This window comes from Phyllobates terribilis, unplaced genomic scaffold (genome assembly GCF_046119375.1).
Source record: "Phyllobates terribilis strain yellow unplaced genomic scaffold, ASM4611937v1 Scaffold_644__1_contigs__length_891845, whole genome shotgun sequence".
NCBI classification, from domain to species: Eukaryota; Metazoa; Chordata; class Amphibia; order Anura; family Dendrobatidae; genus Phyllobates; species Phyllobates terribilis.
In genome coordinates, this window is record NW_027363404.1 from 667246 (window position 1) to 739334 (window position 72089).

A 72089-nucleotide genomic window follows, 5' to 3' on the forward strand; every position below is an offset into this window, starting at 1 on the left:
CACCAATTTGCTGATAATTCATTGAAAGTAGATGATCGGTACAATTGCTGCCAATGCATTTTTTAAAGCTGTATTGTCATGAGTCAAATTTGATCATGTTAGGTTCTTGCATAGGTCCTATAGCATTGATAAGTTTCCACCCTCTTTCCTACATACACACATCTCTCCTGCATACACACAACTCTACTACTATCACACACGCAATTTTCCGAAATACACACACAACTCTCCTCCATACACAAACACAGTTCTAACACATATAGCTTTTCTACAGCTTTGAAGTATGCACTTACACCTCTGTTACATACACGCACTGTTTTGCTACATACTTGTACACAGCTTTCTTACATACACCAACAGCTCTCTTATATACTCATGCAGCTCCACACACACAAACACTTATATATATATATATATATATATGTACACTCATCCATCGTATACATTACCACATCTTGAAATTCCTTCCAGGAATGTGACTGATCACATGACCTGAAAGGTTCAATGGCTAATCAACAACTTTGTTTGATTGGGACCCTATCCATGCCACCTCACATATCAGGAGTGTCGTTCTTCTTTTCATAAAGAGGTCCAAGGGCTAGTCTTGCAGAAGTTTTTTCAGCTACACAGGATGCGCAACATCCGTGCAAGTCCTGGTGACTTTCTCCCCTGCACTGCACCGATCAGATAGATCAGTGTGGGGCAGGAGAAAGGAGAACAGTTCTTTCAGTGATCATGAAGGATGCTGTCAGTGTTTTCCTCCATCAGAATAAGCAGCCTCTAGACTGTAAGAAACACACATTTTAGCATCATTTTGATTGTCTAAAATTTACTGCAGCTAAAAATTACATTTGGTTTACAATGCATTTTGCCAGATATGTTGTCACTTGTCAAAGCTAAGAATTTTACATGCTGGGTTTTTTTATGGCACATTTAGCACTGATAAGTTGTCACACTCTTGCTTAATATGTTAACATTCTGTCTGTAAACTGTATATGCATAGCTACCTTTTTGAAGCAATATTGAGATTTACTTAAGAACGTGGGGCCCAATAAATACCATCAATGGTGCCCAGTCCAAGAGATGGTGGATCCTATAGGTAAACACCACCTCATCATGCACTAAAACTTACTAAAAAAAAAAAAGATGTGAAGTTCACACATATAGAAAATGGACATTTTGTGAATACATATTACACGTATTGTAAAATAGATAGAGCTCATATGTAGAGTTTGTTTGATAAACTTTCCTACTACTTTGTCTAAATTAGAAGCAAATTGTTTGAACATTACTTCTACCTAAAATGGCAGAAAACGCACCTATCTTGGTGATGGACAGGACAGCTAGAGGGGATATGGAGGAGGCTGTTATTTTTTTTTTAATAGGTGTACTTTCACCAATTTGCTGATAATTCATTGAAAGTAGATGATCGGTACAATTGCTGCCAATGCATTTTTTAAAGCTGTATTGTCATGAGTCAAATTTGATCATGTTAGGTTCTTGCATAGGTCCTATAGCATTGATAAGTTTCCACCCTCTTTCCTACATACACACATCTCTCCTGCATACACACAACTCTACTACTATCACAAACGCAATTTTCCGAAATACACACACAACTCTCCTCCATACACAAACACAGTTCTAACACATATAGCTTTTCTACAGCTTTGAAGTATGCACTTACACCTCTGTTACATACACGCACTGTTTTGCTACATACTTGTACACAGCTTTCTTACATACACCAACAGCTCTCTTATATACTCATGCAGCTCCACACACACAAACACTTATATATATATATATATATATATATATATATGTACACTCATCCATCGTATACATTACCACATCTTGAAATTCCTTCCAGGAATGTGACTGATCACATGACCTGAAAGGTTCAATGGCTAATCAACAACTTTGTTTGATTGGGACCCTATCCATGCCACCTCACATATCAGGAGTGTCGTTCTTCTTTTCATAAAGAGGTCCAAGGGCTAGTCTTGCAGAAGTTTTTTCAGCTACACAGGATGCGCAACATCCGTGCAAGTCCTGGTGACTTTCTCCCCTGCACTGCACCGATCAGATAGATCAGTGTGGGGCAGGAGAAAGGAGAACAGTTCTTTCAGTGATCATGAAGGATGCTGTCAGTGTTTTCCTCCATCAGAATAAGCAGCCTCTAGACTGTAAGAAACACACACATTTTAACATCATTTTGATTGTCTAAAATTTACTGCAGCTAAAAATTACATTTGGTTTACAATGCATTTTGCCAGATATGTTGTCACTTGTCAAAGCTAAGAATTTTACATGCTGGGTTTTTTTATGGCACATTTAGCACTGATAAGTTGTCACACTCTTGCTTAATATGTTAACATTCTGTCTGTAAACTGTATATGCATAGCTACCTTTTTGAAGCAATATTGAGATTTACTTAAGAACGTGGGGCCCAATAAATACCATCAATGGTGCCCAGTCCAAGAGATGGTGGATCCTATAGGTAAACACCACCTCATCATGCACTAAAACTTACTAAAAAAAAAAAAGATGTGAAGTTCACACATATAGAAAATGGACATTTTGTGAATACATATTACACGTATTGTAAAATAGATAGAGCTCATATGTAGAGTTTGTTTGATAAACTTTCCTACTACTTTGTTTAAATTAGAAGCAAATTGGTTGAACATTACTTCTACCTAAAATGGCAGAAAACGCACCTATCTTGGTGATGGACAGGACAGCTAGAGGGGATATGGAGGAGGCTGTTATTTTTTTTTTAATAGGTGTACTTTCACCAATTTGCTGATAATTCATTGAAAGTAGATGATCGGTACAATTGCTGCCAATGCATTTTTTAAAGCTGTATTGTCATGAGTCAAATTTGATCATGTTAGGTTCTTGCATAGGTCCTATAGCATTGATAAGTTTCCACCCTCTTTCCTACATACACACATCTCTCCTGCATACACACAACTCTACTACTATCACACACGCAATTTTCCAAAATACACACACAACTCTCCTCCATACACAAACACAGTTCTAACACATATAGCTTTTCTACAGCTTTGAAGTATGCACTTACACCTCTGTTACATACACGCACTGTTTTGCTACATACTTGTACACAGCTTTCTTACATACACCAACAGCTCTCTTATATACTCATGCAGCTCCACACACACAAACACTTATATATATATATATATATATGTACACTCATCCATCGTATACATTACCACATCTTGAAATTCCTTCCAGGAATGTGACTGATCACATGACCTGAAAGGTTCAATGGCTAATCAACAACTTTGTTTGATTGGGACCCTATCCATGCCACCTCACATATCAGGAGTGTCGTTCTTCTTTTCATAAAGAGGTCCAAGGGCTAGTCTTGCAGAAGTTTTTTCAGCTACACAGGATGCGCAACATCCGTGCAAGTCCTGGTGACTTTCTCCCCTGCACTGCACCGATCAGATAGATCAGTGTGGGGCAGGAGAAAGGAGAACAGTTCTTTCAGTGATCATGAAGGATGCTGTCAGTGTTTTCCTCCATCAGAATAAGCAGCCTCTAGACTGTAAGAAACACACACATTTTAACATCATTTTGATTGTCTAAAATTTACTGCAGCTAAAAATTACATTTGGTTTACAATGCATTTTGCCAGATATGTTGTCACTTGTCAAAGCTAAGAATTTTACATGCTGGGTTTTTTTATGGCACATTTAGCACTGATAAGTTGTCACACTCTTGCTTAATATGTTAACATTCTGTCTGTAAACTGTATATGCATAGCTACCTTTTTGAAGCAATATTGAGATTTACTTAAGAACGTGGGGCCCAATAAATACCATCAATGGTGCCCAGTCCAAGAGATGGTGGATCCTATAGGTAAACACCACCTCATCATGCACTAAAACTTACTAAAAAAAAAAAAGATGTGAAGTTCACACATATAGAAAATGGACATTTTGTGAATACATATTACACGTATTGTAAAATAGATAGAGCTCATATGTAGAGTTTGTTTGATAAACTTTCCTACTACTTTGTCTAAATTAGAAGCAAATTGTTTGAACATTACTTCTACCTAAAATGGCAGAAAACGCACCTATCTTGGTGATGGACAGGACAGCTAGAGGGGATATGGAGGAGGCTGTTATTTTTTTTTTAATAGGTGTACTTTCACCAATTTGCTGATAATTCATTGAAAGTAGATGATCGGTACAATTGCTGCCAATGCATTTTTTAAAGCTGTATTGTCATGAGTCAAATTTGATCATGTTAGGTTCTTGCATAGGTCCTATAGCATTGATAAGTTTCCACCCTCTTTCCTACATACACACATCTCTCCTGCATACACACAACTCTACTACTATCACACACGCAATTTTCCGAAATACACACACAACTCTCCTCCATACACAAACACAGTTCTAACACATATAGCTTTTCTACAGCTTTGAAGTATGCACTTACACCTCTGTTACATACACGCACTGTTTTGCTACATACTTGTACACAGCTTTCTTACATACACCAACAGCTCTCTTATATACTCATGCAGCTCCACACACACAAACACTTATATATATATATATATATATATATGTACACTCATCCATCGTATACATTACCACATCTTGAAATTCCTTCCAGGAATGTGACTGATCACATGACCTGAAAGGTTCAATGGCTAATCAACAACTTTGTTTGATTGGGACCCTATCCATGCCACCTCACATATCAGGAGTGTCGTTCTTCTTTTCATAAAGAGGTCCAAGGGCTAGTCTTGCAGAAGTTTTTTCAGCTACACAGGATGCGCAACATCCGTGCAAGTCCTGGTGACTTTCTCCCCTGCACTGCACCGATCAGATAGATCAGTGTGGGGCAGGAGAAAGGAGAACAGTTCTTTCAGTGATCATGAAGGATGCTGTCAGTGTTTTCCTCCATCAGAATAAGCAGCCTCTAGACTGTAAGAAACACACACATTTTAACATCATTTTGATTGTCTAAAATTTACTGCAGCTAAAAATTACATTTGGTTTACAATGCATTTTGCCAGATATGTTGTCACTTGTCAAAGCTAAGAATTTTACATGCTGGGTTTTTTTATGGCACATTTAGCACTGATAAGTTGTCACACTCTTGCTTAATATGTTAACATTCTGTCTGTAAACTGTATATGCATAGCTACCTTTTTGAAGCAATATTGAGATTTACTTAAGAACGTGGGGCCCAATAAATACCATCAATGGTGCCCAGTCCAAGAGATGGTGGATCCTATAGGTAAACACCACCTCATCATGCACTAAAACTTACTAAAAAAAAAAAAGATGTGAAGTTCACACATATAGAAAATGGACATTTTGTGAATACATATTACACGTATTGTAAAATAGATAGAGCTCATATGTAGAGTTTGTTTGATAAACTTTCCTACTACTTTGTTTAAATTAGAAGCAAATTGGTTGAACATTACTTCTACCTAAAATGGCAGAAAACGCACCTATCTTGGTGATGGACAGGACAGCTAGAGGGGATATGGAGGAGGCTGTTATTTTTTTTTTAATAGGTGTACTTTCACCAATTTGCTGATAATTCATTGAAAGTAGATGATCGGTACAATTGCTGCCAATGCATTTTTTAAAGCTGTATTGTCATGAGTCAAATTTGATCATGTTAGGTTCTTGCATAGGTCCTATAGCATTGATAAGTTTCCACCCTCTTTCCTACATACACACATCTCTCCTGCATACACACAACTCTACTACTATCACACACGCAATTTTCCAAAATACACACACAACTCTCCTCCATACACAAACACAGTTCTAACACATATAGCTTTTCTACAGCTTTGAAGTATGCACTTACACCTCTGTTACATACACGCACTGTTTTGCTACATACTTGTACACAGCTTTCTTACATACACCAACAGCTCTCTTATATACTCATGCAGCTCCACACACACAAACACTTATATATATATATATATATATGTACACTCATCCATCGTATACATTACCACATCTTGAAATTCCTTCCAGGAATGTGACTGATCACATGACCTGAAAGGTTCAATGGCTAATCAACAACTTTGTTTGATTGGGACCCTATCCATGCCACCTCACATATCAGGAGTGTCGTTCTTCTTTTCATAAAGAGGTCCAAGGGCTAGTCTTGCAGAAGTTTTTTCAGCTACACAGGATGCGCAACATCCGTGCAAGTCCTGGTGACTTTCTCCCCTGCACTGCACCGATCAGATAGATCAGTGTGGGGCAGGAGAAAGGAGAACAGTTCTTTCAGTGATCATGAAGGATGCTGTCAGTGTTTTCCTCCATCAGAATAAGCAGCCTCTAGACTGTAAGAAACACACACATTTTAACATCATTTTGATTGTCTAAAATTTACTGCAGCTAAAAATTACATTTGGTTTACAATGCATTTTGCCAGATATGTTGTCACTTGTCAAAGCTAAGAATTTTACATGCTGGGTTTTTTTATGGCACATTTAGCACTGATAAGTTGTCACACTCTTGCTTAATATGTTAACATTCTGTCTGTAAACTGTATATGCATAGCTACCTTTTTGAAGCAATATTGAGATTTACTTAAGAACGTGGGGCCCAATAAATACCATCAATGGTGCCCAGTCCAAGAGATGGTGGATCCTATAGGTAAACACCACCTCATCATGCACTAAAACTTACTAAAAAAAAAAAAGATGTGAAGTTCACACATATAGAAAATGGACATTTTGTGAATACATATTACACGTATTGTAAAATAGATAGAGCTCATATGTAGAGTTTGTTTGATAAACTTTCCTACTACTTTGTCTAAATTAGAAGCAAATTGTTTGAACATTACTTCTACCTAAAATGGCAGAAAACGCACCTATCTTAGTGATGGACAGGACAGCTAGAGGGGATATGGAGGAGGCTGTTATTTTTTTTTTAATAGGTGTACTTTCACCAATTTGCTGATAATTCATTGAAAGTAGATGATCGGTACAATTGCTGCCAATGCATTTTTTAAAGCTGTATTGTCATGAGTCAAATTTGATCATGTTAGGTTCTTGCATAGGTCCTATAGCATTGATAAGTTTCCACCCTCTTTCCTACATACACACATCTCTCCTGCATACACACAACTCTACTACTATCACACACGCAATTTTCCGAAATACACACACAACTCTCCTCCATACACAAACACAGTTCTAACACATATAGCTTTTCTACAGCTTTGAAGTATGCACTTACACCTCTGTTACATACACGCACTGTTTTGCTACATACTTGTACACAGCTTTCTTACATACACCAACAGCTCTCTTATATACTCATGCAGCTCCACACACACAAACACTTATATATATATATATATATATATATATATGTACACTCATCCATCGTATACATTACCACATCTTGAAATTCCTTCCAGGAATGTGACTGATCACATGACCTGAAAGGTTCAATGGCTAATCAACAACTTTGTTTGATTGGGACCCTATCCATGCCACCTCACATATCAGGAGTGTCGTTCTTCTTTTCATAAAGAGGTCCAAGGGCTAGTCTTGCAGAAGTTTTTTCAGCTACACAGGATGCGCAACATCCGTGCAAGTCCTGGTGACTTTCTCCCCTGCACTGCACCGATCAGATAGATCAGTGTGGGGCAGGAGAAAGGAGAACAGTTCTTTCAGTGATCATGAAGGATGCTGTCAGTGTTTTCCTCCATCAGAATAAGCAGCCTCTAGACTGTAAGAAACACACACATTTTAACATCATTTTGATTGTCTAAAATTTACTGCAGCTAAAAATTACATTTGGTTTACAATGCATTTTGCCAGATATGTTGTCACTTGTCAAAGCTAAGAATTTTACATGCTGGGTTTTTTTATGGCACATTTAGCACTGATAAGTTGTCACACTCTTGCTTAATATGTTAACATTCTGTCTGTAAACTGTATATGCATAGCTACCTTTTTGAAGCAATATTGAGATTTACTTAAGAACGTGGGGCCCAATAAATACCATCAATGGTGCCCAGTCCAAGAGATGGTGGATCCTATAGGTAAACACCACCTCATCATGCACTAAAACTTACTAAAAAAAAAAAAGATGTGAAGTTCACACATATAGAAAATGGACATTTTGTGAATACATATTACACGTATTGTAAAATAGATAGAGCTCATATGTAGAGTTTGTTTGATAAACTTTCCTACTACTTTGTTTAAATTAGAAGCAAATTGGTTGAACATTACTTCTACCTAAAATGGCAGAAAACGCACCTATCTTGGTGATGGACAGGACAGCTAGAGGGGATATGGAGGAGGCTGTTATTTTTTTTTTAATAGGTGTACTTTCACCAATTTGCTGATAATTCATTGAAAGTAGATGATCGGTACAATTGCTGCCAATGCATTTTTTAAAGCTGTATTGTCATGAGTCAAATTTGATCATGTTAGGTTCTTGCATAGGTCCTATAGCATTGATAAGTTTCCACCCTCTTTCCTACATACACACATCTCTCCTGCATACACACAACTCTACTACTATCACACACGCAATTTTCCAAAATACACACACAACTCTCCTCCATACACAAACACAGTTCTAACACATATAGCTTTTCTACAGCTTTGAAGTATGCACTTACACCTCTGTTACATACACGCACTGTTTTGCTACATACTTGTACACAGCTTTCTTACATACACCAACAGCTCTCTTATATACTCATGCAGCTCCACACACACAAACACTTATATATATATATATATATATGTACACTCATCCATCGTATACATTACCACATCTTGAAATTCCTTCCAGGAATGTGACTGATCACATGACCTGAAAGGTTCAATGGCTAATCAACAACTTTGTTTGATTGGGACCCTATCCATGCCACCTCACATATCAGGAGTGTCGTTCTTCTTTTCATAAAGAGGTCCAAGGGCTAGTCTTGCAGAAGTTTTTTCAGCTACACAGGATGCGCAACATCCGTGCAAGTCCTGGTGACTTTCTCCCCTGCACTGCACCGATCAGATAGATCAGTGTGGGGCAGGAGAAAGGAGAACAGTTCTTTCAGTGATCATGAAGGATGCTGTCAGTGTTTTCCTCCATCAGAATAAGCAGCCTCTAGACTGTAAGAAACACACACATTTTAACATCATTTTGATTGTCTAAAATTTACTGCAGCTAAAAATTACATTTGGTTTACAATGCATTTTGCCAGATATGTTGTCACTTGTCAAAGCTAAGAATTTTACATGCTGGGTTTTTTTATGGCACATTTAGCACTGATAAGTTGTCACACTCTTGCTTAATATGTTAACATTCTGTCTGTAAACTGTATATGCATAGCTACCTTTTTGAAGCAATATTGAGATTTACTTAAGAACGTGGGGCCCAATAAATACCATCAATGGTGCCCAGTCCAAGAGATGGTGGATCCTATAGGTAAACACCACCTCATCATGCACTAAAACTTACTAAAAAAAAAAAAGATGTGAAGTTCACACATATAGAAAATGGACATTTTGTGAATACATATTACACGTATTGTAAAATAGATAGAGCTCATATGTAGAGTTTGTTTGATAAACTTTCCTACTACTTTGTCTAAATTAGAAGCAAATTGTTTGAACATTACTTCTACCTAAAATGGCAGAAAACGCACCTATCTTGGTGATGGACAGGACAGCTAGAGGGGATATGGAGGAGGCTGTTATTTTTTTTTTAATAGGTGTACTTTCACCAATTTGCTGATAATTCATTGAAAGTAGATGATCGGTACAATTGCTGCCAATGCATTTTTTAAAGCTGTATTGTCATGAGTCAAATTTGATCATGTTAGGTTCTTGCATAGGTCCTATAGCATTGATAAGTTTCCACCCTCTTTCCTACATACACACATCTCTCCTGCATACACACAACTCTACTACTATCACACACGCAATTTTCCGAAATACACACACAACTCTCCTCCATACACAAACACAGTTCTAACACATATAGCTTTTCTACAGCTTTGAAGTATGCACTTACACCTCTGTTACATACACGCACTGTTTTGCTACATACTTGTACACAGCTTTCTTACATACACCAACAGCTCTCTTATATACTCATGCAGCTCCACACACACAAACACTTATATATATATATATATATATATATATGTACACTCATCCATCGTATACATTACCACATCTTGAAATTCCTTCCAGGAATGTGACTGATCACATGACCTGAAAGGTTCAATGGCTAATCAACAACTTTGTTTGATTGGGACCCTATCCATGCCACCTCACATATCAGGAGTGTCGTTCTTCTTTTCATAAAGAGGTCCAAGGGCTAGTCTTGCAGAAGTTTTTTCAGCTACACAGGATGCGCAACATCCGTGCAAGTCCTGGTGACTTTCTCCCCTGCACTGCACCGATCAGATAGATCAGTGTGGGGCAGGAGAAAGGAGAACAGTTCTTTCAGTGATCATGAAGGATGCTGTCAGTGTTTTCCTCCATCAGAATAAGCAGCCTCTAGACTGTAAGAAACACACACATTTTAACATCATTTTGATTGTCTAAAATTTACTGCAGCTAAAAATTACATTTGGTTTACAATGCATTTTGCCAGATATGTTGTCACTTGTCAAAGCTAAGAATTTTACATGCTGGGTTTTTTTATGGCACATTTAGCACTGATAAGTTGTCACACTCTTGCTTAATATGTTAACATTCTGTCTGTAAACTGTATATGCATAGCTACCTTTTTGAAGCAATATTGAGATTTACTTAAGAACGTGGGGCCCAATAAATACCATCAATGGTGCCCAGTCCAAGAGATGGTGGATCCTATAGGTAAACACCACCTCATCATGCACTAAAACTTACTAAAAAAAAAAAAGATGTGAAGTTCACACATATAGAAAATGGACATTTTGTGAATACATATTACACGTATTGTAAAATAGATAGAGCTCATATGTAGAGTTTGTTTGATAAACTTTCCTACTACTTTGTTTAAATTAGAAGCAAATTGGTTGAACATTACTTCTACCTAAAATGGCAGAAAACGCACCTATCTTGGTGATGGACAGGACAGCTAGAGGGGATATGGAGGAGGCTGTTATTTTTTTTTTAATAGGTGTACTTTCACCAATTTGCTGATAATTCATTGAAAGTAGATGATCGGTACAATTGCTGCCAATGCATTTTTTAAAGCTGTATTGTCATGAGTCAAATTTGATCATGTTAGGTTCTTGCATAGGTCCTATAGCATTGATAAGTTTCCACCCTCTTTCCTACATACACACATCTCTCCTGCATACACACAACTCTACTACTATCACACACGCAATTTTCCAAAATACACACACAACTCTCCTCCATACACAAACACAGTTCTAACACATATAGCTTTTCTACAGCTTTGAAGTATGCACTTACACCTCTGTTACATACATGCACTGTTTTGCTACATACTTGTACACAGCTTTCTTACATACACCAACAGCTCTCTTATATACTCATGCAGCTCCACACACACAAACACTTATATATATATATATATATATGTACACTCATCCATCGTATACATTACCACATCTTGAAATTCCTTCCAGGAATGTGACTGATCACATGACCTGAAAGGTTCAATGGCTAATCAACAACTTTGTTTGATTGGGACCCTATCCATGCCACCTCACATATCAGGAGTGTCGTTCTTCTTTTCATAAAGAGGTCCAAGGGCTAGTCTTGCAGAAGTTTTTTCAGCTACACAGGATGCGCAACATCCGTGCAAGTCCTGGTGACTTTCTCCCCTGCACTGCACCGATCAGATAGATCAGTGTGGGGCAGGAGAAAGGAGAACAGTTCTTTCAGTGATCATGAAGGATGCTGTCAGTGTTTTCCTCCATCAGAATAAGCAGCCTCTAGACTGTAAGAAACACACACATTTTAACATCATTTTGATTGTCTAAAATTTACTGCAGCTAAAAATTACATTTGGTTTACAATGCATTTTGCCAGATATGTTGTCACTTGTCAAAGCTAAGAATTTTACATGCTGGGTTTTTTTATGGCACATTTAGCACTGATAAGTTGTCACACTCTTGCTTAATATGTTAACATTCTGTCTGTAAACTGTATATGCATAGCTACCTTTTTGAAGCAATATTGAGATTTACTTAAGAACGTGGGGCCCAATAAATACCATCAATGGTGCCCAGTCCAAGAGATGGTGGATCCTATAGGTAAACACCACCTCATCATGCACTAAAACTTACTAAAAAAAAAAAAGATGTGAAGTTCACACATATAGAAAATGGACATTTTGTGAATACATATTACACGTATTGTAAAATAGATAGAGCTCATATGTAGAGTTTGTTTGATAAACTTTCCTACTACTTTGTCTAAATTAGAAGCAAATTGTTTGAACATTACTTCTACCTAAAATGGCAGAAAACGCACCTATCTTGGAGATGGACAGGACAGCTAGAGGGGATATGGAGGAGGCTGTTATTTTTTTTTTAATAGGTGTACTTTCACCAATTTGCTGATAATTCATTGAAAGTAGATGATCGGTACAATTGCTGCCAATGCATTTTTTAAAGCTGTATTGTCATGAGTCAAATTTGATCATGTTAGGTTCTTGCATAGGTCCTATAGCATTGATAAGTTTCCACCCTCTTTCCTACATACACACATCTCTCCTGCATACACACAACTCTACTACTATCACACACGCAATTTTCCGAAATACACACACAACTCTCCTCCATACACAAACACAGTTCTAACACATATAGCTTTTCTACAGCTTTGAAGTATGCACTTACACCTCTGTTACATACACGCACTGTTTTGCTACATACTTGTACACAGCTTTCTTACATACACCAACAGCTCTCTTATATACTCATGCAGCTCCACACACACAAACACTTATATATATATATATATATATGTACACTCATCCATCGTATACATTACCACATCTTGAAATTCCTTCCAGGAATGTGACTGATCACATGACCTGAAAGGTTCAATGGCTAATCAACAACTTTGTTTGATTGGGACCCTATCCATGCCACCTCACATATCAGGAGTGTCGTTCTTCTTTTTATAAAGAGGTCCAAGGGCTAGTCTTGCAGAAGTTTTTTCAGCTACACAGGATGCGCAACATCCGTGCAAGTCCTGGTGACTTTCTCCCCTGCACTGCACCGATCAGATAGATCAGTGTGGGGCAGGAGAAAGGAGAACAGTTCTTTCAGTGATCATGAAGGATGCTGTCAGTGTTTTCCTCCATCAGAATAAGCAGCCTCTAGACTGTAAGAAACACACACATTTTAACATCATTTTGATTGTCTAAAATTTACTGCAGCTAAAAATTACATTTGGTTTACAATGCATTTTGCCAGATATGTTGTCACTTGTCAAAGCTAAGAATTTTACATGCTGGGTTTTTTTATGGCACATTTAGCACTGATAAGTTGTCACACTCTTGCTTAATATGTTAACATTCTGTCTGTAAACTGTATATGCATAGCTACCTTTTTGAAGCAATATTGAGATTTACTTAAGAACGTGGGGCCCAATAAATACCATCAATGGTGCCCAGTCCAAGAGATGGTGGATCCTATAGGTAAACACCACCTCATCATGCACTAAAACTTACTAAAAAAAAAAAAGATGTGAAGTTCACACATATAGAAAATGGACATTTTGTGAATACATATTACACGTATTGTAAAATAGATAGAGCTCATATGTAGAGTTTGTTTGATAAACTTTCCTACTACTTTGTTTAAATTAGAAGCAAATTGGTTGAACATTACTTCTACCTAAAATGGCAGAAAACGCACCTATCTTGGTGATGGACAGGACAGCTAGAGGGGATATGGAGGAGGCTGTTATTTTTTTTTTAATAGGTGTACTTTCACCAATTTGCTGATAATTCATTGAAAGTAGATGATCGGTACAATTGCTGCCAATGCATTTTTTAAAGCTGTATTGTCATGAGTCAAATTTGATCATGTTAGGTTCTTGCATAGGTCCTATAGCATTGATAAGTTTCCACCCTCTTTCCTACATACACACATCTCTCCTGCATACACACAACTCTACTACTATCACACACGCAATTTTCCAAAATACACACACAACTCTCCTCCATACACAAACACAGTTCTAACACATATAGCTTTTCTACAGCTTTGAAGTATGCACTTACACCTCTGTTACATACATGCACTGTTTTGCTACATACTTGTACACAGCTTTCTTACATACACCAACAGCTCTCTTATATACTCATGCAGCTCCACACACACAAACACTTATATATATATATATATATATGTACACTCATCCATCGTATACATTACCACATCTTGAAATTCCTTCCAGGAATGTGACTGATCACATGACCTGAAAGGTTCAATGGCTAATCAACAACTTTGTTTGATTGGGACCCTATCCATGCCACCTCACATATCAGGAGTGTCGTTCTTCTTTTCATAAAGAGGTCCAAGGGCTAGTCTTGCAGAAGTTTTTTCAGCTACACAGGATGCGCAACATCCGTGCAAGTCCTGGTGACTTTCTCCCCTGCACTGCACCGATCAGATAGATCAGTGTGGGGCAGGAGAAAGGAGAACAGTTCTTTCAGTGATCATGAAGGATGCTGTCAGTGTTTTCCTCCATCAGAATAAGCAGCCTCTAGACTGTAAGAAACACACACATTTTAACATCATTTTGATTGTCTAAAATTTACTGCAGCTAAAAATTACATTTGGTTTACAATGCATTTTGCCAGATATGTTGTCACTTGTCAAAGCTAAGAATTTTACATGCTGGGTTTTTTATGGCACATTTAGCACTGATAAGTTGTCACACTCTTGCTTAATATGTTAACATTCTGTCTGTAAACTGTATATGCATAGCTACCTTTTTGAAGCAATATTGAGATTTACTTAAGAACGTGGGGCCCAATAAATACCATCAATGGTGCCCAGTCCAAGAGATGGTGGATCCTATAGGTAAACACCACCTCATCATGCACTAAAACTTACTAAAAAAAAAAAAGATGTGAAGTTCACACATATAGAAAATGGACATTTTGTGAATACATATTACACGTATTGTAAAATAGATAGAGCTCATATGTAGAGTTTGTTTGATAAACTTTCCTACTACTTTGTCTAAATTAGAAGCAAATTGTTTGAACATTACTTCTACCTAAAATGGCAGAAAACGCACCTATCTTGGAGATGGACAGGACAGCTAGAGGGGATATGGAGGAGGCTGTTATTTTTTTTTTAATAGGTGTACTTTCACCAATTTGCTGATAATTCATTGAAAGTAGATGATCGGTACAATTGCTGCCAATGCATTTTTTAAAGCTGTATTGTCATGAGTCAAATTTGATCATGTTAGGTTCTTGCATAGGTCCTATAGCATTGATAAGTTTCCACCCTCTTTCCTACATACACACATCTCTCCTGCATACACACAACTCTACTACTATCACACACGCAATTTTCCGAAATACACACACAACTCTCCTCCATACACAAACACAGTTCTAACACATATAGCTTTTCTACAGCTTTGAAGTATGCACTTACACCTCTGTTACATACACGCACTGTTTTGCTACATACTTGTACACAGCTTTCTTACATACACCAACAGCTCTCTTATATACTCATGCAGCTCCACACACACAAACACTTATATATATATATATATATATGTACACTCATCCATCGTATACATTACCACATCTTGAAATTCCTTCCAGGAATGTGACTGATCACATGACCTGAAAGGTTCAATGGCTAATCAACAACTTTGTTTGATTGGGACCCTATCCATGCCACCTCACATATCAGGAGTGTCGTTCTTCTTTTTATAAAGAGGTCCAAGGGCTAGTCTTGCAGAAGTTTTTTCAGCTACACAGGATGCGCAACATCCGTGCAAGTCCTGGTGACTTTCTCCCCTGCACTGCACCGATCAGATAGATCAGTGTGGGGCAGGAGAAAGGAGAACAGTTCTTTCAGTGATCATGAAGGATGCTGTCAGTGTTTTCCTCCATCAGAATAAGCAGCCTCTAGACTGTAAGAAACACACACATTTTAACATCATTTTGATTGTCTAAAATTTACTGCAGCTAAAAATTACATTTGGTTTACAATGCATTTTGCCAGATATGTTGTCACTTGTCAAAGCTAAGAATTTTACATGCTGGGTTTTTTTATGGCACATTTAGCACTGATAAGTTGTCACACTCTTGCTTAATATGTTAACATTCTGTCTGTAAACTGTATATGCATAGCTACCTTTTTGAAGCAATATTGAGATTTACTTAAGAACGTGGGGCCCAATAAATACCATCAATGGTGCCCAGTCCAAGAGATGGTGGATCCTATAGGTAAACACCACCTCATCATGCACTAAAACTTACTAAAAAAAAAAAAGATGTGAAGTTCACACATATAGAAAATGGACATTTTGTGAATACATATTACACGTATTGTAAAATAGATAGAGCTCATATGTAGAGTTTGTTTGATAAACTTTCCTACTACTTTGTTTAAATTAGAAGCAAATTGGTTGAACATTACTTCTACCTAAAATGGCAGAAAACGCACCTATCTTGGTGATGGACAGGACAGCTAGAGGGGATATGGAGGAGGCTGTTATTTTTTTTTTAATAGGTGTACTTTCACCAATTTGCTGATAATTCATTGAAAGTAGATGATCGGTACAATTGCTGCCAATGCATTTTTTAAAGCTGTATTGTCATGAGTCAAATTTGATCATGTTAGGTTCTTGCATAGGTCCTATAGCATTGATAAGTTTCCACCCTCTTTCCTACATACACACATCTCTCCTGCATACACACAACTCTACTACTATCACACACGCAATTTTCCAAAATACACACACAACTCTCCTCCATACACAAACACAGTTCTAACACATATAGCTTTTCTACAGCTTTGAAGTATGCACTTACACCTCTGTTACATACACGCACTGTTTTGCTACATACTTGTACACAGCTTTCTTACATACACCAACAGCTCTCTTATATACTCATGCAGCTCCACACACACAAACACTTATATATATATATATATATATGTACACTCATCCATCGTATACATTACCACATCTTGAAATTCCTTCCAGGAATGTGACTGATCACATGACCTGAAAGGTTCAATGGCTAATCAACAACTTTGTTTGATTGGGACCCTATCCATGCCACCTCACATATCAGGAGTGTCGTTCTTCTTTTTATAAAGAGGTCCAAGGGCTAGTCTTGCAGAAGTTTTTTCAGCTACACAGGATGCGCAACATCCGTGCAAGTCCTGGTGACTTTCTCCCCTGCACTGCACCGATCAGATAGATCAGTGTGGGGCAGGAGAAAGGAGAACAGTTCTTTCAGTGATCATGAAGGATGCTGTCAGTGTTTTCCTCCATCAGAATAAGCAGCCTCTAGACTGTAAGAAACACACACATTTTAACATCATTTTGATTGTCTAAAATTTACTGCAGCTAAAAATTACATTTGGTTTACAATGCATTTTGCCAGATATGTTGTCACTTGTCAAAGCTAAGAATTTTACATGCTGGGTTTTTTTATGGCACATTTAGCACTGATAAGTTGTCACACTCTTGCTTAATATGTTAACATTCTGTCTGTAAACTGTATATGCATAGCTACCTTTTTGAAGCAATATTGAGATTTACTTAAGAACGTGGGGCCCAATAAATACCATCAATGGTGCCCAGTCCAAGAGATGGTGGATCCTATAGGTAAACACCACCTCATCATGCACTAAAACTTACTAAAAAAAAAAAAGATGTGAAGTTCACACATATAGAAAATGGACATTTTGTGAATACATATTACACGTATTGTAAAATAGATAGAGCTCATATGTAGAGTTTGTTTGATAAACTTTCCTACTACTTTGTTTAAATTAGAAGCAAATTGGTTGAACATTACTTCTACCTAAAATGGCAGAAAACGCACCTATCTTGGTGATGGACAGGACAGCTAGAGGGGATATGGAGGAGGCTGTTATTTTTTTTTTAATAGGTGTACTTTCACCAATTTGCTGATAATTCATTGAAAGTAGATGATCGGTACAATTGCTGCCAATGCATTTTTTAAAGCTGTATTGTCATGAGTCAAATTTGATCATGTTAGGTTCTTGCATAGGTCCTATAGCATTGATAAGTTTCCACCCTCTTTCCTACATACACACATCTCTCCTGCATACACACAACTCTACTACTATCACACACGCAATTTTCCAAAATACACACACAACTCTCCTCCATACACAAACACAGTTCTAACACATATAGCTTTTCTACAGCTTTGAAGTATGCACTTACACCTCTGTTACATACACGCACTGTTTTGCTACATACTTGTACACAGCTTTCTTACATACACCAACAGCTCTCTTATATACTCATGCAGCTCCACACACACAAACACTTATATATATATATATATATATATATGTACACTCATCCATCGTATACATTACCACATCTTGAAATTCCTTCCAGGAATGTGACTGATCACATGACCTGAAAGGTTCAATGGCTAATCAACAACTTTGTTTGATTGGGACCCTATCCATGCCACCTCACATATCAGGAGTGTCGTTCTTCTTTTCATAAAGAGGTCCAAGGGCTAGTCTTGCAGAAGTTTTTTCAGCTACACAGGATGCGCAACATCCGTGCAAGTCCTGGTGACTTTCTCCCCTGCACTGCACCGATCAGATAGATCAGTGTGGGGCAGGAGAAAGGAGAACAGTTCTTTCAGTGATCATGAAGGATGCTGTCAGTGTTTTCCTCCATCAGAATAAGCAGCCTCTAGACTGTAAGAAACACACACATTTTAACATCATTTTGATTGTCTAAAATTTACTGCAGCTAAAAATTACATTTGGTTTACAATGCATTTTGCCAGATATGTTGTCACTTGTCAAAGCTAAGAATTTTACATGCTGGGTTTTTTTATGGCACATTTAGCACTGATAAGTTGTCACACTCTTGCTTAATATGTTAACATTCTGTCTGTAAACTGTATATGCATAGCTACCTTTTTGAAGCAATATTGAGATTTACTTAAGAACGTGGGGCCCAATAAATACCATCAATGGTGCCCAGTCCAAGAGATGGTGGATCCTATAGGTAAACACCACCTCATCATGCACTAAAACTTACTAAAAAAAAAAAAGATGTGAAGTTCACACATATAGAAAATGGACATTTTGTGAATACATATTACACGTATTGTAAAATAGATAGAGCTCATATGTAGAGTTTGTTTGATAAACTTTCCTACTACTTTGTTTAAATTAGAAGCAAATTGGTTGAACATTACTTCTACCTAAAATGGCAGAAAACGCACCTATCTTGGTGATGGACAGGACAGCTAGAGGGGATATGGAGGAGGCTGTTATTTTTTTTTTAATAGGTGTACTTTCACCAATTTGCTGATAATTCATTGAAAGTAGATGATCGGTACAATTGCTGCCAATGCATTTTTTAAAGCTGTATTGTCATGAGTCAAATTTGATCATGTTAGGTTCTTGCATAGGTCCTATAGCATTGATAAGTTTCCACCCTCTTTCCTACATACACACATCTCTCCTGCATACACACAACTCTACTACTATCACACACGCAATTTTCCAAAATACACACACAACTCTCCTCCATACACAAACACAGTTCTAACACATATAGCTTTTCTACAGCTTTGAAGTATGCACTTACACCTCTGTTACATACACGCACTGTTTTGCTACATACTTGTACACAGCTTTCTTACATACACCAACAGCTCTCTTATATACTCATGCAGCTCCACACACACAAACACTTATATATATATATATATATGTACACTCATCCATCGTATACATTACCACATCTTGAAATTCCTTCCAGGAATGTGACTGATCACATGACCTGAAAGGTTCAATGGCTAATCAACAACTTTGTTTGATTGGGACCCTATCCATGCCACCTCACATATCAGGAGTGTCGTTCTTCTTTTCATAAAGAGGTCCAAGGGCTAGTCTTGCAGAAGTTTTTTCAGCTACACAGGATGCGCAACATCCGTGCAAGTCCTGGTGACTTTCTCCCCTGCACTGCACCGATCAGATAGATCAGTGTGGGGCAGGAGAAAGGAGAACAGTTCTTTCAGTGATCATGAAGGATGCTGTCAGTGTTTTCCTCCATCAGAATAAGCAGCCTCTAGACTGTAAGAAACACACACATTTTAACATCATTTTGATTGTCTAAAATTTACTGCAGCTAAAAATTACATTTGGTTTACAATGCATTTTGCCAGATATGTTGTCACTTGTCAAAGCTAAGAATTTTACATGCTGGGTTTTTTTATGGCACATTTAGCACTGATAAGTTGTCACACTCTTGCTTAATATGTTAACATTCTGTCTGTAAACTGTATATGCATAGCTACCTTTTTGAAGCAATATTGAGATTTACTTAAGAACGTGGGGCCCAATAAATACCATCAATGGTGCCCAGTCCAAGAGATGGTGGATCCTATAGGTAAACACCACCTCATCATGCACTAAAACTTACTAAAAAAAAAAAAGATGTGAAGTTCACACATATAGAAAATGGACATTTTGTGAATACATATTACACGTATTGTAAAATAGATAGAGCTCATATGTAGAGTTTGTTTGATAAACTTTCCTACTACTTTGTCTAAATTAGAAGCAAATTGTTTGAACATTACTTCTACCTAAAATGGCAGAAAACGCACCTATCTTGGTGATGGACAGGACAGCTAGAGGGGATATGGAGGAGGCTGTTATTTTTTTTTTAATAGGTGTACTTTCACCAATTTGCTGATAATTCATTGAAAGTAGATGATCGGTACAATTGCTGCCAATGCATTTTTTAAAGCTGTATTGTCATGAGTCAAATTTGATCATGTTAGGTTCTTGCATAGGTCCTATAGCATTGATAAGTTTCCACCCTCTTTCCTACATACACACATCTCTCCTGCATACACACAACTCTACTACTATCACACACGCAATTTTCCGAAATACACACACAACTCTCCTCCATACACAAACACAGTTCTAACACATATAGCTTTTCTACAGCTTTGAAGTATGCACTTACACCTCTGTTACATACACGCACTGTTTTGCTACATACTTGTACACAGCTTTCTTACATACACCAACAGCTCTCTTATATACTCATGCAGCTCCACACACACAAACACTTATATATATATATATATATATATATATATATATATGTACACTCATCCATCGTATACATTACCACATCTTGAAATTCCTTCCAGGAATGTGACTGATCACATGACCTGAAAGGTTCAATGGCTAATCAACAACTTTGTTTGATTGGGACCCTATCCATGCCACCTCACATATCAGGAGTGTCGTTCTTCTTTTCATAAAGAGGTCCAAGGGCTAGTCTTGCAGAAGTTTTTTCAGCTACACAGGATGCGCAACATCCGTGCAAGTCCTGGTGACTTTCTCCCCTGCACTGCACCGATCAGATAGATCAGTGTGGGGCAGGAGAAAGGAGAACAGTTCTTTCAGTGATCATGAAGGATGCTGTCAGTGTTTTCCTCCATCAGAATAAGCAGCCTCTAGACTGTAAGAAACACACACATTTTAACATCATTTTGATTGTCTAAAATTTACTGCAGCTAAAAATTACATTTGGTTTACAATGCATTTTGCCAGATATGTTGTCACTTGTCAAAGCTAAGAATTTTACATGCTGGGTTTTTTTATGGCACATTTAGCACTGATAAGTTGTCACACTCTTGCTTAATATGTTAACATTCTGTCTGTAAACTGTATATGCATAGCTACCTTTTTGAAGCAATATTGAGATTTACTTAAGAACGTGGGGCCCAATAAATACCATCAATGGTGCCCAGTCCAAGAGATGGTGGATCCTATAGGTAAACACCACCTCATCATGCACTAAAACTTACTAAAAAAAAAAAAGATGTGAAGTTCACACATATAGAAAATGGACATTTTGTGAATACATATTACACGTATTGTAAAATAGATAGAGCTCATATGTAGAGTTTGTTTGATAAACTTTCCTACTACTTTGTCTAAATTAGAAGCAAATTGTTTGAACATTACTTCTACCTAAAATGGCAGAAAACGCACCTATCTTGGTGATGGACAGGACAGCTAGAGGGGATATGGAGGAGGCTGTTATTTTTTTTTTAATAGGTGTACTTTCACCAATTTGCTGATAATTCATTGAAAGTAGATGATCGGTACAATTGCTGCCAATGCATTTTTTAAAGCTGTATTGTCATGAGTCAAATTTGATCATGTTAGGTTCTTGCATAGGTCCTATAGCATTGATAAGTTTCCACCCTCTTTCCTACATACACACATCTCTCCTGCATACACACAACTCTACTACTATCACACACGCAATTTTCCGAAATACACACACAACTCTCCTCCATACACAAACACAGTTCTAACACATATAGCTTTTCTACAGCTTTGAAGTATGCACTTACACCTCTGTTACATACACGCACTGTTTTGCTACATACTTGTACACAGCTTTCTTACATACACCAACAGCTATCTTATATACTCATGCAGCTCCACACACACAAACACTTATATATATATATATATATATATATATGTACACTCATCCATCGTATACATTACCACATCTTGAAATTCCTTCCAGGAATGTGACTGATCACATGACCTGAAAGGTTCAATGGCTAATCAACAACTTTGTTTGATTGGGACCCTATCCATGCCACCTCACATATCAGGAGTGTCGTTCTTCTTTTCATAAAGAGGTCCAAGGGCTAGTCTTGCAGAAGTTTTTTCAGCTACACAGGATGCGCAACATCCGTGCAAGTCCTGGTGACTTTCTCCCCTGCACTGCACCGATCAGATAGATCAGTGTGGGGCAGGAGAAAGGAGAACAGTTCTTTCAGTGATCATGAAGGATGCTGTCAGTGTTTTCCTCCATCAGAATAAGCAGCCTCTAGACTGTAAGAAACACACACATTTTAACATCATTTTGATTGTCTAAAATTTACTGCAGCTAAAAATTACATTTGGTTTACAATGCATTTTGCCAGATATGTTGTCACTTGTCAAAGCTAAGAATTTTACATGCTGGGTTTTTTTATGGCACATTTAGCACTGATAAGTTGTCACACTCTTGCTTAATATGTTAACATTCTGTCTGTAAACTGTATATGCATAGCTACCTTTTTGAAGCAATATTGAGATTTACTTAAGAACGTGGGGCCCAATAAATACCATCAATGGTGCCCAGTCCAAGAGATGGTGGATCCTATAGGTAAACACCACCTCATCATGCACTAAAACTTACTAAAAAAAAAAAAGATGTGAAGTTCACACATATAGAAAATGGACATTTTGTGAATACATATTACACGTATTGTAAAATAGATAGAGCTCATATGTAGAGTTTGTTTGATAAACTTTCCTACTACTTTGTTTAAATTAGAAGCAAATTGGTTGAACATTACTTCTACCTAAAATGGCAGAAAACGCACCTATCTTGGTGATGGACAGGACAGCTAGAGGGGATATGGAGGAGGCTGTTATTTTTTTTTTAATAGGTGTACTTTCACCAATTTGCTGATAATTCATTGAAAGTAGATGATCGGTACAATTGCTGCCAATGCATTTTTTAAAGCTGTATTGTCATGAGTCAAATTTGATCATGTTAGGTTCTTGCATAGGTCCTATAGCATTGATAAGTTTCCACCCTCTTTCCTACATACACACATCTCTCCTGCATACACACAACTCTACTACTATCACACACGCAATTTTCCAAAATACACACACAACTCTCCTCCATACACAAACACAGTTCTAACACATATAGCTTTTCTACAGCTTTGAAGTATGCACTTACACCTCTGTTACATACACGCACTGTTTTGCTACATACTTGTACACAGCTTTCTTACATACACCAACAGCTCTCTTATATACTCATGCAGCTCCACACACACAAACACTTATATATATATATATATATATGTACACTCATCCATCGTATACATTACCACATCTTGAAATTCCTTCCAGGAATGTGACTGATCACATGACCTGAAAGGTTCAATGGCTAATCAACAACTTTGTTTGATTGGGACCCTATCCATGCCACCTCACATATCAGGAGTGTCGTTCTTCTTTTCATAAAGAGGTCCAAGGGCTAGTCTTGCAGAAGTTTTTTCAGCTACACAGGATGCGCAACATCCGTGCAAGTCCTGGTGACTTTCTCCCCTGCACTGCACCGATCAGATAGATCAGTGTGGGGCAGGAGAAAGGAGAACAGTTCTTTCAGTGATCATGAAGGATGCTGTCAGTGTTTTCCTCCATCAGAATAAGCAGCCTCTAGACTGTAAGAAACACACACATTTTAACATCATTTTGATTGTCTAAAATTTACTGCAGCTAAAAATTACATTTGGTTTACAATGCATTTTGCCAGATATGTTGTCACTTGTCAAAGCTAAGAATTTTACATGCTGGGTTTTTTTATGGCACATTTAGCACTGATAAGTTGTCACACTCTTGCTTAATATGTTAACATTCTGTCTGTAAACTGTATATGCATAGCTACCTTTTTGAAGCAATATTGAGATTTACTTAAGAACGTGGGGCCCAATAAATACCATCAATGGTGCCCAGTCCAAGAGATGGTGGATCCTATAGGTAAACACCACCTCATCATGCACTAAAACTTACTAAAAAAAAAAAAGATGTGAAGTTCACACATATAGAAAATGGACATTTTGTGAATACATATTACACGTATTGTAAAATAGATAGAGCTCATATGTAGAGTTTGTTTGATAAACTTTCCTACTACTTTGTCTAAATTAGAAGCAAATTGTTTGAACATTACTTCTACCTAAAATGGCAGAAAACGCACCTATCTTGGTGATGGACAGGACAGCTAGAGGGGATATGGAGGAGGCTGTTATTTTTTTTTTAATAGGTGTACTTTCACCAATTTGCTGATAATTCATTGAAAGTAGATGATCGGTACAATTGCTGCCAATGCATTTTTTAAAGCTGTATTGTCATGAGTCAAATTTGATCATGTTAGGTTCTTGCATAGGTCCTATAGCATTGATAAGTTTCCACCCTCTTTCCTACATACACACATCTCTCCTGCATACACACAACTCTACTACTATCACACACGCAATTTTCCAAAATACACACACAACTCTCCTCCATACACAAACACAGTTCTAACACATATAGCTTTTCTACAGCTTTGAAGTATGCACTTACACCTCTGTTACATACACGCACTGTTTTGCTACATACTTGTACACAGCTTTCTTACATACACCAACAGCTCTCTTATATACTCATGCAGCTCCACACACACAAACACTTATATATATATATATATATATATATATGTACACTCATCCATCGTATACATTACCACATCTTGAAATTCCTTCCAGGAATGTGACTGATCACATGACCTGAAAGGTTCAATGGCTAATCAACAACTTTGTTTGATTGGGACCCTATCCATGCCACCTCACATATCAGGAGTGTCGTTCTTCTTTTCATAAAGAGGTCCAAGGGCTAGTCTTGCAGAAGTTTTTTCAGCTACACAGGATGCGCAACATCCGTGCAAGTCCTGGTGACTTTCTCCCCTGCACTGCACCGATCAGATAGATCAGTGTGGGGCAGGAGAAAGGAGAACAGTTCTTTCAGTGATCATGAAGGATGCTGTCAGTGTTTTCCTCCATCAGAATAAGCAGCCTCTAGACTGTAAGAAACACACACATTTTAACATCATTTTGATTGTCTAAAATTTACTGCAGCTAAAAATTACATTTGGTTTACAATGCATTTTGAAAGATATGTTGTCACTTGTCAAAGCTAAGAATTTTACATGCTGGGTTTTTTTATGGCACATTTAGCACTGATAAGTTGTCACACTCTTGCTTAATATGTTAACATTCTGTCTGTAAACTGTATATGCATAGCTACCTTTTTGAAGCAATATTGAGATTTACTTAAGAACGTGGGGCCCAATAAATACCATCAATGGTGCCCAGTCCAAGAGATGGTGGATCCTATAGGTAAACACCACCTCATCATGCACTAAAACTTACTAAAAAAAAAAAAGATGTGAAGTTCACACATATAGAAAATGGACATTTTGTGAATACATATTACACGTATTGTAAAATAGATAGAGCTCATATGTAGAGTTTGTTTGATAAACTTTCCTACTACTTTGTCTAAATTAGAAGCAAATTGTTTGAACATTACTTCTACCTAAAATGGCAGAAAACGCACCTATCTTGGTGATGGACAGGACAGCTAGAGGGGATATGGAGGAGGCTGTTATTTTTTTTTTAATAGGTGTACTTTCACCAATTTGCTGATAATTCATTGAAAGTAGATGATCGGTACAATTGCTGCCAATGCATTTTTTAAAGCTGTATTGTCATGAGTCAAATTTGATCATGTTAGGTTCTTGCATAGGTCCTATAGCATTGATAAGTTTCCACCCTCTTTCCTACATACACACATCTCTCCTGCATACACACAACTCTACTACTATCACACACGCAATTTTCCGAAATACACACACAACTCTCCTCCATACACAAACACAGTTCTAACACATATAGCTTTTCTACAGCTTTGAAGTATGCACTTACACCTCTGTTACATACACGCACTGTTTTGCTACATACTTGTACACAGCTTTCTTACATACACCAACAGCTCTCTTATATACTCATGCAGCTCCACACACACAAACACTTATATATATATATATATATATATATATGTACACTCATCCATCGTATACATTACCACATCTTGAAATTCCTTCCAGGAATGTGACTGATCACATGACCTGAAAGGTTCAATGGCTAATCAACAACTTTGTTTGATTGGGACCCTATCCATGCCACCTCACATATCAGGAGTGTCGTTCTTCTTTTCATAAAGAGGTCCAAGGGCTAGTCTTGCAGAAGTTTTTTCAGCTACACAGGATGCGCAACATCCGTGCAAGTCCTGGTGACTTTCTCCCCTGCACTGCACCGATCAGATAGATCAGTGTGGGGCAGGAGAAAGGAGAACAGTTCTTTCAGTGATCATGAAGGATGCTGTCAGTGTTTTCCTCCATCAGAATAAGCAGCCTCTAGACTGTAAGAAACACACACATTTTAACATCATTTTGATTGTCTAAAATTTACTGCAGCTAAAAATTACATTTGGTTTACAATGCATTTTGCCAGATATGTTGTCACTTGTCAAAGCTAAGAATTTTACATGCTGGGTTTTTTTATGGCACATTTAGCACTGATAAGTTGTCACACTCTTGCTTAATATGTTAACATTCTGTCTGTAAACTGTATATGCATAGCTACCTTTTTGAAGCAATATTGAGATTTACTTAAGAACGTGGGGCCCAATAAATACCATCAATGGTGCCCAGTCCAAGAGATGGTGGATCCTATAGGTAAACACCACCTCATCATGCACTAAAACTTACTAAAAAAAAAAAAGATGTGAAGTTCACACATATAGAAAATGGACATTTTGTGAATACATATTACACGTATTGTAAAATAGATAGAGCTCATATGTAGAGTTTGTTTGATAAACTTTCCTACTACTTTGTTTAAATTAGAAGCAAATTGGTTGAACATTACTTCTACCTAAAATGGCAGAAAACGCACCTATCTTGGTGATGGACAGGACAGCTAGAGGGGATATGGAGGAGGCTGTTATTTTTTTTTTAATAGGTGTACTTTCACCAATTTGCTGATAATTCATTGAAAGTAGATGATCGGTACAATTGCTGCCAATGCATTTTTTAAAGCTGTATTGTCATGAGTCAAATTTGATCATGTTAGGTTCTTGCATAGGTCCTATAGCATTGATAAGTTTCCACCCTCTTTCCTACATACACACATCTCTCCTGCATACACACAACTCTACTACTATCACACACGCAATTTTCCAAAATACACACACAACTCTCCTCCATACACAAACACAGTTCTAACACATATAGCTTTTCTACAGCTTTGAAGTATGCACTTACACCTCTGTTACATACACGCACTGTTTTGCTACATACTTGTACACAGCTTTCTTACATACACCAACAGCTCTCTTATATACTCATGCAGCTCCACACACACAAACACTTATATATATATATATATATATGTACACTCATCCATCGTATACATTACCACATCTTGAAATTCCTTCCAGGAATGTGACTGATCACATGACCTGAAAGGTTCAATGGCTAATCAACAACTTTGTTTGATTGGGACCCTATCCATGCCACCTCACATATCAGGAGTGTCGTTCTTCTTTTCATAAAGAGGTCCAAGGGCTAGTCTTGCAGAAGTTTTTTCAGCTACACAGGATGCGCAACATCCGTGCAAGTCCTGGTGACTTTCTCCCCTGCACTGCACCGATCAGATAGATCAGTGTGGGGCAGGAGAAAGGAGAACAGTTCTTTCAGTGATCATGAAGGATGCTGTCAGTGTTTTCCTCCATCAGAATAAGCAGCCTCTAGACTGTAAGAAACACACACATTTTAACATCATTTTGATTGTCTAAAATTTACTGCAGCTAAAAATTACATTTGGTTTACAATGCATTTTGCCAGATATGTTGTCACTTGTCAAAGCTAAGAATTTTACATGCTGGGTTTTTTTATGGCACATTTAGCACTGATAAGTTGTCACACTCTTGCTTAATATGTTAACATTCTGTCTGTAAACTGTATATGCATAGCTACCTTTTTGAAGCAATATTGAGATTTACTTAAGAACGTGGGGCCCAATAAATACCATCAATGGTGCCCAGTCCAAGAGATGGTGGATCCTATAGGTAAACACCACCTCATCATGCACTAAAACTTACTAAAAAAAAAAAAGATGTGAAGTTCACACATATAGAAAATGGACATTTTGTGAATACATATTACACGTATTGTAAAATAGATAGAGCTCATATGTAGAGTTTGTTTGATAAACTTTCCTACTACTTTGTCTAAATTAGAAGCAAATTGTTTGAACATTACTTCTACCTAAAATGGCAGAAAACGCACCTATCTTGGTGATGGACAGGACAGCTAGAGGGGATATGGAGGAGGCTGTTATTTTTTTTTTAATAGGTGTACTTTCACCAATTTGCTGATAATTCATTGAAAGTAGATGATCGGTACAATTGCTGCCAATGCATTTTTTAAAGCTGTATTGTCATGAGTCAAATTTGATCATGTTAGGTTCTTGCATAGGTCCTATAGCATTGATAAGTTTCCACCCTCTTTCCTACATACACACATCTCTCCTGCATACACACAACTCTACTACTATCACACACGCAATTTTCCAAAATACACACACAACTCTCCTCCATACACAAACACAGTTCTAACACATATAGCTTTTCTACAGCTTTGAAGTATGCACTTACACCTCTGTTACATACACGCACTGTTTTGCTACATACTTGTACACAGCTTTCTTACATACACCAACAGCTCTCTTATATACTCATGCAGCTCCACACACACAAACACTTATATATATATATATATATATATATATGTACACTCATCCATCGTATACATTACCACATCTTGAAATTCCTTCCAGGAATGTGACTGATCACATGACCTGAAAGGTTCAATGGCTAATCAACAACTTTGTTTGATTGGGACCCTATCCATGCCACCTCACATATCAGGAGTGTCGTTCTTCTTTTCATAAAGAGGTCCAAGGGCTAGTCTTGCAGAAGTTTTTTCAGCTACACAGGATGCGCAACATCCGTGCAAGTCCTGGTGACTTTCTCCCCTGCACTGCACCGATCAGATAGATCAGTGTGGGGCAGGAGAAAGGAGAACAGTTCTTTCAGTGATCATGAAGGATGCTGTCAGTGTTTTCCTCCATCAGAATAAGCAGCCTCTAGACTGTAAGAAACACACACATTTTAACATCATTTTGATTGTCTAAAATTTACTGCAGCTAAAAATTACATTTGGTTTACAATGCATTTTGAAAGATATGTTGTCACTTGTCAAAGCTAAGAATTTTACATGCTGGGTTTTTTTATGGCACATTTAGCACTGATAAGTTGTCACACTCTTGCTTAATATGTTAACATTCTGTCTGTAAACTGTATATGCATAGCTACCTTTTTGAAGCAATATTGAGATTTACTTAAGAACGTGGGGCCCAATAAATACCATCAATGGTGCCCAGTCCAAGAGATGGTGGATCCTATAGGTAAACACCACCTCATCATGCACTAAAACTTACTAAAAAAAAAAAAGATGTGAAGTTCACACATATAGAAAATGGACATTTTGTGAATACATATTACACGTATTGTAAAATAGATAGAGCTCATATGTAGAGTTTGTTTGATAAACTTTCCTACTACTTTGTCTAAATTAGAAGCAAATTGTTTGAACATTACTTCTACCTAAAATGGCAGAAAACGCACCTATCTTGGTGATGGACAGGACAGCTAGAGGGGATATGGAGGAGGCTGTTATTTTTTTTTTAATAGGTGTACTTTCACCAATTTGCTGATAATTCATTGAAAGTAGATGATCGGTACAATTGCTGCCAATGCATTTTTTAAAGCTGTATTGTCATGAGTCAAATTTGATCATGTTAGGTTCTTGCATAGGTCCTATAGCATTGATAAGTTTCCACCCTCTTTCCTACATACACACATCTCTCCTGCATACACACAACTCTACTACTATCACACACGCAATTTTCCGAAATACACACACAACTCTCCTCCATACACAAACACAGTTCTAACACATATAGCTTTTCTACAGCTTTGAAGTATGCACTTACACCTCTGTTACATACACGCACTGTTTTGCTACATACTTGTACACAGCTTTCTTACATACACCAACAGCTCTCTTATATACTCATGCAGCTCCACACACACAAACACTTATATATATATATATATATATATATATATATATGTACACTCATCCATCGTATACATTACCACATCTTGAAATTCCTTCCAGGAATGTGACTGATCACATGACCTGAAAGGTTCAATGGCTAATCAACAACTTTGTTTGATTGGGACCCTATCCATGCCACCTCACATATCAGGAGTGTCGTTCTTCTTTTCATAAAGAGGTCCAAGGGCTAGTCTTGCAGAAGTTTTTTCAGCTACACAGGATGCGCAACATCCGTGCAAGTCCTGGTGACTTTCTCCCCTGCACTGCACCGATCAGATAGATCAGTGTGGGGCAGGAGAAAGGAGAACAGTTCTTTCAGTGATCATGAAGGATGCTGTCAGTGTTTTCCTCCATCAGAATAAGCAGCCTCTAGACTGTAAGAAACACACACATTTTAACATCATTTTGATTGTCTAAAATTTACTGCAGCTAAAAATTACATTTGGTTTACAATGCATTTTGCCAGATATGTTGTCACTTGTCAAAGCTAAGAATTTTACATGCTGGGTTTTTTTATGGCACATTTAGCACTGATAAGTTGTCACACTCTTGCTTAATATGTTAACATTCTGTCTGTAAACTGTATATGCATAGCTACCTTTTTGAAGCAATATTGAGATTTACTTAAGAACGTGGGGCCCAATAAATACCATCAATGGTGCCCAGTCCAAGAGATGGTGGATCCTATAGGTAAACACCACCTCATCATGCACTAAAACTTACTAAAAAAAAAAAAGATGTGAAGTTCACACATATAGAAAATGGACATTTTGTGAATACATATTACACGTATTGTAAAATAGATAGAGCTCATATGTAGAGTTTGTTTGATAAACTTTCCTACTACTTTGTTTAAATTAGAAGCAAATTGGTTGAACATTACTTCTACCTAAAATGGCAGAAAACGCACCTATCTTGGTGATGGACAGGACAGCTAGAGGGGATATGGAGGAGGCTGTTATTTTTTTTTTAATAGGTGTACTTTCACCAATTTGCTGATAATTCATTGAAAGTAGATGATCGGTACAATTGCTGCCAATGCATTTTTTAAAGCTGTATTGTCATGAGTCAAATTTGATCATGTTAGGTTCTTGCATAGGTCCTATAGCATTGATAAGTTTCCACCCTCTTTCCTACATACACACATCTCTCCTGCATACACACAACTCTACTACTATCACACACGCAATTTTCCAAAATACACACACAACTCTCCTCCATACACAAACACAGTTCTAACACATATAGCTTTTCTACAGCTTTGAAGTATGCACTTACACCTCTGTTACATACACGCACTGTTTTGCTACATACTTGTACACAGCTTTCTTACATACACCAACAGCTCTCTTATATACTCATGCAGCTCCACACACACAAACACTTATATATATATATATATATATATGTACACTCATCCATCGTATACATTACCACATCTTGAAATTCCTTCCAGGAATGTGACTGATCACATGACCTGAAAGGTTCAATGGCTAATCAACAACTTTGTTTGATTGGGACCCTATCCATGCCACCTCACATATCAGGAGTGTCGTTCTTCTTTTCATAAAGAGGTCCAAGGGCTAGTCTTGCAGAAGTTTTTTCAGCTACACAGGATGCGCAACATCCGTGCAAGTCCTGGTGACTTTCTCCCCTGCACTGCACCGATCAGATAGATCAGTGTGGGGCAGGAGAAAGGAGAACAGTTCTTTCAGTGATCATGAAGGATGCTGTCAGTGTTTTCCTCCATCAGAATAAGCAGCCTCTAGACTGTAAGAAACACACACATTTTAACATCATTTTGATTGTCTAAAATTTACTGCAGCTAAAAATTACATTTGGTTTACAATGCATTTTGCCAGATATGTTGTCACTTGTCAAAGCTAAGAATTTTACATGCTGGGTTTTTTTATGGCACATTTAGCACTGATAAGTTGTCACACTCTTGCTTAATATGTTAACATTCTGTCTGTAAACTGTATATGCATAGCTACCTTTTTGAAGCAATATTGAGATTTACTTAAGAACGTGGGGCCCAATAAATACCATCAATGGTGCCCAGTCCAAGAGATGGTGGATCCTATAGGTAAACACCACCTCATCATGCACTAAAACTTACTAAAAAAAAAAAAGATGTGAAGTTCACACATATAGAAAATGGACATTTTGTGAATACATATTACACGTATTGTAAAATAGATAGAGCTCATATGTAGAGTTTGTTTGATAAACTTTCCTACTACTTTGTCTAAATTAGAAGCAAATTGTTTGAACATTACTTCTACCTAAAATGGCAGAAAACGCACCTATCTTGGTGATGGACAGGACAGCTAGAGGGGATATGGAGGAGGCTGTTATTTTTTTTTTAATAGGTGTACTTTCACCAATTTGCTGATAATTCATTGAAAGTAGATGATCGGTACAATTGCTGCCAATGCATTTTTTAAAGCTGTATTGTCATGAGTCAAATTTGATCATGTTAGGTTCTTGCATAGGTCCTATAGCATTGATAAGTTTCCACCCTCTTTCCTACATACACACATCTCTCCTGCATACACACAACTCTACTACTATCACACACGCAATTTTCCGAAATACACACACAACTCTCCTCCATACACAAACACAGTTCTAACACATATAGCTTTTCTACAGCTTTGAAGTATGCACTTACACCTCTGTTACATACACGCACTGTTTTGCTACATACTTGTACACAGCTTTCTTACATACACCAACAGCTCTCTTATATACTCATGCAGCTCCACACACACAAACACTTATATATATATATATATATATATATATGTACACTCATCCATCGTATACATTACCACATCTTGAAATTCCTTCCAGGAATGTGACTGATCACATGACCTGAAAGGTTCAATGGCTAATCAACAACTTTGTTTGATTGGGACCCTATCCATGCCACCTCACATATCAGGAGTGTCGTTCTTCTTTTCATAAAGAGGTCCAAGGGCTAGTCTTGCAGAAGTTTTTTCAGCTACACAGGATGCGCAACATCCGTGCAAGTCCTGGTGACTTTCTCCCCTGCACTGCACCGATCAGATAGATCAGTGTGGGGCAGGAGAAAGGAGAACAGTTCTTTCAGTGATCATGAAGGATGCTGTCAGTGTTTTCCTCCATCAGAATAAGCAGCCTCTAGACTGTAAGAAACACACACATTTTAACATCATTTTGATTGTCTAAAATTTACTGCAGCTAAAAATTACATTTGGTTTACAATGCATTTTGAAAGATATGTTGTCACTTGTCAAAGCTAAGAATTTTACATGCTGGGTTTTTTTATGGCACATTTAGCACTGATAAGTTGTCACACTCTTGCTTAATATGTTAACATTCTGTCTGTAAACTGTATATGCATAGCTACCTTTTTGAAGCAATATTGAGATTTACTTAAGAACGTGGGGCCCAATAAATACCATCAATGGTGCCCAGTCCAAGAGATGGTGGATCCTATAGGTAAACACCACCTCATCATGCACTAAAACTTACTAAAAAAAAAAAAGATGTGAAGTTCACACATATAGAAAATGGACATTTTGTGAATACATATTACACGTATTGTAAAATAGATAGAGCTCATATGTAGAGTTTGTTTGATAAACTTTCCTACTACTTTGTCTAAATTAGAAGCAAATTGTTTGAACATTACTTCTACCTAAAATGGCAGAAAACGCACCTATCTTGGTGATGGACAGGACAGCTAGAGGGGATATGGAGGAGGCTGTTATTTTTTTTTTAATAGGTGTACTTTCACCAATTTGCTGATAATTCATTGAAAGTAGATGATCGGTACAATTGCTGCCAATGCATTTTTTAAAGCTGTATTGTCATGAGTCAAATTTGATCATGTTAGGTTCTTGCATAGGTCCTATAGCATTGATAAGTTTCCACCCTCTTTCCTACATACACACATCTCTCCTGCATACACACAACTCTACTACTATCACACACGCAATTTTCCGAAATACACACACAACTCTCCTCCATACACAAACACAGTTCTAACACATATAGCTTTTCTACAGCTTTGAAGTATGCACTTACACCTCTGTTACATACACGCACTGTTTTGCTACATACTTGTACACAGCTTTCTTACATACACCAACAGCTCTCTTATATACTCATGCAGCTCCACACACACAAACAGTTATATATATATATATATATATATATATATATATGTACACTCATCCATCGTATACATTACCACATCTTGAAATTCCTTCCAGGAATGTGACTGATCACATGACCTGAAAGGTTCAATGGCTAATCAACAACTTTGTTTGATTGGGACCCTATCCATGCCACCTCACATATCAGGAGTGTCGTTCTTCTTTTCATAAAGAGGTCCAAGGGCTAGTCTTGCAGAAGTTTTTTCAGCTACACAGGATGCGCAACATCCGTGCAAGTCCTGGTGACTTTCTCCCCTGCACTGCACCGATCAGATAGATCAGTGTGGGGCAGGAGAAAGGAGAACAGTTCTTTCAGTGATCATGAAGGATGCTGTCAGTGTTTTCCTCCATCAGAATAAGCAGCCTCTAGACTGTAAGAAACACACACATTTTAACATCATTTTGATTGTCTAAAATTTACTGCAGCTAAAAATTACATTTGGTTTACAATGCATTTTGCCAGATATGTTGTCACTTGTCAAAGCTAAGAATTTTACATGCTGGGTTTTTTTATGGCACATTTAGCACTGATAAGTTGTCACACTCTTGCTTAATATGTTAACATTCTGTCTGTAAACTGTATATGCATAGCTACCTTTTTGAAGCAATATTGAGATTTACTTAAGAACGTGGGGCCCAATAAATACCATCAATGGTGCCCAGTCCAAGAGATGGTGGATCCTATAGGTAAACACCACCTCATCATGCACTAAAACTTACTAAAAAAAAAAAAGATGTGAAGTTCACACATATAGAAAATGGACATTTTGTGAATACATATTACACGTATTGTAAAATAGATAGAGCTCATATGTAGAGTTTGTTTGATAAACTTTCCTACTACTTTGTTTAAATTAGAAGCAAATTGGTTGAACATTACTTCTACCTAAAATGGCAGAAAACGCACCTATCTTGGTGATGGACAGGACAGCTAGAGGGGATATGGAGGAGGCTGTTATTTTTTTTTTAATAGGTGTACTTTCACCAATTTGCTGATAATTCATTGAAAGTAGATGATCGGTACAATTGCTGCCAATGCATTTTTTAAAGCTGTATTGTCATGAGTCAAATTTGATCATGTTAGGTTCTTGCATAGGTCCTATAGCATTGATAAGTTTCCACCCTCTTTCCTACATACACACATCTCTCCTGCATACACACAACTCTACTACTATCACACACGCAATTTTCCAAAATACACACACAACTCTCCTCCATACACAAACACAGTTCTAACACATATAGCTTTTCTACAGCTTTGAAGTATGCACTTACACCTCTGTTACATACACGCACTGTTTTGCTACATACTTGTACACAGCTTTCTTACATACACCAACAGCTCTCTTATATACTCATGCAGCTCCACACACACAAACACTTATATATATATATATATATATGTACACTCATCCATCGTATACATTACCACATCTTGAAATTCCTTCCAGGAATGTGACTGATCACATGACCTGAAAGGTTCAATGGCTAATCAACAACTTTGTTTGATTGGGACCCTATCCATGCCACCTCACATATCAGGAGTGTCGTTCTTCTTTTCATAAAGAGGTCCAAGGGCTAGTCTTGCAGAAGTTTTTTCAGCTACACAGGATGCGCAACATCCGTGCAAGTCCTGGTGACTTTCTCCCCTGCACTGCACCGATCAGATAGATCAGTGTGGGGCAGGAGAAAGGAGAACAGTTCTTTCAGTGATCATGAAGGATGCTGTCAGTGTTTTCCTCCATCAGAATAAGCAGCCTCTAGACTGTAAGAAACACACACATTTTAACATCATTTTGATTGTCTAAAATTTACTGCAGCTAAAAATTACATTTGGTTTACAATGCATTTTGCCAGATATGTTGTCACTTGTCAAAGCTAAGAATTTTACATGCTGGGTTTTTTTATGGCACATTTAGCACTGATAAGTTGTCACACTCTTGCTTAATATGTTAACATTCTGTCTGTAAACTGTATATGCATAGCTACCTTTTTGAAGCAATATTGAGATTTACTTAAGAACGTGGGGCCCAATAAATACCATCAATGGTGCCCAGTCCAAGAGATGGTGGATCCTATAGGTAAACACCACCTCATCATGCACTAAAACTTACTAAAAAAAAAAAAGATGTGAAGTTCACACATATAGAAAATGGACATTTTGTGAATACATATTACACGTATTGTAAAATAGATAGAGCTCATATGTAGAGTTTGTTTGCTAAACTTTCCTACTACTTTGTCTAAATTAGAAGCAAATTGTTTGAACATTACTTCTACCTAAAATGGCAGAAAACGCACCTATCTTGGTGATGGACAGGACAGCTAGAGGGGATATGGAGGAGGCTGTTATTTTTTTTTTAATAGGTGTACTTTCACCAATTTGCTGATAATTCATTGAAAGTAGATGATCGGTACAATTGCTGCCAATGCATTTTTTAAAGCTGTATTGTCATGAGTCAAATTTGATCATGTTAGGTTCTTGCATAGGTCCTATAGCATTGATAAGTTTCCACCCTCTTTCCTACATACACACATCTCTCCTGCATACACACAACTCTACTACTATCACACACGCAATTTTCCGAAATACACACACAACTCTCCTCCATACACAAACACAGTTCTAACACATATAGCTTTTCTACAGCTTTGAAGTATGCACTTACACCTCTGTTACATACACGCACTGTTTTGCTACATACTTGTACACAGCTTTCTTACATACACCAACAGCTCTCTTATATACTCATGCAGCTCCACACACACAAACACTTATATATATATATATATATATATATATGTACACTCATCCATCGTATACATTACCACATCTTGAAATTCCTTCCAGGAATGTGACTGATCACATGACCTGAAAGGTTCAATGGCTAATCAACAACTTTGTTTGATTGGGACCCTATCCATGCCACCTCACATATCAGGAGTGTCGTTCTTCTTTTCATAAAGAGGTCCAAGGGCTAGTCTTGCAGAAGTTTTTTCAGCTACACAGGATGCGCAACATCCGTGCAAGTCCTGGTGACTTTCTCCCCTGCACTGCACCGATCAGATAGATCAGTGTGGGGCAGGAGAAAGGAGAACAGTTCTTTCAGTGATCATGAAGGATGCTGTCAGTGTTTTCCTCCATCAGAATAAGCAGCCTCTAGACTGTAAGAAACACACACATTTTAACATCATTTTGATTGTCTAAAATTTACTGCAGCTAAAAATTACATTTGGTTTACAATGCATTTTGCCAGATATGTTGTCACTTGTCAAAGCTAAGAATTTTACATGCTGGGTTTTTTTATGGCACATTTAGCACTGATAAGTTGTCACACTCTTGCTTAATATGTTAACATTCTGTCTGTAAACTGTATATGCATAGCTACCTTTTTGAAGCAATATTGAGATTTACTTAAGAACGTGGGGCCCAATAAATACCATCAATGGTGCCCAGTCCAAGAGATGGTGGATCCTATAGGTAAACACCACCTCATCATGCACTAAAACTTACTAAAAAAAAAAAAGATGTGAAGTTCACACATATAGAAAATGGACATTTTGTGAATACATATTACACGTATTGTAAAATAGATAGAGCTCATATGTAGAGTTTGTTTGATAAACTTTCCTACTACTTTGTTTAAATTAGAAGCAAATTGGTTGAACATTACTTCTACCTAAAATGGCAGAAAACGCACCTATCTTGGTGATGGACAGGACAGCTAGAGGGGATATGGAGGAGGCTGTTATTTTTTTTTTAATAGGTGTACTTTCACCAATTTGCTGATAATTCATTGAAAGTAGATGATCGGTACAATTGCTGCCAATGCATTTTTTAAAGCTGTATTGTCATGAGTCAAATTTGATCATGTTAGGTTCTTGCATAGGTCCTATAGCATTGATAAGTTTCCACCCTCTTTCCTACATACACACATCTCTCCTGCATACACACAACTCTACTACTATCACACACGCAATTTTCCAAAATACACACACAACTCTCCTCCATACACAAACACAGTTCTAACACATATAGCTTTTCTACAGCTTTGAAGTATGCACTTACACCTCTGTTACATACACGCACTGTTTTGCTACATACTTGTACACAGCTTTCTTACATACACCAACAGCTCTCTTATATACTCATGCAGCTCCACACACACAAACACTTATATATATATATATATATATGTACACTCATCCATCGTATACATTACCACATCTTGAAATTCCTTCCAGGAATGTGACTGATCACATGACCTGAAAGGTTCAATGGCTAATCAACAACTTTGTTTGATTGGGACCCTATCCATGCCACCTCACATATCAGGAGTGTCGTTCTTCTTTTCATAAAGAGGTCCAAGGGCTAGTCTTGCAGAAGTTTTTTCAGCTACACAGGATGCGCAACATCCGTGCAAGTCCTGGTGACTTTCTCCCCTGCACTGCACCGATCAGATAGATCAGTGTGGGGCAGGAGAAAGGAGAACAGTTCTTTCAGTGATCATGAAGGATGCTGTCAGTGTTTTCCTCCATCAGAATAAGCAGCCTCTAGACTGTAAGAAACACACACATTTTAACATCATTTTGATTGTCTAAAATTTACTGCAGCTAAAAATTACATTTGGTTTACAATGCATTTTGCCAGATATGTTGTCACTTGTCAAAGCTAAGAATTTTACATGCTGGGTTTTTTTATGGCACATTTAGCACTGATAAGTTGTCACACTCTTGCTTAATATGTTAACATTCTGTCTGTAAACTGTATATGCATAGCTACCTTTTTGAAGCAATATTGAGATTTACTTAAGAACGTGGGGCCCAATAAATACCATCAATGGTGCCCAGTCCAAGAGATGGTGGATCCTATAGGTAAACACCACCTCATCATGCACTAAAACTTACTAAAAAAAAAAAAGATGTGAAGTTCACACATATAGGAAATGGACATTTTGTGAATACATATTACACGTATTGTAAAATAGATAGAGCTCATATGTAGAGTTTGTTTGATAAACTTTCCTACTACTTTGTCTAAATTAGAAGCAAATTGTTTGAACATTACTTCTACCTAAAATGGCAGAAAACGCACCTATCTTGGTGATGGACAGGACAGCTAGAGGGGATATGGAGGAGGCTGTTATTTTTTTTTTAATAGGTGTACTTTCACCAATTTGCTGATAATTCATTGAAAGTAGATGATCGGTACAATTGCTGCCAATGCATTTTTTAAAGCTGTATTGTCATGAGTCAAATTTGATCATGTTAGGTTCTTGCATAGGTCCTATAGCATTGATAAGTTTCCACCCTCTTTCCTACATACACACATCTCTCCTGCATACACACAACTCTACTACTATCACACACGCAATTTTCCAAAATACACACACAACTCTCCTCCATACACAAACACAGTTCTAACACATATAGCTTTTCTACAGCTTTGAAGTATGCACTTACACCTCTGTTACATACACGCACTGTTTTGCTACATACTTGTACACAGCTTTCTTACATACACCAACAGCTCTCTTATATACTCATGCAGCTCCACACACACAAACACTTATATATATATATATATATATATATATATGTACACTCATCCATCGTATACATTACCACATCTTGAAATTCCTTCCAGGAATGTGACTGATCACATGACCTGAAAGGTTCAATGGCTAATCAACAACTTTGTTTGATTGGGACCCTATCCATGCCACCTCACATATCAGGAGTGTCGTTCTTCTTTTCATAAAGAGGTCCAAGGGCTAGTCTTGCAGAAGTTTTTTCAGCTACACAGGATGCGCAACATCCGTGCAAGTCCTGGTGACTTTCTCCCCTGCACTGCACCGATCAGATAGATCAGTGTGGGGCAGGAGAAAGGAGAACAGTTCTTTCAGTGATCATGAAGGATGCTGTCAGTGTTTTCCTCCATCAGAATAAGCAGCCTCTAGACTGTAAGAAACACACACATTTTAACATCATTTTGATTGTCTAAAATTTACTGCAGCTAAAAATTACATTTGGTTTACAATGCATTTTGAAAGATATGTTGTCACTTGTCAAAGCTAAGAATTTTACATGCTGGGTTTTTTTATGGCACATTTAGCACTGATAAGTTGTCACACTCTTGCTTAATATGTTAACATTCTGTCTGTAAACTGTATATGCATAGCTACCTTTTTGAAGCAATATTGAGATTTACTTAAGAACGTGGGGCCCAATAAATACCATCAATGGTGCCCAGTCCAAGAGATGGTGGATCCTATAGGTAAACACCACCTCATCATGCACTAAAACTTACTAAAAAAAAAAAAGATGTGAAGTTCACACATATAGAAAATGGACATTTTGTGAATACATATTACACGTATTGTAAAATAGATAGAGCTCATATGTAGAGTTTGTTTGATAAACTTTCCTACTACTTTGTCTAAATTAGAAGCAAATTGTTTGAACATTACTTCTACCTAAAATGGCAGAAAACGCACCTATCTTGGTGATGGACAGGACAGCTAGAGGGGATATGGAGGAGGCTGTTATTTTTTTTTTAATAGGTGTACTTTCACCAATTTGCTGATAATTCATTGAAAGTAGATGATCGGTACAATTGCTGCCAATGCATTTTTTAAAGCTGTATTGTCATGAGTCAAATTTGATCATGTTAGGTTCTTGCATAGGTCCTATAGCATTGATAAGTTTCCACCCTCTTTCCTACATACACACATCTCTCCTGCATACACACAACTCTACTACTATCACACACGCAATTTTCCGAAATACACACACAACTCTCCTCCATACACAAACACAGTTCTAACACATATAGCTTTTCTACAGCTTTGAAGTATGCACTTACACCTCTGTTACATACACGCACTGTTTTGCTACATACTTGTACACAGCTTTCTTACATACACCAACAGCTCTCTTATATACTCATGCAGCTCCACACACACAAACACTTATATATATATATATATATATATATATATATATGTACACTCATCCATCGTATACATTACCACATCTTGAAATTCCTTCCAGGAATGTGACTGATCACATGACCTGAAAGGTTCAATGGCTAATCAACAACTTTGTTTGATTGGGACCCTATCCATGCCACCTCACATATCAGGAGTGTCGTTCTTCTTTTCATAAAGAGGTCCAAGGGCTAGTCTTGCAGAAGTTTTTTCAGCTACACAGGATGCGCAACATCCGTGCAAGTCCTGGTGACTTTCTCCCCTGCACTGCACCGATCAGATAGATCAGTGTGGGGCAGGAGAAAGGAGAACAGTTCTTTCAGTGATCATGAAGGATGCTGTCAGTGTTTTCCTCCATCAGAATAAGCAGCCTCTAGACTGTAAGAAACACACACATTTTAACATCATTTTGATTGTCTAAAATTTACTGCAGCTAAAAATTACATTTGGTTTACAATGCATTTTGCCAGATATGTTGTCACTTGTCAAAGCTAAGAATTTTACATGCTGGGTTTTTTTATGGCACATTTAGCACTGATAAGTTGTCACACTCTTGCTTAATATGTTAACATTCTGTCTGTAAACTGTATATGCATAGCTACCTTTTTGAAGCAATATTGAGATTTACTTAAGAACGTGGGGCCCAATAAATACCATCAATGGTGCCCAGTCCAAGAGATGGTGGATCCTATAGGTAAACACCACCTCATCATGCACTAAAACTTACTAAAAAAAAAAAAGATGTGAAGTTCACACATATAGAAAATGGACATTTTGTGAATACATATTACACGTATTGTAAAATAGATAGAGCTCATATGTAGAGTTTGTTTGATAAACTTTCCTACTACTTTGTTTAAATTAGAAGCAAATTGGTTGAACATTACTTCTACCTAAAATGGCAGAAAACGCACCTATCTTGGTGATGGACAGGACAGCTAGAGGGGATATGGAGGAGGCTGTTATTTTTTTTTTAATAGGTGTACTTTCACCAATTTGCTGATAATTCATTGAAAGTAGATGATCGGTACAATTGCTGCCAATGCATTTTTTAAAGCTGTATTGTCATGAGTCAAATTTGATCATGTTAGGTTCTTGCATAGGTCCTATAGCATTGATAAGTTTCCACCCTCTTTCCTACATACACACATCTCTCCTGCATACACACAACTCTACTACTATCACACACGCAATTTTCCAAAATACACACACAACTCTCCTCCATACACAAACACAGTTCTAACACATATAGCTTTTCTACAGCTTTGAAGTATGCACTTACACCTCTGTTACATACACGCACTGTTTTGCTACATACTTGTACACAGCTTTCTTACATACACCAACAGCTCTCTTATATACTCATGCAGCTCCACACACACAAACACTTATATATATATATATATATATGTACACTCATCCATCGTATACATTACCACATCTTGAAATTCCTTCCAGGAATGTGACTGATCACATGACCTGAAAGGTTCAATGGCTAATCAACAACTTTGTTTGATTGGGACCCTATCCATGCCACCTCACATATCAGGAGTGTCGTTCTTCTTTTCATAAAGAGGTCCAAGGGCTAGTCTTGCAGAAGTTTTTTCAGCTACACAGGATGCGCAACATCCGTGCAAGTCCTGGTGACTTTCTCCCCTGCACTGCACCGATCAGATAGATCAGTGTGGGGCAGGAGAAAGGAGAACAGTTCTTTCAGTGATCATGAAGGATGCTGTCAGTGTTTTCCTCCATCAGAATAAGCAGCCTCTAGACTGTAAGAAACACACACATTTTAACATCATTTTGATTGTCTAAAATTTACTGCAGCTAAAAATTACATTTGGTTTACAATGCATTTTGCCAGATATGTTGTCACTTGTCAAAGCTAAGAATTTTACATGCTGGGTTTATTTATGGCACATTTAGCACTGATAAGTTGTCACACTCTTGCTTAATATGTTAACATTCTGTCTGTAAACTGTATATGCATAGCTACCTTTTTGAAGCAATATTGAGATTTACTTAAGAACGTGGGGCCCAATAAATACCATCAATGGTGCCCAGTCCAAGAGATGGTGGATCCTATAGGTAAACACCACCTCATCATGCACTAAAACTTACTAAAAAAAAAAAAGATGTGAAGTTCACACATATAGAAAATGGACATTTTGTGAATACATATTACACGTATTGTAAAATAGATAGAGCTCATATGTAGAGTTTGTTTGATAAACTTTCCTACTACTTTGTCTAAATTAGAAGCAAATTGTTTGAACATTACTTCTACCTAAAATGGCAGAAAACGCACCTATCTTGGAGATGGACAGGACAGCTAGAGGGGATATGGAGGAGGCTGTTATTTTTTTTTTAATAGGTGTACTTTCACCAATTTGCTGATAATTCATTGAAAGTAGATGATCGGTACAATTGCTGCCAATGCATTTTTTAAAGCTGTATTGTCATGAGTCAAATTTGATCATGTTAGGTTCTTGCATAGGTCCTATAGCATTGATAAGTTTCCACCCTCTTTCCTACATACACACATCTCTCCTGCATACACACAACTCTACTACTATCACACACGCAATTTTCCGAAATACACACACAACTCTCCTCCATACACAAACACAGTTCTAACACATATAGCTTTTCTACAGCTTTGAAGTATGCACTTACACCTCTGTTACATACACGCACTGTTTTGCTACATACTTGTACACAGCTTTCTTACATACACCAACAGCTCTCTTATATACTCATGCAGCTCCACACACACAAACACTTATATATATATATATATATATGTACACTCATCCATCGTATACATTACCACATCTTGAAATTCCTTCCAGGAATGTGACTGATCACATGACCTGAAAGGTTCAATGGCTAATCAACAACTTTGTTTGATTGGGACCCTATCCATGCCACCTCACATATCAGGAGTGTCGTTCTTCTTTTCATAAAGAGGTCCAAGGGCTAGTCTTGCAGAAGTTTTTTCAGCTACACAGGATGCGCAACATCCGTGCAAGTCCTGGTGACTTTCTCCCCTGCACTGCACCGATCAGATAGATCAGTGTGGGGCAGGAGAAAGGAGAACAGTTCTTTCAGTGATCATGAAGGATGCTGTCAGTGTTTTCCTCCATCAGAATAAGCAGCCTCTAGACTGTAAGAAACACACACATTTTAACATCATTTTGATTGTCTAAAATTTACTGCAGCTAAAAATTACATTTGGTTTACAATGCATTTTGCCAGATATGTTGTCACTTGTCAAAGCTAAGAATTTTACATGCTGGGTTTTTTTATGGCACATTTAGCACTGATAAGTTGTCACACTCTTGCTTAATATGTTAACATTCTGTCTGTAAACTGTATATGCATAGCTACCTTTTTGAAGCAATATTGAGATTTACTTAAGAACGTGGGGCCCAATAAATACCATCAATGGTGCCCAGTCCAAGAGATGGTGGATCCTATAGGTAAACACCACCTCATCATGCACTAAAACTTACTAAAAAAAAAAAAGATGTGAAGTTCACACATATAGAAAATGGACATTTTGTGAATACATATTACACGTATTGTAAAATAGATAGAGCTCATATGTAGAGTTTGTTTGATAAACTTTCCTACTACTTTGTTTAAATTAGAAGCAAATTGGTTGAACATTACTTCTACCTAAAATGGCAGAAAACGCACCTATCTTGGTGATGGACAGGACAGCTAGAGGGGATATGGAGGAGGCTGTTATTTTTTTTTTAATAGGTGTACTTTCACCAATTTGCTGATAATTCATTGAAAGTAGATGATCGGTACAATTGCTGCCAATGCATTTTTTAAAGCTGTATTGTCATGAGTCAAATTTGATCATGTTAGGTTCTTGCATAGGTCCTATAGCATTGATAAGTTTCCACCCTCTTTCCTACATACACACATCTCTCCTGCATACACACAACTCTACTACTATCACACACGCAATTTTCCAAAATACACACACAACTCTCCTCCATACACAAACACAGTTCTAACACATATAGCTTTTCTACAGCTTTGAAGTATGCACTTACACCTCTGTTACATACACGCACTGTTTTGCTACATACTTGTACACAGCTTTCTTACATACACCAACAGCTCTCTTATATACTCATGCAGCTCCACACACACAAACACTTATATATATATATATATATATATATGTACACTCATCCATCGTATACATTACCACATCTTGAAATTCCTTCCAGGAATGTGACTGATCACATGACCTGAAAGGTTCAATGGCTAATCAACAACTTTGTTTGATTGGGACCCTATCCATGCCACCTCACATATCAGGAGTGTCGTTCTTCTTTTCATAAAGAGGTCCAAGGGCTAGTCTTGCAGAAGTTTTTTCAGCTACACAGGATGCGCAACATCCGTGCAAGTCCTGGTGACTTTCTCCCCTGCACTGCACCGATCAGATAGATCAGTGTGGGGCAGGAGAAAGGAGAACAGTTCTTTCAGTGATCATGAAGGATGCTGTCAGTGTTTTCCTCCATCAGAATAAGCAGCCTCTAGACTGTAAGAAACACACACATTTTAACATCATTTTGATTGTCTAAAATTTACTGCAGCTAAAAATTACATTTGGTTTACAATGCATTTTGCCAGATATGTTGTCACTTGTCAAAGCTAAGAATTTTACATGCTGGGTTTTTTTATGGCACATTTAGCACTGATAAGTTGTCACACTCTTGCTTAATATGTTAACATTCTGTCTGTAAACTGTATATGCATAGCTACCTTTTTGAAGCAATATTGAGATTTACTTAAGAACGTGGGGCCCAATAAATACCATCAATGGTGCCCAGTCCAAGAGATGGTGGATCCTATAGGTAAACACCACCTCATCATGCACTAAAACTTACTAAAAAAAAAAAAGATGTGAAGTTCACACATATAGAAAATGGACATTTTGTGAATACATATTACACGTATTGTAAAATAGATAGAGCTCATATGTAGAGTTTGTTTGATAAACTTTCCTACTACTTTGTCTAAATTAGAAGCAAATTGTTTGAACATTACTTCTACCTAAAATGGCAGAAAACGCACCTATCTTGGTGATGGACAGGACAGCTAGAGGGGATATGGAGGAGGCTGTTATTTTTTTTTTAATAGGTGTACTTTCACCAATTTGCTGATAATTCATTGAAAGTAGATGATCGGTACAATTGCTGCCAATGCATTTTTTAAAGCTGTATTGTCATGAGTCAAATTTGATCATGTTAGGTTCTTGCATAGGTCCTATAGCATTGATAAGTTTCCACCCTCTTTCCTACATACACACATCTCTCCTGCATACACACAACTCTACTACTATCACACACGCAATTTTCCGAAATACACACACAACTCTCCTCCATACACAAACACAGTTCTAACACATATAGCTTTTCTACAGCTTTGAAGTATGCACTTACACCTCTGTTACATACACGCACTGTTTTGCTACATACTTGTACACAGCTTTCTTACATACACCAACAGCTCTCTTATATATTCATGCAGCTCCACACACACAAACACTTATATATATATATATATATATATATATATATATATATATGTACACTCATCCATCGTATACATTACCACATCTTGAAATTCCTTCCAGGAATGTGACTGATCACATGACCTGAAAGGTTCAATGGCTAATCAACAACTTTGTTTGATTGGGACCCTATCCATGCCACCTCACATATCAGGAGTGTCGTTCTTCTTTTCATAAAGAGGTCCAAGGGCTAGTCTTGCAGAAGTTTTTTCAGCTACACAGGATGCGCAACATCCGTGCAAGTCCTGGTGACTTTCTCCCCTGCACTGCACCGATCAGATAGATCAGTGTGGGGCAGGAGAAAGGAGAACAGTTCTTTCAGTGATCATGAAGGATGCTGTCAGTGTTTTCCTCCATCAGAATAAGCAGCCTCTAGACTGTAAGAAACACACACATTTTAACATCATTTTGATTGTCTAAAATTTACTGCAGCTAAAAATTACATTTGGTTTACAATGCATTTTGCCAGATATGTTGTCACTTGTCAAAGCTAAGAATTTTACATGCTGGGTTTTTTTATGGCACATTTAGCACTGATAAGTTGTCACACTCTTGCTTAATATGTTAACATTCTGTCTGTAAACTGTATATGCATAGCTACCTTTTTGAAGCAATATTGAGATTTACTTAAGAACGTGGGGCCCAATAAATACCATCAATGGTGCCCAGTCCAAGAGATGGTGGATCCTATAGGTAAACACCACCTCATCATGCACTAAAACTTACTAAAAAAAAAAAAGATGTGAAGTTCACACATATAGAAAATGGACATTTTGTGAATACATATTACACGTATTGTAAAATAGATAGAGCTCATATGTAGAGTTTGTTTGATAAACTTTCCTACTACTTTGTTTAAATTAGAAGCAAATTGGTTGAACATTACTTCTACCTAAAATGGCAGAAAACGCACCTATCTTGGTGATGGACAGGACAGCTAGAGGGGATATGGAGGAGGCTGTTATTTTTTTTTTAATAGGTGTACTTTCACCAATTTGCTGATAATTCATTGAAAGTAGATGATCGGTACAATTGCTGCCAATGCATTTTTTAAAGCTGTATTGTCATGAGTCAAATTTGATCATGTTAGGTTCTTGCATAGGTCCTATAGCATTGATAAGTTTCCACCCTCTTTCCTACATACACACATCTCTCCTGCATACACACAACTCTACTACTATCACACACGCAATTTTCCGAAATACACACACAACTCTCCTCCATACACAAACACAGTTCTAACACATATAGCTTTTCTACAGCTTTGAAGTATGCACTTACACCTCTGTTACATACACGCACTGTTTTGCTACATACTTGTACACAGCTTTCTTACATACACCAACAGCTCTCTTATATACTCATGCAGCTCCACACACACAAACACTTATATATATATATATATATATGTACACTCATCCATCGTATACATTACCACATCTTGAAATTCCTTCCAGGAATGTGACTGATCACATGACCTGAAAGGTTCAATGGCTAATCAACAACTTTGTTTGATTGGGACCCTATCCATGCCACCTCACATATCAGGAGTGTCGTTCTTCTTTTCATAAAGAGGTCCAAGGGCTAGTCTTGCAGAAGTTTTTTCAGCTACACAGGATGCGCAACATCCGTGCAAGTCCTGGTGACTTTCTCCCCTGCACTGCACCGATCAGATAGATCAGTGTGGGGCAGGAGAAAGGAGAACAGTTCTTTCAGTGATCATGAAGGATGCTGTCAGTGTTTTCCTCCATCAGAATAAGCAGCCTCTAGACTGTAAGAAACACACACATTTTAACATCATTTTGATTGTCTAAAATTTACTGCAGCTAAAAATTACATTTGGTTTACAATGCATTTTGCCAGATATGTTGTCACTTGTCAAAGCTAAGAATTTTACATGCTGGGTTTTTTTATGGCACATTTAGCACTGATAAGTTGTCACACTCTTGCTTAATATGTTAACATTCTGTCTGTAAACTGTATATGCATAGCTACCTTTTTGAAGCAATATTGAGATTTACTTAAGAACGTGGGGCCCAATAAATACCATCAATGGTGCCCAGTCCAAGAGATGGTGGATCCTATAGGTAAACACCACCTCATCATGCACTAAAACTTACTAAAAAAAAAAAAGATGTGAAGTTCACACATATAGAAAATGGACATTTTGTGAATACATATTACACGTATTGTAAAATAGATAGAGCTCATATGTAGAGTTTGTTTGATAAACTTTCCTACTACTTTGTTTAAATTAGAAGCAAATTGGTTGAACATTACTTCTACCTAAAATGGCAGAAAACGCACCTATCTTGGTGATGGACAGGACAGCTAGAGGGGATATGGAGGAGGCTGTTATTTTTTTTTTAATAGGTGTACTTTCACCAATTTGCTGATAATTCATTGAAAGTAGATGATCGGTACAATTGCTGCCAATGCATTTTTTAAAGCTGTATTGTCATGAGTCAAATTTGATCATGTTAGGTTCTTGCATAGGTCCTATAGCATTGATAAGTTTCCACCCTCTTTCCTACATACACACATCTCTCCTGCATACACACAACTCTACTACTATCACACACGCAATTTTCCGAAATACACACACAACTCTCCTCCATACACAAACACAGTTCTAACACATATAGCTTTTCTACAGCTTTGAAGTATGCACTTACACCTCTGTTACATACACGCACTGTTTTGCTACATACTTGTACACAGCTTTCTTACATACACCAACAGCTCTCTTATATACTCATGCAGCTCCACACACACAAACACTTATATATATATATATATATATGTACACTCATCCATCGTATACATTACCACATCTTGAAATTCCTTCCAGGAATGTGACTGATCACATGACCTGAAAGGTTCAATGGCTAATCAACAACTTTGTTTGATTGGGACCCTATCCATGCCACCTCACATATCAGGAGTGTCGTTCTTCTTTTCATAAAGAGGTCCAAGGGCTAGTCTTGCAGAAGTTTTTTCAGCTACACAGGATGCGCAACATCCGTGCAAGTCCTGGTGACTTTCTCCCCTGCACTGCACCGATCAGATAGATCAGTGTGGGGCAGGAGAAAGGAGAACAGTTCTTTCAGTGATCATGAAGGATGCTGTCAGTGTTTTCCTCCATCAGAATAAGCAGCCTCTAGACTGTAAGAAACACACATTTTAGCATCATTTTGATTGTCTAAAATTTACTGCAGCTAAAAATTACATTTGGTTTACAATGCATTTTGCCAGATATGTTGTCACTTGTCAAAGCTAAGAATTTTACATGCTGGGTTTTTTTATGGCACATTTAGCACTGATAAGTTGTCACACTCTTGCTTAATATGTTAACATTCTGTCTGTAAACTGTATATGCATAGCTACCTTTTTGAAGCAATATTGAGATTTACTTAAGAACGTGGGGCCCAATAAATACCATCAATGGTGCCCGGTCCAAGAGATGGTGGATCCTATAGGTAAACACCACCTCATCATGCACTAAAACTTACTAAAAAAAAAAAAGATGTGAAGTTCACACATATAGAAAATGGACATTTTGTGAATACATATTACACGTATTGTAAAATAGATAGAGCTCATATGTAGAGTTTGTTTGATAAACTTTCCTACTACTTTGTCTAAATTAGAAGCAAATTGTTTGAACATTACTTTTACCTAAAATGGCAGAAAACGCACCTATCTTGGTGATGGACAGGACAGCTAGAGGGGATATGGAGGAGGCTGTTATTTTTTTTTTAATAGGTGTACTTTCACCAATTTGCTGATAATTCATTGAAAGTAGATGATCGGTACAATTGCTGCCAATGCATTTTTTAAAGCTGTATTGTCATGAGTCAAATTTGATCATGTTAGGTTCTTGCATAGGTCCTATAGCATTGATAAGTTTCCACCCTCTTTCCTACATACACACATCTCTCCTGCATACACACAACTCTACTACTATCACACACGCAATTTTCCGAAATACACACACAACTCTCCTCCATACACAAACACAGTTCTAACACATATAGCTTTTCTACAGCTTTGAAGTATGCACTTACACCTCTGTTACATACACGCACTGTTTTGCTACATACTTGTACACAGCTTTCTTACATACACCAACAGCTCTCTTATATACTCATGCAGCTCCACACACACAAACACTTATATATATATATATATATATATATATATATATGTACACTCATCCATCGTATACATTACCACATCTTGAAATTCCTTCCAGGAATGTGACTGATCACATGACCTGAAAGGTTCAATGGCTAATCAACAACTTTGTTTGATTGGGACCCTATCCATGCCACCTCACATATCAGGAGTGTCGTTCTTCTTTTCATAAAGAGGTCCAAGGGCTAGTCTTGCAGAAGTTTTTTCAGCTACACAGGATGCGCAACATCCGTGCAAGTCCTGGTGACTTTCTCCCCTGCACTGCACCGATCAGATAGATCAGTGTGGGGCAGGAGAAAGGAGAACAGTTCTTTCAGTGATCATGAAGGATGCTGTCAGTGTTTTCCTCCATCAGAATAAGCAGCCTCTAGACTGTAAGAAACACACATTTTAGCATCATTTTGATTGTCTAAAATTTACTGCAGCTAAAAATTACATTTGGTTTACAATGCATTTTGCCAGATATGTTGTCACTTGTCAAAGCTAAGAATTTTACATGCTGGGTTTTTTTATGGCACATTTAGCACTGATAAGTTGTCACACTCTTGCTTAATATGTTAACATTCTGTCTGTAAACTGTATATGCATAGCTACCTTTTTGAAGCAATATTGAGATTTACTTAAGAACGTGGGGCCCAATAAATACCATCAATGGTGCCCGGTCCAAGAGATGGTGGATCCTATAGGTAAACACCACCTCATCATGCACTAAAACTTACTAAAAAAAAAAAAGATGTGAAGTTCACACATATAGAAAATGGACATTTTGTGAATACATATTACACGTATTGTAAAATAGATAGAGCTCATATGTAGAGTTTGTTTGATAAACTTTCCTACTACTATGTCTAAATTAGAAGCAAATTGTTTGAACATTATTTCTACCTAAAATGGCAGAAAACGCACCTATCTTGGTGATGGACAGGACAGCTAGAGGGGATATGGAGGAGGCTGTTATTTTTTTTTTAATAGGTGTACTTTCACCAATTTGCTGATAATTCATTGAAAGTAGATGATCGGTACAATTGCTGCCAATGCATTTTTTAAAGCTGTATTGTCATGAGTCAAATTTGATCATGTTAGGTTCTTGCATAGGTCCTATAGCATTGATAAGTTTCCACCCTCTTTCCTACATACACACATCTCTCCTGCATACACACAACTCTACTACTATCACACACGCAATTTTCCGAAATACACACACAACTCTCCTCCATACACAAACACAGTTCTAACACATATAGCTTTTCTACAGCTTTGAAGTATGCACTTACACCTCTGTTACATACACGCACTGTTTTGCTACATACTTGTACACAGCTTTCTTACATACACCAACAGCTCTCTTATATACTCATGCAGCTCCACACACACAAACACTTATATATATATATATATATATGTACACTCATCCATCGTATACATTACCACATCTTGAAATTCCTTCCAGGAATGTGACTGATCACATGACCTGAAAGGTTCAATGGCTAATCAACAACTTTGTTTGATTGGGACCCTATCCATGCCACCTCACATATCAGGAGTGTCGTTCTTCTTTTCATAAAGAGGTCCAAGGGCTAGTCTTGCAGAAGTTTTTTCAGCTACACAGGATGCGCAACATCCGTGCAAGTCCTGGTGACTTTCTCCCCTGCACTGCACCGATCAGATAGATCAGTGTGGGGCAGGAGAAAGGAGAACAGTTCTTTCAGTGATCATGAAGGATGCTGTCAGTGTTTTCCTCCATCAGAATAAGCAGCCTCTAGACTGTAAGAAACACACATTTTAGCATCATTTTGATTGTCTAAAATTTACTGCAGCTAAAAATTACATTTGGTTTACAATGCATTTTGCCAGATATGTTGTCACTTGTCAAAGCTAAGAATTTTACATGCTGGGTTTTTTTATGGCACATTTAGCACTGATAAGTTGTCACACTCTTGCTTAATATGTTAACATTCTGTCTGTAAACTGTATATGCATAGCTACCTTTTTGAAGCAATATTGAGATTTACTTAAGAACGTGGGGCCCAATAAATACCATCAATGGTGCCCGGTCCAAGAGATGGTGGATCCTATAGGTAAACACCACCTCATCATGCACTAAAACTTACTAAAAAAAAAAAAGATGTGAAGTTCACACATATAGAAAATGGACATTTTGTGAATACATATTACACGTATTGTAAAATAGATAGAGCTCATATGTAGAGTTTGTTTGATAAACTTTCCTACTACTTTGTCTAAATTAGAAGCAAATTGTTTGAACATTACTTCTACCTAAAATGGCAGAAAACGCACCTATCTTGGTGATGGACAGGACAGCTAGAGGGGATATGGAGGAGGCTGTTATTTTTTTTTTAATAGGTGTACTTTCACCAATTTGCTGATAATTCATTGAAAGTAGATGATCGGTACAATTGCTGCCAATGCATTTTTTAAAGCTGTATTGTCATGAGTCAAATTTGATCATGTTAGGTTCTTGCATAGGTCCTATAGCATTGATAAGTTTCCACCCTCTTTCCTACATACACACATCTCTCCTGCATACACACAACTCTACTACTATCACACACGCAATTTTCCGAAATACACACACAACTCTCCTCCATACACAAACACAGTTCTAACACATATAGCTTTTCTACAGCTTTGAAGTATGCACTTACACCTCTGTTACATACACGCACTGTTTTGCTACATACTTGTACACAGCTTTCTTACATACACCAACAGCTCTCTTATATACTCATGCAGCTCCACACACACAAACACTTATATATATATATATATATATATATATATATGTACACTCATCCATCGTATACATTACCACATCTTGAAATTCCTTCCAGGAATGTGACTGATCACATGACCTGAAAGGTTCAATGGCTAATCAACAACTTTGTTTGATTGGGACCCTATCCATGCCACCTCACATATCAGGAGTGTCGTTCTTCTTTTCATAAAGAGGTCCAAGGGCTAGTCTTGCAGAAGTTTTTTCAGCTACACAGGATGCGCAACATCCGTGCAAGTCCTGGTGACTTTCTCCCCTGCACTGCACCGATCAGATAGATCAGTGTGGGGCAGGAGAAAGGAGAACAGTTCTTTCAGTGATCATGAAGGATGCTGTCAGTGTTTTCCTCCATCAGAATAAGCAGCCTCTAGACTGTAAGAAACACACATTTTAGCATCATTTTGATTGTCTAAAATTTACTGCAGCTAAAAATTACATTTGGTTTACAATGCATTTTGCCAGATATGTTGTCACTTGTCAAAGCTAAGAATTTTACATGCTGGGTTTTTTTATGGCACATTTAGCACTGATAAGTTGTCACACTCTTGCTTAATATGTTAACATTCTGTCTGTAAACTGTATATGCATAGCTACCTTTTTGAAGCAATATTGAGATTTACTTAAGAACGTGGGGCCCAATAAATACCATCAATGGTGCCCGGTCCAAGAGATGGTGGATCCTATAGGTAAACACCACCTCATCATGCACTAAAACTTACTAAAAAAAAAAAAGATGTGAAGTTCACACATATAGAAAATGGACATTTTGTGAATACATATTACACGTATTGTAAAATAGATAGAGCTCATATGTAGAGTTTGTTTGATAAACTTTCCTACTACTATGTCTAAATTAGAAGCAAATTGTTTGAACATTATTTCTACCTAAAATGGCAGAAAACGCACCTATCTTGGTGATGGACAGGACAGCTAGAGGGGATATGGAGGAGGCTGTTATTTTTTTTTTAATAGGTGTACTTTCACCAATTTGCTGATAATTCATTGAAAGTAGATGATCGGTACAATTGCTGCCAATGCATTTTTTAAAGCTGTATTGTCATGAGTCAAATTTGATCATGTTAGGTTCTTGCATAGGTCCTATAGCATTGATAAGTTTCCACCCTCTTTCCTACATACACACATCTCTCCTGCATACACACAACTCTACTACTATCACACACGCAATTTTCCGAAATACACACACAACTCTCCTCCATACACAAACACAGTTCTAACACATATAGCTTTTCTACAGCTTTGAAGTATGCACTTACACCTCTGTTACATACACGCACTGTTTTGCTACATACTTGTACACAGCTTTCTTACATACACCAACAGCTCTCTTATATACTCATGCAGCTCCACACACACAAACACTTATATATATATATATATATATATATATATATATATGTACACTCATCCATCGTATACATTACCACATCTTGAAATTCCTTCCAGGAATGTGACTGATCACATGACCTGAAAGGTTCAATGGCTAATCAACAACTTTGTTTGATTGGGACCCTATCCATGCCACCTCACATATCAGGAGTGTCGTTCTTCTTTTCATAAAGAGGTCCAAGGGCTAGTCTTGCAGAAGTTTTTTCAGCTACACAGGATGCGCAACATCCGTGCAAGTCCTGGTGACTTTCTCCCCTGCACTGCACCGATCAGATAGATCAGTGTGGGGCAGGAGAAAGGAGAACAGTTCTTTCAGTGATCATGAAGGATGCTGTCAGTGTTTTCCTCCATCAGAATAAGCAGCCTCTAGACTGTAAGAAACACACACATTTTAACATCATTCTGATTGTCTAAAATTTACTGCAGCTAAAAATTACATTTGGTTTACAATGCATTTTGCCAGATATGTTGTCACTTGTCAAAGCTAAGAATTTTACATGCTGGGTTTTTTTATGGCACATTTAGCACTGATAAGTTGTCACACTCTTGCTTAATATGTTAACATTCTGTCTGTAAACTGTATATGCATAGCTACCTTTTTGAAGCAATATTGAGATTTACTTAAGAACGTGGGGCCCAATAAATACCATCAATGGTGCCCAGTCCAAGAGATGGTGGATCCTATAGGTAAACACCACCTCATCATGCACTAAAACTTACTAAAAAAAAAAAAGATGTGAAGTTCACACATATAGAAAATGGACATTTTGTGAATACATATTACACGTATTGTAAAATAGATAGAGCTCATATGTAGAGTTTGTTTGATAAACTTTCCTACTACTTTGTCTAAATTAGAAGCAAATTGTTTGAACATTACTTCTACCTAAAATGGCAGAAAACGCACCTATCTTGGTGATGGACAGGACAGCTAGAGGGGATATGGAGGAGGCTGTTATTTTTTTTTTAATAGGTGTACTTTCACCAATTTGCTGATAATTCATTGAAAGTAGATGATCGGTACAATTGCTGCCAATGCATTTTTTAAAGCTGTATTGTCATGAGTCAAATTTGATCATGTTAGGTTCTTGCATAGGTCCTATAGCATTGATAAGTTTCCACCCTCTTTCCTACATACACACATCTCTCCTGCATACACACAACTCTACTACTATCACACACGCAATTTTCCGAAATACACACACAACTCTCCTCCATACACAAACACAGTTCTAACACATATAGCTTTTCTACAGCTTTGAAGTATGCACTTACACCTCTGTTACATACACGCACTGTTTTGCTACATACTTGTACACAGCTTTCTTACATACACCAACAGCTCTCTTATATACTCATGCAGCTCCACACACACAAACACTTATATATATATATATATATATATATATGTACACTCATCCATCGTATACATTACCACATCTTGAAATTCCTTCCAGGAATGTGACTGATCACATGACCTGAAAGGTTCAATGGCTAATCAACAACTTTGTTTGATTGGAACCCTATCCATGCCACCTCACATATCAGGAGTGTCGTTCTTCTTTTCATAAAGAGGTCCAAGGGCTAGTCTTGCAGAAGTTTTTTCAGCTACACAGGATGCGCAACATCCGTGCAAGTCCTGGTGACTTTCTCCCCTGCACTGCACCGATCAGATAGATCAGTGTGGGGCAGGAGAAAGGAGAACAGTTCTTTCAGTGATCATGAAGGATGCTGTCAGTGTTTTCCTCCATCAGAATAAGCAGCCTCTAGACTGTAAGAAACACACATTTTAGCATCATTTTGATTGTCTAAAATTTACTGCAGCTAAAAATTACATTTGGTTTACAATGCATTTTGCCAGATATGTTGTCACTTGTCAAAGCTAAGAATTTTACATGCTGGGTTTTTTTATGGCACATTTAGCACTGATAAGTTGTCACACTCTTGCTTAATATGTTAACATTCTGTCTGTAAACTGTATATGCATAGCTACCTTTTTGAAGCAATATTGAGATTTACTTAAGAACGTGGGGCCCAATAAATACCATCAATGGTGCCCGGTCCAAGAGATGGTGGATCCTATAGGTAAACACCACCTCATCATGCACTAAAACTTACTAAAAAAAAAAAAGATGTGAAGTTCACACATATAGAAAATGGACATTTTGTGAATACATATTACACGTATTGTAAAATAGATAGAGCTCATATGTAGAGTTTGTTTGATAAACTTTCCTACTACTTTGTCTAAATTAGAAGCAAATTGTTTGAACATTACTTCTACCTAAAATGGCAGAAAACGCACCTATCTTGGTGATGGACAGGACAGCTAGAGGGGATATGGAGGAGGCTGTTATTTTTTTTTTAATAGGTGTACTTTCACCAATTTGCTGATAATTCATTGAAAGTAGATGATCGGTACAATTGCTGCCAATGCATTTTTTAAAGCTGTATTGTCATGAGTCAAATTTGATCATGTTAGGTTCTTGCATAGGTCCTATAGCATTGATAAGTTTCCACCCTCTTTCCTACATACACACATCTCTCCTGCATACACACAACTCTACTACTATCACACACGCAATTTTCCGAAATACACACACAACTCTCCTCCATACACAAACACAGTTCTAACACATATAGCTTTTCTACAGCTTTGAAGTATGCACTTACACCTCTGTTACATACACGCACTGTTTTGCTACATACTTGTACACAGCTTTCTTACATACACCAACAGCTCTCTTATATACTCATGCAGCTCCACACACACAAACACTTATATATATATATATATATATATATGTACACTCATCCATCGTATACATTACCACATCTTGAAATTCCTTCCAGGAATGTGACTGATCACATGACCTGAAAGGTTCAATGGCTAATCAACAACTTTGTTTGATTGGGACCCTATCCATGCCACCTCACATATCAGGAGTGTCGTTCTTCTTTTCATAAAGAGGTCCAAGGGCTAGTCTTGCAGAAGTTTTTTCAGCTACACAGGATGCGCAACATCCGTGCAAGTCCTGGTGACTTTCTCCCCTGCACTGCACCGATCAGATAGATCAGTGTGGGGCAGGAGAAAGGAGAACAGTTCTTTCAGTGATCATGAAGGATGCTGTCAGTGTTTTCCTCCATCAGAATAAGCAGCCTCTAGACTGTAAGAAACACACACATTTTAACATCATTTTGATTGTCTAAAATTTACTGCAGCTAAAAATTACATTTGGTTTACAATGCATTTTGCCAGATATGTTGTCACTTGTCAAAGCTAAGAATTTTACATGCTGGGTTTTTTTATGGCACATTTAGCACTGATAAGTTGTCACACTCTTGCTTAATATGTTAACATTCTGTCTGTAAACTGTATATGCATAGCTACCTTTTTGAAGCAATATTGAGATTTACTTAAGAACGTGGGGCCCAATAAATACCATCAATGGTGCCCGGTCCAAGAGATGGTGGATCCTATAGGTAAACACCACCTCATCATGCACTAAAACTTACTAAAAAAAAAAAAGATGTGAAGTTCACACATATAGAAAATGGACATTTTGTGAATACATATTACACGTATTGTAAAATAGATAGAGCTCATATGTAGAGTTTGTTTGATAAACTTTCCTACTACTTTGTCTAAATTAGAAGCAAATTGTTTGAACATTACTTCTACCTAAAATGGCAGAAAACGCACCTATCTTGGTGATGGACAGGACAGCTAGAGGGGATATGGAGGAGGCTGTTATTTTTTTTTTAATAGGTGTACTTTCACCAATTTGCTGATAATTCATTGAAAGTAGATGATCGGTACAATTGCTGCCAATGCATTTTTTAAAGCTGTATTGTCATGAGTCAAATTTGATCATGTTAGGTTCTTGCATAGGTCCTATAGCATTGATAAGTTTCCACCCTCTTTCCTACATACACACATCTCTCCTGCATACACACAACTCTACTACTATCACACACGCAATTTTCCGAAATACACACACAACTCTCCTCCATACACAAACACAGTTCTAACACATATAGCTTTTCTACAGCTTTGAAGTATGCACTTACACCTCTGTTACATACACGCACTGTTTTGCTACATACTTGTACACAGCTTTCTTACATACACCAACAGCTCTCTTATATACTCATGCAGCTCCACACACACAAACACTTATATATATATATATATATATATATGTACACTCATCCATCGTATACATTACCACATCTTGAAATTCCTTCCAGGAATGTGACTGATCACATGACCTGAAAGGTTCAATGGCTAATCAACAACTTTGTTTGATTGGGACCCTATCCATGCCACCTCACATATCAGGAGTGTCGTTCTTCTTTTCATAAAGAGGTCCAAGGGCTAGTCTTGCAGAAGTTTTTTCAGCTACACAGGATGCGCAACATCCGTGCAAGTCCTGGTGACTTTCTCCCCTGCACTGCACCGATCAGATAGATCAGTGTGGGGCAGGAGAAAGGAGAACAGTTCTTTCAGTGATCATGAAGGATGCTGTCAGTGTTTTCCTCCATCAGAATAAGCAGCCTCTAGACTGTAAGAAACACACACATTTTAACATCATTTTGATTGTCTAAAATTTACTGCAGCTAAAAATTACATTTGGTTTACAATGCATTTTGCCAGATATGTTGTCACTTGTCAAAGCTAAGAATTTTACATGCTGGGTTTTTTTATGGCACATTTAGCACTGATAAGTTGTCACACTCTTGCTTAATATGTTAACATTCTGTCTGTAAACTGTATATGCATAGCTACCTTTTTGAAGCAATATTGAGATTTACTTAAGAACGTGGGGCCCAATAAATACCATCAATGGTGCCCAGTCCAAGAGATGGTGGATCCTATAGGTAAACACCACCTCATCATGCACTAAAACTTACTAAAAAAAAAAAAGATGTGAAGTTCACACATATAGAAAATGGACATTTTGTGAATACATATTACACGTATTGTAAAATAGATAGAGCTCATATGTAGAGTTTGTTTGATAAACTTTCCTACTACTTTGTCTAAATTAGAAGCAAATTGTTTGAACATTACTTCTACCTAAAATGGCAGAAAACGCACCTATCTTGGTGATGGACAGGACAGCTAGAGGGGATATGGAGGAGGCTGTTATTTTTTTTTTAATAGGTGTACTTTCACCAATTTGCTGATAATTCATTGAAAGTAGATGATCGGTACAATTGCTGCCAATGCATTTTTTAAAGCTGTATTGTCATGAGTCAAATTTGATCATGTTAGGTTCTTGCATAGGTCCTATAGCATTGATAAGTTTCCACCCTCTTTCCTACATACACACATCTCTCCTGCATACACACAACTCTACTACTATCACAAACGCAATTTTCCGAAATACACACACAACTCTCCTCCATACACAAACACAGTTCTAACACATATAGCTTTTCTACAGCTTTGAAGTATGCACTTACACCTCTGTTACATACACGCACTGTTTTGCTACATACTTGTACACAGCTTTCTTACATACACCAACAGCTCTCTTATATACTCATGCAGCTCCACACACACAAACACTTATATATATATATATATATATATATGTACACTCATCCATCGTATACATTACCACATCTTGAAATTCCTTCCAGGAATGTGACTGATCACATGACCTGAAAGGTTCAATGGCTAATCAACAACTTTGTTTGATTGGGACCCTATCCATGCCACCTCACATATCAGGAGTGTCGTTCTTCTTTTCATAAAGAGGTCCAAGGGCTAGTCTTGCAGAAGTTTTTTCAGCTACACAGGATGCGCAACATCCGTGCAAGTCCTGGTGACTTTCTCCCCTGCACTGCACCGATCAGATAGATCAGTGTGGGGCAGGAGAAAGGAGAACAGTTCTTTCAGTGATCATGAAGGATGCTGTCAGTGTTTTCCTCCATCAGAATAAGCAGCCTCTAGACTGTAAGAAACACACACATTTTAACATCATTTTGATTGTCTAAAATTTACTGCAGCTAAAAATTACATTTGGTTTACAATGCATTTTGCCAGATATGTTGTCACTTGTCAAAGCTAAGAATTTTACATGCTGGGTTTTTTTATGGCACATTTAGCACTGATAAGTTGTCACACTCTTGCTTAATATGTTAACATTCTGTCTGTAAACTGTATATGCATAGCTACCTTTTTGAAGCAATATTGAGATTTACTTAAGAACGTGGGGCCCAATAAATACCATCAATGGTGCCCGGTCCAAGAGATGGTGGATCCTATAGGTAAACACCACCTCATCATGCACTAAAACTTACTAAAAAAAAAAAAGATGTGAAGTTCACACATATAGAAAATGGACATTTTGTGAATACATATTACACGTATTGTAAAATAGATAGAGCTCATATGTAGAGTTTGTTTGATAAACTTTCCTACTACTTTGTCTAAATTAGAAGCAAATTGTTTGAACATTACTTCTACCTAAAATGGCAGAAAACGCACCTATCTTGGTGATGGACAGGACAGCTAGAGGGGATATGGAGGAGGCTGTTATTTTTTTTTTAATAGGTGTACTTTCACCAATTTGCTGATAATTCATTGAAAGTAGATGATCGGTACAATTGCTGCCAATGCATTTTTTAAAGCTGTATTGTCATGAGTCAAATTTGATCATGTTAGGTTCTTGCATAGGTCCTATAGCATTGATAAGTTTCCACCCTCTTTCCTACATACACACATCTCTCCTGCATACACACAACTCTACTACTATCACACACGCAATTTTCCGAAATACACACACAACTCTCCTCCATACACAAACACAGTTCTAACACATATAGCTTTTCTACAGCTTTGAAGTATGCACTTACACCTCTGTTACATACACGCACTGTTTTGCTACATACTTGTACACAGCTTTCTTACATACACCAACAGCTCTCTTATATACTCATGCAGCTCCACACACACAAACACTTATATATATATATATATATATATATGTACACTCATCCATCGTATACATTACCACATCTTGAAATTCCTTCCAGGAATGTGACTGATCACATGACCTGAAAGGTTCAATGGCTAATCAACAACTTTGTTTGATTGGGACCCTATCCATGCCACCTCACATATCAGGAGTGTCGTTCTTCTTTTCATAAAGAGGTCCAAGGGCTAGTCTTGCAGAAGTTTTTTCAGCTACACAGGATGCGCAACATCCGTGCAAGTCCTGGTGACTTTCTCCCCTGCACTGCACCGATCAGATAGATCAGTGTGGGGCAGGAGAAAGGAGAACAGTTCTTTCAGTGATCATGAAGGATGCTGTCAGTGTTTTCCTCCATCAGAATAAGCAGCCTCTAGACTGTAAGAAACACACACATTTTAACATCATTTTGATTGTCTAAAATTTACTGCAGCTAAAAATTACATTTGGTTTACAATGCATTTTGCCAGATATGTTGTCACTTGTCAAAGCTAAGAATTTTACATGCTGGGTTTTTTTATGGCACATTTAGCACTGATAAGTTGTCACACTCTTGCTTAATATGTTAACATTCTGTCTGTAAACTGTATATGCATAGCTACCTTTTTGAAGCAATATTGAGATTTACTTAAGAACGTGGGGCCCAATAAATACCATCAATGGTGCCCAGTCCAAGAGATGGTGGATCCTATAGGTAAACACCACCTCATCATGCACTAAAACTTACTAAAAAAAAAAAAGATGTGAAGTTCACACATATAGAAAATGGACATTTTGTGAATACATATTACACGTATTGTAAAATAGATAGAGCTCATATGTAGAGTTTGTTTGATAAACTTTCCTACTACTTTGTCTAAATTAGAAGCAAATTGTTTGAACATTACTTCTACCTAAAATGGCAGAAAACGCACCTATCTTGGTGATGGACAGGACAGCTAGAGGGGATATGGAGGAGGCTGTTATTTTTTTTTTAATAGGTGTACTTTCACCAATTTGCTGATAATTCATTGAAAGTAGATGATCGGTACAATTGCTGCCAATGCATTTTTTAAAGCTGTATTGTCATGAGTCAAATTTGATCATGTTAGGTTCTTGCATAGGTCCTATAGAATTGATAAGTTTCCACCCTCTTTCCTACATACACACATCTCTCCTGCATACACACAACTCTACTACTATCACAAACGCAATTTTCCGAAATACACACACAACTCTCCTCCATACACAAACACAGTTCTAACACATATAGCTTTTCTACAGCTTTGAAGTATGCACTTACACCTCTGTTACATACACGCACTGTTTTGCTACATACTTGTACACAGCTTTCTTACATACACCAACAGCTCTCTTATATACTCATGCAGCTCCACACACACAAACACTTATATATATATATATATATATATATATGTACACTCATCCATCGTATACATTACCACATCTTGAAATTCCTTCCAGGAATGTGACTGATCACATGACCTGAAAGGTTCAATGGCTAATCAACAACTTTGTTTGATTGGGACCCTATCCATGCCACCTCACATATCAGGAGTGTCGTTCTTCTTTTCATAAAGAGGTCCAAGGGCTAGTCTTGCAGAAGTTTTTTCAGCTACACAGGATGCGCAACATCCGTGCAAGTCCTGGTGACTTTCTCCCCTGCACTGCACCGATCAGATAGATCAGTGTGGGGCAGGAGAAAGGAGAACAGTTCTTTCAGTGATCATGAAGGATGCTGTCAGTGTTTTCCTCCATCAGAATAAGCAGCCTCTAGACTGTAAGAAACACACACATTTTAACATCATTTTGATTGTCTAAAATTTACTGCAGCTAAAAATTACATTTGGTTTACAATGCATTTTGCCAGATATGTTGTCACTTGTCAAAGCTAAGAATTTTACATGCTGGGTTTTTTTATGGCACATTTAGCACTGATAAGTTGTCACACTCTTGCTTAATATGTTAACATTCTGTCTGTAAACTGTATATGCATAGCTACCTTTTTGAAGCAATATTGAGATTTACTTAAGAACGTGGGGCCCAATAAATACCATCAATGGTGCCCAGTCCAAGAGATGGTGGATCCTATAGGTAAACACCACCTCATCATGCACTAAAACTTACTAAAAAAAAAAAAGATGTGAAGTTCACACATATAGAAAATGGACATTTTGTGAATACATATTACACGTATTGTAAAATAGATAGAGCTCATATGTAGAGTTTGTTTGATAAACTTTCCTACTACTTTGTTTAAATTAGAAGCAAATTGGTTGAACATTACTTCTACCTAAAATGGCAGAAAACGCACCTATCTTGGTGATGGACAGGACAGCTAGAGGGGATATGGAGGAGGCTGTTATTTTTTTTTTAATAGGTGTACTTTCACCAATTTGCTGATAATTCATTGAAAGTAGATGATCGGTACAATTGCTGCCAATGCATTTTTTAAAGCTGTATTGTCATGAGTCAAATTTGATCATGTTAGGTTCTTGCATAGGTCCTATAGCATTGATAAGTTTCCACCCTCTTTCCTACATACACACATCTCTCCTGCATACACACAACTCTACTACTATCACACACGCAATTTTCCAAAATACACACACAACTCTCCTCCATACACAAACACAGTTCTAACACATATAGCTTTTCTACAGCTTTGAAGTATGCACTTACACCTCTGTTACATACACGCACTGTTTTGCTACATACTTGTACACAGCTTTCTTACATACACCAACAGCTCTCTTATATACTCATGCAGCTCCACACACACAAACACTTATATATATATATATATATATATGTACACTCATCCATCGTATACATTACCACATCTTGAAATTCCTTCCAGGAATGTGACTGATCACATGACCTGAAAGGTTCAATGGCTAATCAACAACTTTGTTTGATTGGGACCCTATCCATGCCACCTCACATATCAGGAGTGTCGTTCTTCTTTTCATAAAGAGGTCCAAGGGCTAGTCTTGCAGAAGTTTTTTCAGCTACACAGGATGCGCAACATCCGTGCAAGTCCTGGTGACTTTCTCCCCTGCACTGCACCGATCAGATAGATCAGTGTGGGGCAGGAGAAAGGAGAACAGTTCTTTCAGTGATCATGAAGGATGCTGTCAGTGTTTTCCTCCATCAGAATAAGCAGCCTCTAGACTGTAAGAAACACACACATTTTAACATCATTTTGATTGTCTAAAATTTACTGCAGCTAAAAATTACATTTGGTTTACAATGCATTTTGCCAGATATGTTGTCACTTGTCAAAGCTAAGAATTTTACATGCTGGGTTTTTTTATGGCACATTTAGCACTGATAAGTTGTCACACTCTTGCTTAATATGTTAACATTCTGTCTGTAAACTGTATATGCATAGCTACCTTTTTGAAGCAATATTGAGATTTACTTAAGAACGTGGGGCCCAATAAATACCATCAATGGTGCCCAGTCCAAGAGATGGTGGATCCTATAGGTAAACACCACCTCATCATGCACTAAAACTTACTAAAAAAAAAAAAGATGTGAAGTTCACACATATAGAAAATGGACATTTTGTGAATACATATTACACGTATTGTAAAATAGATAGAGCTCATATGTAGAGTTTGTTTGATAAACTTTCCTACTACTTTGTCTAAATTAGAAGCAAATTGTTTGAACATTACTTCTACCTAAAATGGCAGAAAACGCACCTATCTTGGTGATGGACAGGACAGCTAGAGGGGATATGGAGGAGGCTGTTATTTTTTTTTTAATAGGTGTACTTTCACCAATTTGCTGATAATTCATTGAAAGTAGATGATCGGTACAATTGCTGCCAATGCATTTTTTAAAGCTGTATTGTCATGAGTCAAATTTGATCATGTTAGGTTCTTGCATAGGTCCTATAGCATTGATAAGTTTCCACCCTCTTTCCTACATACACACATCTCTCCTGCATACACACAACTCTACTACTATCACACACGCAATTTTCCAAAATACACACACAACTCTCCTCCATACACAAACACAGTTCTAACACATATAGCTTTTCTACAGCTTTGAAGTATGCACTTACACCTCTGTTACATACACGCACTGTTTTGCTACATACTTGTACACAGCTTTCTTACATACACCAACAGCTCTCTTATATACTCATGCAGCTCCACACACACAAACACTTATATATATATATATATGTACACTCATCCATCGTATACATTACCACATCTTGAAATTCCTTCCAGGAATGTGACTGATCACATGACCTGAAAGGTTCAATGGCTAATCAACAACTTTGTTTGATTGGGACCCTATCCATGCCACCTCACATATCAGGAGTGTCGTTCTTCTTTTCATAAAGAGGTCCAAGGGCTAGTCTTGCAGAAGTTTTTTCAGCTACACAGGATGCGCAACATCCGTGCAAGTCCTGGTGACTTTCTCCCCTGCACTGCACCGATCAGATAGATCAGTGTGGGGCAGGAGAAAGGAGAACAGTTCTTTCAGTGATCATGAAGGATGCTGTCAGTGTTTTCCTCCATCAGAATAAGCAGCCTCTAGACTGTAAGAAACACACACATTTTAACATCATTTTGATTGTCTAAAATTTACTGCAGCTAAAAATTACATTTGGTTTACAATGCATTTTGCCAGATATGTTGTCACTTGTCAAAGCTAAGAATTTTACATGCTGGGTTTTTTTATGGCACATTTAGCACTGATAAGTTGTCACACTCTTGCTTAATATGTTAACATTCTGTCTGTAAACTGTATATGCATAGCTACCTTTTTGAAGCAATATTGAGATTTACTTAAGAACGTGGGGCCCAATAAATACCATCAATGGTGCCCAGTCCAAGAGATGGTGGATCCTATAGGTAAACACCACCTCATCATGCACTAAAACTTACTAAAAAAAAAAAAGATGTGAAGTTCACACATATAGAAAATGGACATTTTGTGAATACATATTACATGTATTGTAAAATAGATAGAGCTCATATGTAGAGTTTGTTTGATAAACTTTCCTACTACTTTGTCTAAATTAGAAGCAAATTGTTTGAACATTACTTCTACCTAAAATGGCAGAAAACGCACCTATCTTGGTGATGGACAGGACAGCTAGAGGGGATATGGAGGAGGCTGTTATTTTTTTTTTAATAGGTGTACTTTCACCAATTTGCTGATAATTCATTGAAAGTAGATGATCGGTACAATTGCTGCCAATGCATTTTTTAAAGCTGTATTGTCATGAGTCAAATTTGATCATGTTAGGTTCTTGCATAGGTCCTATAGCATTGATAAGTTTCCACCCTCTTTCCTACATACACACATCTCTCCTGCATACACACAACTCTACTACTATCACACACGCAATTTTCCGAAATACACACACAACTCTCCTCCATACACAAACACAGTTCTAACACATATAGCTTTTCTACAGCTTTGAAGTATGCACTTACACCTCTGTTACATACACGCACTGTTTTGCTACATACTTGTACACAGCTTTCTTACATACACCAACAGCTCTCTTATATACTCATGCAGCTCCACACACACAAACACTTATATATATATATATATATATATATGTACACTCATCCATCGTATACATTACCACATCTTGAAATTCCTTCCAGGAATGTGACTGATCACATGACCTGAAAGGTTCAATGGCTAATCAACAACTTTGTTTGATTGGGACCCTATCCATGCCACCTCACATATCAGGAGTGTCGTTCTTCTTTTCATAAAGAGGTCCAAGGGCTAGTCTTGCAGAAGTTTTTTCAGCTACACAGGATGCGCAACATCCGTGCAAGTCCTGGTGACTTTCTCCCCTGCACTGCACCGATCAGATAGATCAGTGTGGGGCAGGAGAAAGGAGAACAGTTCTTTCAGTGATCATGAAGGATGCTGTCAGTGTTTTCCTCCATCAGAATAAGCAGCCTCTAGACTGTAAGAAACACACACATTTTAACATCATTTTGATTGTCTAAAATTTACTGCAGCTAAAAATTACATTTGGTTTACAATGCATTTTGCCAGATATGTTGTCACTTGTCAAAGCTAAGAATTTTACATGCTGGGTTTTTTTATGGCACATTTAGCACTGATAAGTTGTCACACTCTTGCTTAATATGTTAACATTCTGTCTGTAAACTGTATATGCATAGCTACCTTTTTGAAGCAATATTGAGATTTACTTAAGAACGTGGGGCCCAATAAATACCATCAATGGTGCCCAGTCCAAGAGATGGTGGATCCTATAGGTAAACACCACCTCATCATGCACTAAAACTTACTAAAAAAAAAAAAGATGTGAAGTTCACACATATAGAAAATGGACATTTTGTGAATACATATTACACGTATTGTAAAATAGATAGAGCTCATATGTAGAGTTTGTTTGATAAACTTTCCTACTACTTTGTTTAAATTAGAAGCAAATTGGTTGAACATTACTTCTACCTAAAATGGCAGAAAACGCACCTATCTTGGTGATGGACAGGACAGCTAGAGGGGATATGGAGGAGGCTGTTATTTTTTTTTTAATAGGTGTACTTTCACCAATTTGCTGATAATTCATTGAAAGTAGATGATCGGTACAATTGCTGCCAATGCATTTTTTAAAGCTGTATTGTCATGAGTCAAATTTGATCATGTTAGGTTCTTGCATAGGTCCTATAGCATTGATAAGTTTCCACCCTCTTTCCTACATACACACATCTCTCCTGCATACACACAACTCTACTACTATCACACACGCAATTTTCCGAAATACACACACAACTCTCCTCCATACACAAACACAGTTCTAACACATATAGCTTTTCTACAGCTTTGAAGTATGCACTTACACCTCTGTTACATACACGCACTGTTTTGCTACATACTTGTACACAGCTTTCTTACATACACCAACAGCTCTCTTATATACTCATGCAGCTCCACACACACAAACACTTATATATATATATATATATATATATGTACACTCATCCATCGTATACATTACCACATCTTGAAATTCCTTCCAGGAATGTGACTGATCACATGACCTGAAAGGTTCAATGGCTAATCAACAACTTTGTTTGATTGGGACCCTATCCATGCCACCTCACATATCAGGAGTGTCGTTCTTCTTTTCATAAAGAGGTCCAAGGGCTAGTCTTGCAGAAGTTTTTTCAGCTACACAGGATGCGCAACATCCGTGCAAGTCCTGGTGACTTTCTCCCCTGCACTGCACCGATCAGATAGATCAGTGTGGGGCAGGAGAAAGGAGAACAGTTCTTTCAGTGATCATGAAGGATGCTGTCAGTGTTTTCCTCCATCAGAATAAGCAGCCTCTAGACTGTAAGAAACACACACATTTTAACATCATTTTGATTGTCTAAAATTTACTGCAGCTAAAAATTACATTTGGTTTACAATGCATTTTGCCAGATATGTTGTCACTTGTCAAAGCTAAGAATTTTACATGCTGGGTTTTTTTATGGCACATTTAGCACTGATAAGTTGTCACACTCTTGCTTAATATGTTAACATTCTGTCTGTAAACTGTATATGCATAGCTACCTTTTTGAAGCAATATTGAGATTTACTTAAGAACGTGGGGCCCAATAAATACCATCAATGGTGCCCAGTCCAAGAGATGGTGGATCCTATAGGTAAACACCACCTCATCATGCACTAAAACTTACTAAAAAAAAAAAAGATGTGAAGTTCACACATATAGAAAATGGACATTTTGTGAATACATATTACACGTATTGTAAAATAGATAGAGCTCATATGTAGAGTTTGTTTGATAAACTTTCCTACTACTTTGTTTAAATTAGAAGCAAATTGGTTGAACATTACTTCTACCTAAAATGGCAGAAAACGCACCTATCTTGGTGATGGACAGGACAGCTAGAGGGGATATGGAGGAGGCTGTTATTTTTTTTTTAATAGGTGTACTTTCACCAATTTGCTGATAATTCATTGAAAGTAGATGATCGGTACAATTGCTGCCAATGCATTTTTTAAAGCTGTATTGTCATGAGTCAAATTTGATCATGTTAGGTTCTTGCATAGGTCCTATAGCATTGATAAGTTTCCACCCTCTTTCCTACATACACACATCTCTCCTGCATACACACAACTCTACTACTATCACACACGCAATTTTCCAAAATACACACACAACTCTCCTCCATACACAAACACAGTTCTAACACATATAGCTTTTCTACAGCTTTGAAGTATGCACTTACACCTCTGTTACATACACGCACTGTTTTGCTACATACTTGTACACAGCTTTCTTACATACACCAACAGCTCTCTTATATACTCATGCAGCTCCACACACACAAACACTTATATATATATATATATATGTACACTCATCCATCGTATACATTACCACATCTTGAAATTCCTTCCAGGAATGTGACTGATCACATGACCTGAAAGGTTCAATGGCTAATCAACAACTTTGTTTGATTGGGACCCTATCCATGCCACCTCACATATCAGGAGTGTCGTTCTTCTTTTCATAAAGAGGTCCAAGGGCTAGTCTTGCAGAAGTTTTTTCAGCTACACAGGATGCGCAACATCCGTGCAAGTCCTGGTGACTTTCTCCCCTGCACTGCACCGATCAGATAGATCAGTGTGGGGCAGGAGAAAGGAGAACAGTTCTTTCAGTGATCATGAAGGATGCTGTCAGTGTTTTCCTCCATCAAAATAAGCAGCCTCTAGACTGTAAG